This window comes from Humulus lupulus, chromosome 2, assembly GCF_963169125.1.
Source record: "Humulus lupulus chromosome 2, drHumLupu1.1, whole genome shotgun sequence".
In the NCBI taxonomy this organism is placed as follows: Eukaryota; Viridiplantae; Streptophyta; class Magnoliopsida; order Rosales; family Cannabaceae; genus Humulus; species Humulus lupulus.
In genome coordinates this window covers 130,033,546-130,105,634 of record NC_084794.1, presented here as the reverse complement: position 1 = coordinate 130,105,634, position 72,089 = coordinate 130,033,546, and the positions used below count along the sequence as shown (strand labels likewise).

The window sequence follows — 72,089 nt, the reverse complement described above, 5'->3', positions numbered from 1 at the left end:
GCAACATCAGAAGCCTCGACGGTCTTAGAGGGTTCTTGTGAGAATCAAATCTTGAACTTAGCAAGATAAGGTTCCCGAAACCCTGGCTGCATGAAAGTGAAGTTCTCATCCTGGTTGAAAGCCCAGCACCGGTAAAGCATCTCCTCCATTTGGTTTGATGACTCTGCAACCTCTGACCTCGCCCTCTCGAGCTCCTCCTCAGCTTTGGCCTCGACCTCGTGAAGCTTCTTTTCAAGCCCCTCATTCTCAACTTGTAGCTGGTCCAGGCGACGACTCACTTCCACGACCTGATTCTTAGCAATTTACTTGCCTTCCTTTGCAGATCGCTTGCACTCGTGGGAGGAAACCAAGGCGGCTTTGGCAGACCGCTCGCTCTCTTGGGCGGCGCTCAGGGCGGCTTGGAGCTCATCATTCCTACCTCGCACCTGAGTAATTCCACGGAGTTGAGCCAGGACAGACTGCAAAAGGAAAAGGCAAGTCAAGGTTAGTTTAAAAAAAAAAAGAAGAAAAGGAAATGCTAGAAGAATGAAAGGGGCTCACAGTGAGGTTCATCTCCATAGCAGACTCGAGAACATCTTCAGGAGTACACTCCTCCATGGGCCTCAGGTCCTTGACATTGGCTCTATAGGCATGGCCCACCATATGGCTCACCATCTTGTATACAGTCCCCCAGCCCCGCAAGCCTTGAAGGCACCCCTTAAACTCGAGGCATCTGGCAAGTCCATCTCTTCACCTGAAAAAGAACGAGCAGAAGATTCAAATACAAGGGATAATTAGTCGAAGTAATGCAAAGACAAGAACAAGAGCAAGAACCCTACCCTCCGAGCTAAGGGAGGAATCTACTACGATCAGCTTGGGGTTATGGACTGGACTAGGTATAACCTCTAACTCCTGGACTAGCGAAGGTGGGGGAGAGTCTAGAATTATTACATCCTGGGTCCTAAGGTGTTCAGGTTCTTCTTCTGAGCAGGACTCATCTACATACTGCCTAAAGTCGAGGGCGAATACACCCCAGTGTAAGGAAGGCCATATCCTACTATTTGTCTCGTATTCCTCAAAAATGGAGGACCAAAAGTGGAGGGTGTTGTCAACCACAATGGTGCATTTGGGATAGCTATGGTCACAGCATATCACCAGATGATCCACACACTGAAGGAGTATTGTGTTTAGGTCCAGGTCAGTAGGATGGCGACTAACGAGCTGGTGGGGGTTGAAGCAAATTAGCCTAAAACTCGCAACAACCCAATCTAATTCTCTACATAGGTTACCTTGGCGGAAGGGACCAACTGCTGCCCCAGACGCAACTCGTTCTAGATCAGGACCCTAATCATCTTCTGGAACTCTCCTCGTGCGCACCAGCGGTGCCACATCTTCTTCCTCCTCGATGTCTTCAATGGCTGGAAAGACTTCTTGAGAAGGGGGGAGCACGAGAAGAACGAGAGGTGGACCTCGGGTCCTGATAGCCAGTGTCTGGCCTTTGTTGATCAGGTTGCAGGCCACCATGGTAGCATCGTTCACTACCTAACGAAAGTCCTTCTCCATTGAAGGAAGACGAGATAGGGTCTTTTGGGTATATTTGGCAAATATGTGATATATGTCTGTGTGAGACCACATTATTATGTGAGTATGTTTGGGTTACTCAACACGAGACGATCCTAGGAAGCAAGCTAGTGGGAAAGTCACAACGGGACCCATACTTGACTCGGAATGAGTCAACGGATATTTTGGGTATTTAGCACATTACCGAGATATTGGGTAATGGGAATGAATATTTGATGATAAATTGGGAGTTAGTGAGATCATGAGGGAATTTTGGGAATTTTGACTATTTTACCCCAGGGGAAGTTTTTGGGATCCCGAGCATTAGGATTTTCTTGAGGTTACTTAAGCTCGAAGTAACCTGTCAGATATAAAAAGAACGTTCAGAACATTCTCTTTCTCTCTCTCTCTCTCTCTCTTGTTCCCTTTTTGACACCGATTGTATTTTCGAAGGAAACTCAAGCTTTAGGACTCAAATTCAAGCAAGAATCGAGGCATAGCAATTCTAGGGAAGATTAGAAGCTTATTAGTTGGAGGATTTAGTTGGGAAACAATTCAATCAGAGGTAATCCAAGTTTTAAGTTTTCAAGTTCTTAAGCTTTGATTGGATTTTTATGTTTTGATGAGTTTTTGGATGATTTGAGACTTGGGTTTTAATTGTTTTGGATAATTGGGATGTTTGGGAACTTTGATTTTGGGATTTGGATATGTTTGGATAGGTTTTTGGAGGATTTTAAATGGGAGAATACGCAGGCTATGGCTGGGTTCGTGGTCGGGCCGCGGCTATGTTCTTGGGCGCCGCGGCCTAGGCTTTATGAAGATGGTGAAGTTGGCTGATGGGCAATTAAGGTCACGTCGCACCTACCTTGTGCTGTGGCGCGAGGCACAGGCAGAGAAGGGGCTTGGCCTCTGTTTGGAGGCGGGCCACAACTCAAGGCTAGGGGGTCGCGGTGCTTAAGGGCAGTTTTGGTCATTTTGGGTTTTTAGTCATGGGAACCTAACTCTAAGGGCTCGTGATCGATCCTACTACCCGATTTGGTAGGATTCGACGTCCCGAAGGCTAAGACTTGGTCCGGAAGTATTTATTTACTTGTTTTTTATGGGATTTTATATTGTGGTTGTGACTAAGTTATCGCTAGGGGGTTGGAAATAGGATCGTGCTTGAGGGTCGTTTATTGGTAACCTGTGCTTAGACCAAAGGTAAGAAAATTGCACCTAGTATGTGATGCATGTGATACATGTGGTTATGACATGGCATGAATATTGAATATGGAATTGGTCAGAGCTTGAGTCTCTGTAATTGTGCATGATCATAATTATGTTGTTAATTGTTGATTAAGCATGTTGAATGCCTTGTATCTAGATATTTGACATGTGATATATGTCTGTTTGCATTACTTCATTAAGAAAGCACTGACTTATTAGTTAGGGAACAACATTGGTGTTTAGTATTGGTTGTGAAGTTGTGACTTATCAGCCAAGCTCGGCAGTAGTACTGAGCATTGGTTGTATGGTATGGGCTTATGAGTCAAGAGCGGTATTATCGTGCTTAACGCAGGGCGAAATGATTAGATCTAATCAACATGAGCATTAAATGCTTGACCGACCTATTGGTCAAAGAAAACTAAAGCGCTTGTCTAGTATAAAGGCTAGTTACTTAGAGCCAGGGCTAAAAGACTCAAGTGACTGAAACGTCACATGGCTTGGGGCGTGGGACTCAGATAGACTTACTAGTCATCTACCCCAGAGAGAGACTTATTAGTCATCTACCCCAGCGAGAGACTTATTAGTCATCTATTCAGAGAGAGACTTATTAGTCATCTACCCAGAGAGACTTATTACTCATCTATTCACAGAGAGACTTATTAGTCGTTTACCTCAGAGAGAGACTTATTAGTCGTCTACCTCAGAGAGAGACTTATTAGTCATCTACCTCAGAGAGAAAGACTTATTAGTCATCTACTTAGAGCACAGAACTCCACAATCATTCATTGGTAGTTGTCTGCATGCATGAATAGAGTTATTACTACTAGGCATGCTTGTTATGATTTGGTGACACGTTGTTAACTGATTATAATTATGTTTAAGTTTTCTTGTTGAGCTTCGGCTCACGAGTGCTATGTGGTGCAGGTAAAGGTAAAAGAAAGCTGGACCATCCTTGAGTTAGAGAGCTTAGGTGACGATGTGTACATATGCGACTACTCGACCACCACAGCCGAAGGTTTAAAGAGGAACTAGGGTTAAACCCTATTTTGCCGCTTAGGTTGGCTAGTTGTAAATCTTTAATTAGAATTAACCTTTGAAACGTATTTTGGGATCCCAATGTATACACTAAATGTTTTAGTGAAATGTTGTATCTTCGACCGAAAATTTTAACCCTAGACTGTTGATCACATTTAGTTACACGATAATGGGCAAATGGCTTGTTTAGCAAGTTTAGCACTGCTTAAAATCCACAGCGTAACGGTCCATGGGTAGTAGGGCGTTACAAAAAGCCATCACCTCGCCCCTTCTGATCAAAACTGGCCTTGAGGCAGAATAAGTACATAATATCTGTCGAGGTAGGGACCTGCCACTCGTGCCTCAAAACACAGATATTTTAACCCTGCCAAAATCCGATACGAGTTCGGGGGGAGCTGGAATAAAGCTAGTTTGACGTAGTTCAGAAAATCCACGAAGTACTGGTCTAAGGGGAGGAAGGCACATGCCTTCAGGTGCTCATCACTCCATGCCCCAAAGTCATCTTGCAAAGGGGTGCAGCTCCGCTCTCCTTCCAACGGAGGTCGGGAGAGGAGGCCATCAATTCCCATCTCGATCCCATGGCTCAGTAGTATTTTGTTCACTTTCCCCTACGACGTTATTCGGGACACGATGTGCTCGATCTCGAAAAAAGCGTTGGGGTCGATGACAAGTTCCTTCTCCACCACTAGACCAAAACGAGGAATTGGAGATTCAAACGCGATCTGCTTGTCTTTGTTCTTGTTTTAAGTAGAGGAGCTCGCGACGTTTTTCTTTGGTGGGGCCATGATCTAGCTCGCCTGACGACAAAGCGGCCTATTATTGGCGACCTAAGACAATTACTAGCTACGACAATAAAGGTATGATTATCTGAGGGTTTAAGCGGTTTACTTTTGGTTATTCAAAATTTACACGAGCTAAGTTGTGTCCCAGCATCAACGTGTAGGTCCACGCGTAGTCTTAGGCCACGCACTATGAATTCGTGAAATTCCTTAATACTTCGGGATTCCTGTGTCATACTCGCCAGACCCACTACTTTTCTTTTGAAAGTGGTTTAATGAAAAACTGCTTAAGGAATCATGACCCTTAAGTTACCCAGAGCCAAACCTAAAAACCTCTTAGCTTCTACATCCAAACAGGTATCCTAATCGATTTACCAGTGACATTTTTTTTGTAAAACCCATAAAATTTGCCCAGTTTTTTAATACCTTATTTCTAAACAAGTCTAGTGTTGTTCTTTTAGCTTAAACTGAACCCTATTTAAACTCAGACATTGCCAGAACACAAAATGATATTGAACAAATAATGTTTTTCGAAGTAAAAAACTAACTGGAAAATAAAGAAATGAAAGATTCAAACCAGATGAGGAAATACTTACAGTCTACATGTTCGTTCGATGAGAATGTCGATGCGTCCACAGGCAGGAGCTTGAAAGCTTCTGAGAGACTGAAGGGCGATGAAGGTTTTTGGGAAATGTTTGAGAGAAAAAGGGAATTTTTATTTCTAAAAGGAAAGTTTTTGAATGCAAATGTGGTAAGATTAAGGTCTGATCTCCCTATTTATATGTAAACTTTGGGAATTAATTTGGGCCATCTGATTGGGTCAGCTCGAGATCCAAAGGCCAAGATTAAATGAGTCGTGCGGCAGCAAAAAGTTGACAGGACATTTGTCACAGTCCTCGAACCCCGAACAGACGCCAATTATAGACGGCCACGTGTTCAACACTCGAGTAGTAGGCAGGCACGATTTTACATAATAGAATCCTAAAAGCCCCTACTGTGTGTGTCAAAAAGTGATGACATCAAGCACAAGCAGGAGCTTGGGGGCAAATATTGTACCCTAAAAATCAGCACGAGTTTAATCACTCAGCTAAGGATACAATTGACAGATGAATATATGGAAAAGCAAACAAGTAGAACATCTAGCTAATGATGATGTGAGCAGCTCGAGTTAGGACTTGGAAATACGACATTCAGATAATTATCAAGCCGCCTCGCAGGATGATGGTCCAGTTCGAGACATATAGTGGCCAGATCCCCTTTAGGGCACTCTGAAGTTCATCTAAACTAAGGTTCGGATATTCTTCGATTACCAGCTCGATGAAGACGTTCAACTCGTGAAAATCTGCTCATGACACATACTGAAGAATCCCAAGAGACTCAGAGGCATTGTATATGCTCATTAATGCCCAGGCTGTATTGCACTTTTATCATTTATTACCCGAGATAGCAGGAGTATATTCTGCTATGCAATCATATCCCAATGTAAATGTGAATTATATGTATTAAATGTATACCATATTTATGCACATGGTTACCCAAACCTGTCCAGGAAATTCCACTATAAATATCAGGGATAATGGACAGGAAAATGGACGACCTTTTTGTATTACTGAAACTCTTCAGAAATTGTGAGAGAAGAACAATAATATTGTCTCGTGGACTAGGTGGATTTTAACCACTGAACCCGTAAAATTATGTGTGTACGAAAGGGTTCTTATTAGTTTATTATGGTTTACAAATAAGCACTAACACCATGATAATTGGGATTTAATATCTGATAGCAGCAAATCCCTAAGAAATAGGGATTTCATAACAGTTGTCGCATGGAAAACGCGTTCGTGGGCTTAGTTGTAAGGTTGGCGCGCTTTCGAGACCGATCCAGACTTCGAGCTCATCATTTGATGGCTGTCGTATACCACACAAATTTAACAATGATTTTTCTTTCAATACTTCCAATTATTTCAGTATAATAGCAAGCACAGGTCGAACCCACGAGGACTATCGTTCACTTTATTATTCAATAATTAACACTAAAACTTAAAAGAGGATTTTGATTTTTAACTCAAAATTAAATAACATAAACTAGAAAGCAAATAAAGATTGGTATTACGATATTAAGAAACAGTTAAGGGTTAATCTCCACCCTCAACAATCATTCATAATCACTAATAATAAATATTATTCCAATTTCTCAATTAAACTATTAACCCTGCAGATAATGCTGAAGCAGTCAATTATCCCAGTCTCCCTATTATAAGTAATCAAGGCGAATCACTCAATAATTAACTCTTTTATCTAAACAATAAATCTATGAAGCATACAATCTATTTAACTTAGATAAATCATTAAGTCCTATGGAAACAAGTTAATCTAGGCAATAAATTAATGAAGAATATAATTCATTTAACCTAGGTTCTATTTTTCATCACAATCAATAATTCTTTTGACATAACTATCAATTGTAATTTATCACATACACTTAGAATCCTAAACTATTAGGTGAGTAGTAATTCTAAAATGACAATTGAACAATGTAAAACCTTAATTAGTTGGCCACCTAACAAGAAATCACAAAATTCATAGCATTCGATTAGAAAAATAGAAACAATTTAATATTGAGAGAAATTAAAGAATGATATTCATTATCAACAATCAAGAATTCATGTCTTGGGTTTTGAATTAACCCTTAACCTAAAAAGAACCTACTCCATAATAGTAATCATAATCACAAACATAATTAAAATTAAAATTAAAATTAAAGAGATTAAGGGAAGAAAAGAAACTAGATTGATGAACAAGAGTAATGTAGTCTTGTAATCTTCTCTTCAACCTTTCCGCAGTCTTTTTTCTCTCATAAACCGTAATAAAAACTCCTCTAACACTAACCCTAATAATCCTTTATAGTCTCAATTAAATTATAATTAAAAAGTAATAAAAAATCTGAAAACAACGTCGCAAGCTGCGGCCTAAAACAAAATTTGTGCATAAATTGGCCACTAAGGCAGCGGCCTGAAAAATCTGAGCAGCGGCCTGGCACACTAGGCATCGGGCTGAAAAAATTGAGCAGCGGCCTATCTGGAAGAAAAAAAATCTGAAACTGCAATTCCATTTAAAGTGTCGCGGCCTGAGTTTTATGAGCCGCGACCTACCTCTAATTTCTTCAATTCTTGATCTTAGATAGCTTGTACGTTGCCGCCACTTCAACATTTCAATCCCGAAAGCTTGGAATACTCCTAAAACTTTATTTTAACTACACTTGCCATCAAAATGTCAGATTTATCATCATAAAACGCAATGTAGAAAATATGTTGTAGAATCACGAAACTTATTTAAAACTATTAAAAATGCTATCATAACACCATCCAAGCATAGAAAAACTTAACAAATATTAATACAAAAATGACCTTATCAAATTCCCTCACACTTGAATATTGCTAGTCCCTTAGCAAAACACTAAAATAACAAAACTAAAAATAAAACAAACTAATCTAGACTCACTAAACAAAAGTCTTGTCAAAAGCTTGAATGTCTATGAGAATCACACAAATAAGTAATGCCAAAACAATTCAGATTTTCATACTCATTAGAATTTCAACTCCATATGTAATTTACCATTTGATTTTCAAAAATAATTTACTAAGCACTTAATCACAACACCAACTCAAATGCATCAAATTTTATCCATACTTGCCAAATCATTTTCTTTTAAATCAATCCCTATATACCAAAATGTTTTTTCAATGAAAAGCATCCACTCCATAGACATTAACCAATCATTCTCCACTAATATAAACACACAATGATCAAAAATCAAAAGATCTTTATAGGCTTGTAATGTGTAACGCCCTGGATAGCCAAGACCGTTACACTGTGTACTTATAAAGGTGCAGGACTTGCTAATCAAGTCATTATTCGAAAACGTGTCACTAAACATGTAAGATCTATGGTTAAAAAGGTTTTGGTCTCAAGAGACTCATTTCATATATTTAAACTGTAATAAACATGGGATCCCATACAAAACAGAGTTAAAATAAGTTTACAGACTCCCAAAGGTACATAAGTAACCACTAGCCGTACTAAGGCAAAACAGACAGTTTTTAGGTTCCACGTCCTTGCCTACACCTCAATCGTGGCGGCTGAGCACCTGGCTATGTACATTCCACTCGCCGAGCTCTCCAGTTAGGGCTGATCTAACTTGCCCTTGCCTTTACCTGCACCATGTAGCACCCGTGAGCCAAGGCCCAGCAAGAAAACATCACAGATAGCTCAAACAATTATAACAGACGAATAGCTCAGTAAGCATGTAAACCCATCAGATAATCCACAACAGATAATCAGCATATACAATCCAATACAAGATACATTCTATCACATATACTATTCATGTCACATAACATTCAGAGCCGACGACTTAGGCCGCACCCTCTGTTTAACCCACTGACTCTGGCCCGCATAAACCAAGCTCAGTGCATAATAAGCTGTCCTCGGCTACCAGTGGCCGAGCCGCGTCCTGTGCGCTAGTGAGACCCTTGGCACCCTTAGGCCGTTGGTTCACTAGATGGCTTGCATGGCATAATACCATCTTTTCAAGCTTTTACAATAGGGAGCCCTTAGTCCCGTCACATATATTCAACCAGGTGCAGTTTTCTTACCTTTAGTCTGTGCGGTTATAGAATTACGAGCAACGCCCCTTAAGCACGATTCGTTCCCGAGCCTAAGCCTTTATTACCTAGCCACAACCAAAGTATAGGGTTTCATAAATACTCAAATATAGGTTCCAGTTATAAAACTAACTCCCGGGATATCAAATTCCACCAAGCACGGTGGTGAAACCAAACCCGAGCACACAAGACCACTCTCCCATGCTTAAAACCCTCAAAATCTCAAGTGTGCAACCAAGGGCTGCGGCCCCCAAAGCCTAGCCGCGGCCCTTCCCCAAAACAGAGCCTACTCCCTCACTGAACCACACAGGCGCCGCAGCCCTTGCCTTGGGCGCCGCGGCGCGCCCCCTTGGCCGAGCCCCCTTGGCTTCCTTGCATGCTAGGGCCGCAGCGCTCTAGAACAGAGCCGCGACCCTTCCCTTCGAACCCAGATTTTACACCATTTCAAAGCTCAAAACCTCACCTTAAACCATCCCAAAACTCCCAAACTCTTAACCAATTAATTCCCAACCTCTTTAGCATGATCTAAACAACATAACTCCCAAGAAAACACAGCCTAACACACTCCAATCTCTTCCTTTCAATTTCTAAAACCCAAGTGCTAAAACACACACAAACCAGCCATCAAACTCAATGAAAAACCTCTAAACTAGGAGTAGAGACTCACCTTTGCTGTAGAATCACTTCACCAAGCTATAGCCAAGCTAGGTCCCCAAGTTCCCTTCTTTAATTTTGCCTTAAAACACCAAAGCTATACTGGTTTCAACACTTAACCAAAATCCAGCTAGAGCACAGAATTCAACCACAGAAAAGATGTTTAGATGCTTACCTTAATTCCTGTTCTAGTGCTTGATAAATCCCTGAGCTAGACCTTCAATTCCTCACCTCAAATCTCAGAATTCCAGCTTGTTTCTCCCTTAAGTTTTCTGTGTTTTTCTCTCCTTTGTTTCCCTTGAACGTGTAAGTGAGCTGGGACAAAATGCTTAGTCGGTTTGTGTTTTTTTCTAAAGGCTTCCTTAAGTCTAACTTATCTGTTAAGTTAATCCCGAGGCTCAGGGTGCTGGAACCGTCCCCTAGGGCTGTGCAGAAATTTTTACAACCCGCCCAACCCGAATAATCCGCCCAAACCAACCCGAAAAAACCGCCAAAAAACGTAACCCGAATAAACCGACCAAAATTTAAACCGCCCAATTGTTTCATTGGGCGGGTTGAAAATATAACCCAACCCGCCCAATTAAGCATTATATATATAAATTAATTAAGTTTTGTTTTATTTTTTTACTATAAATTTAAAATATTGTTTTAAGTTAAAAAAGATAAACTTCACACTATTAGTATTAGTATTTAAAAGAAAAAAATTACAAAAATTAAAAAAAAATTAAAAAAAATTAAAAAAAATAATAATAATTTGTTTGGGCGGGTTGACCCGCCCAACCCGACCAACCCGACCCTCGCCCAACCCGCCCCAAAAAATCCCATTTCGGTTTGGGCGGGTTAACCCGACCAACCCGCCCAAATTATTGGACGGTTTAAAAAAAAAAAAATTCTTAATTGGGCAAGTTACGGGTCATTTTTGCTAACCCGATTATGACATTGGACGGGTAAAAATGCCTTGTAACCCGACCAACCCGCCCAATGCTCACCCCTACCGTCCCCGAGGCCAAAATGGTAAAATCCCCCAATATTCCCGCCTAGACATCCTAACCTCAAATATATCTCCATATATTTATTTCCGTGTCCCGATAACCCAAATTACTATCCGCTATCTAAAAGTATCCCCAACTTCTCTAGAGTCTTATCTTAAACCCTCATTGTGACTTTTCCCACTATCTGGCCCTAGAATCGTCTTGAGTCGTGCTCAACGAACCTGTCCACATAATAATGTGGTTCTCACGCATATATCACATATCATATTACCACATAATATAACCAATTATCATATAAACATTATTAGACATATAATTACTCATTAAATCACAATTATTCCAGTAATGCCCTCCTGGCACACTAATCAAGGCCCTTAAGCCTTATTAGCGATTTTGGGTCGTTACATAATGTAAGGCTAAGGTTAAGGGTAGTTGAGAAATATACATTTAAGCTCAAATCACACCATAGCATACATCAATTTCATTCTTTGAACTTCCCCAAATTTTCCCCTACAATTCAAGAAATACCTATTTTTTCTTACTCTTCTTTCCATAATGATCTCACTATTTCCCCACACTTATACTTTTGCAAAATTTGCATATAAGAATTTTTATTTTTATTTTCATTGAAAATCATTTTTTTTCTTTTGTTTTGTTTTTTTTTTCTTCATAATAGTACAAGGAGAGACATAGAGATCATACACAAACTACAACCAAACAAATAACCCATAAGTATTTCCTTTTTTTTTTTCAACAAACCATCCCACAAGATCAAATCATATATATAACCATGGTGCAATGGGATACAATAAAGAAATATATTTTTTTCAATGAGGTATATGGTAAAAAAATTTGGTTCATAGAAGAAAAGTAACAGTCGTCATGGCTCAAACATGGGAAACTAGGGATTATCATATAATAGGTTAGCTTGAACGGCTCAAACAATCCAAAGAACTGCCTTAATCATCTTCCTAATCATGTGTACTTATGATTTCGCCTCAAACAATTGATTAATGATTTCTAGAGTGGTTGGGACTTCAAATTTTTATTTTTTTCAACAAGCAAAAATCTTTTCCAACACATTTAAGTGGTGAATTCAATCGTGCATAGAGCAAAAAAAACAACATAAATCAAAATAGCAATTCACATAGGAGTCACGCCCACAAATCATACAAAATTCCTCATTGTCTAACATCACTTTAAGCACAATTCAAAGTTTCATCATCGACCAATGCTTTCAACAAGACCAACACAAGAAAACACACAAAAAATAAAATAAAATAAAATAAAAACTAAATAAAAATACGAAAACAAAAAAAAATATTAAAACCAATAGCAAACAAAATGAAATTGTTCCCTTCCCCCACACTTAAACAATACATTGTCCTCAATGAAAATAAAATGAAAGATAAGGAAAAGAAAACTCCTTCAAGTACAATGCGTTGCTCCATTATAGTGACATTCATTGCTATCCTCTTTAGGTTGCAAATATAAAATTATTCGTCGACGCATCAATAAGTGGTTGACGCCCATAATAAGCGTCATATAAGACAACTTGAAGGTTGTCATTGTGAATGCCCTCAAGCTTGGCAAGATTTGGAATTGATGGGCTCCAATGTTCAACTTGACTTTCTTTGGAAATATAAGCATGATGGATGCAAATGAATGATTCTAATGGAGGTGGAGATGGTGGTGGCCTATAAGGATCGTCATATGTGTACTCTTCCATTACTATTAGCTCACTATATTGAGGATTGAGTACTTGTTGCATGGAGTGTGATGATGGATTTAGCCTTTCTTCACTACTTTGCTCAAATAATTTATCCACATCTTGGGTAGAGATAGCATTCGACATTACTATTGTCTCTCCCTTTTCTTCGTTACTTTGGATTGAAGAGGGCTCCATTTGATGTTCAAATTCTTCCATTGGTTGCTCCATCTCCTCACCACTCCCCAAATTGACCTCCTCACTTTGTTCTTTCCCCTTTGAATTTTGCAAATTCCTCAAGGTTGAATCTTGGCTTATAATTAAGGCGTCATTTTTAGCCATATACTCCATCATCAATACCTCCAATGAATTTGATTGAGCCGCTTGGTGAGATTTCTCTTCTATAATTACTTCTTGAAAATTATCCCAATTTTCCTCATTTGATCCTTGAGTACAATTGTTAAAAGTTGGCTCCATATTATTATAATTGCTCTCCCACCCTTGGTTGGTCATTGAACAATTCCAATACCACCATTCATTGTATTCTACCATGTCTTCCAACATCCAATAGGCTTTATCCATAGATACTTGGTAGAAATTGGTGGTACCATCTCCTCTTTCTACCCATTCTCTTGCTTCTACATTCAACCCATTGAGGAAGACCTCTAATTGACACTCTTTGGACAAACCATGGTATGGGAACCTCATTAGCAAAGCTTTGTATCTCCACCATGCCTTGTATAAAGGCTCAAAGTCAAGTTGAACAAAATTTATGAGGACTTGCATATGAGACATCTCAAGTTCCTCGCAAGACAAACAACAAAGAAAGAAAAAAAATAATAAAAAGAAAAAGAAAAAAAATGAAAATAAAATATATATACCAAATTAGAATCAAGAATCAATTATATTTGATATTGATTAAATAGTCCCCGGCAACGACGCCAAAAATTTGATGGCTGTCGTATACCACACAAACTTAACAATGATTTTTCTTTCAATACTTCAAATTATTTCAGTATAATAGTGTTGACCCACGATTTAGCCAACTGACACGGAGTCAAAATATGAATGATATAGACGAATATGTATAGATAATAACGTAATGACAAAAGTAAAGAAAACACAGTAATTTATAGTGGTCCGGCCCCAGGATCTGGTAATGACCTACGTCCACTTAGAATAATATTGATATGGGATCAAAAGTGTGATCAGAGAACTTGGGTTCAATGAGTTTCAACACTCCTCATCAACAATACAAGTTTACTCAGATAATTTCTATAATCTCTATGATTTCCGGGCTCCAAAAGTCCCTTCCCATGAGCCATCTCCTGCTATTTATAGGCTCATGGAGGGTTGCCCAATATTGTTACAGATATTATCCCCTGAATCATGGGATATTCAGAAGATTGCATGAGATAAATTCGGGATTCATAAGATCTTTCCATAAATATTGCTTTGCCAGCGGAACCACCGACCAGTCTGGTCGTGGTAAAGACAGGTCTGTTCTGCTTCTGGTGTTTCTCCTGGTCGATACTCTAGCAGACGCTCCAGGTGTCAGCCACGTGTCAAGAGATTATTCGCCACGTCACAAATGCTAATTTATTGGATAACATTTGCCCCCCAAAGTTTATTTACCACGAACAGTAAATAAACTTTGAGCGAACGACCTTTCGGTAACCCCTCCTGACGTGTCAGAGCCCTTCGTGCGTTCTTGAAAAAAGCAAACCACTCCTGTCTAATCAAGGCTTTTCAGTTTCCCAGAAACAATTTTGACGGCCATTACGCTTCCCCATACTTCGAAAATGGAAAACTAATGATCACGCCTTTTGAATACCAAAGACATACTTATATAAGGTTACTTGAGCCATTTCTTTCCTTTTTACGCACGTCACCTCTCTGTCGAAAACCCTAAAAACCAGAGCTTTACTCTCTCCGGCGAACCTTCCTTTGTGCTGTAGGATCAGACGGTGGGCTCATTGACTCCCGAAACTCTCACTTCCATCTTCACGACCACTTTCCTTGGTAAGTTACTTTGAAACTCCATGCTTCTAACCTTTCGTGGTGCATGCTTTCAAATGGTGTACTGTTTGAATCTCTTGGTTTCTGGTTTCTTGAACGCCTGTAGATAAGATGTTTTGGTAGGCAAAGTAGGCTTTTGAGTAGGTTTAAAACCTAGGATTAGTGCTTTTTAGGACGTAGGATTGAAGTAGCATTTCGATTTTTTAAACCAGTTAGAAATAATTCTTTCCCGTCGTAAGGGGAGTCAAAAAAGCTTTTCAGGAAAACTTTTCACTTTCACCCTTTTGGTCCGTTTTTTAAACTGTTTGCACAGAGAGACTTAGTTAGAATGCTGTTATATAAAGGCTTAGCTTTTATACTCAACCAGCGTTACTTTAAGAATCTCCTAGATTCCTCTGACCTCGCCTCCCCATTCTTCTGTTTGCAGATTTTGATGCCAGATTTGTGGGGAGGTGAGAGACCCATCGACGACGACCTCCTCGCCCAACTGCTCGAGGGAGAAGAACAACCAGCCGATCGTATCCACCAGATACCTTTCTCACGAGCCTCTTCCAGACCGCACCCTTCTCCTTCTATGGCCCGTTCAAAATCCTCTGGCAAGAAAAGGCCCGAATCTGAAAGTAATCCTTCTTCTTCTGCCCAGCCTGATTCGCAGGCGGGGGCTCCCTCGACCAGTGGTCGAGAGAATCTTGTTCCTGACCCCAATATCCAAACTAGGGCTCGTCCTCGTCATCGCAATCCGCCTGATGTCGAGTGGTACACTCCTCCAGCCAGTTCGATGACCCTTCGGATGGTCGCCAACTGCTTCAGAAAATACCCCCTAACGAGGGTAACCATTACACGTCCTACTGCGGAGCAGAGGGCTAATCGTCCAGGAGGAGCAAACAGCGCCTGGTCCCGGTATCACATTGAAGCGGGGGCTTATCTCCCTCTTCATCCTTTCTTTGTGGGGGTGGCCAATTATTTCGGTGTCGCTCCCTTTCAAATAACCCCTAACGGATATAGGATGTTGGCTGCACTCTATGTCCTGTACAAACTTAACAAATGGCCAGAACCTTCACCTCATGAGGTTAACTACCTCTTTGACCTCAAGTCCAATCCCCAACACAACGGGACGGGCTTTTTTCACTTCTGCCATCAGGAAACTGGCCGGACGTTTTTGAGTGGCACCACCCACATATCAAACATGGGACATTACAACAAGGAGTACTTCTTTACTCCGAATATATCCAGTAACAACTTGGCCTTCGCGAGAGGAGGTACAAATTTGTCTTTGCCTTGGTCGATACTTTATCATAGAGTATTTCCTTTCGTCATTTCTCAAACTTGATTTGCCTTTCAGGCCCCTGGTTGCGCCCGACCCCAACACAAGACATGGTGTCGAGGTCTGAAACTCTAGCCAAGATGTCTGCCGCAACCAAATGTGTCAAGACCTTGACACTAGAAAAGAATTTGAGGTCGTCTGGCCTTCTGGCTCCTCGCCATGACAGTAGAGGGTCCGAAACGGACGAACCCACTGCCGGGGGGGTTCCCGAGCAGCAACTTCCTGTGCCCTCTCCAAGGAGGAGGCCAACAGGAGTTACGATCAGGGAACCCACGGGCAGCCCTTCTGCAGAAAGGCCTTCTGCTCCCCAAGGCAAGGGGAAAGAAAAGGCCACAGAACCAGTTGTTGACTTGGAAGAGTCTTCTGATGACAATGGTAACGTTATTTCGCTTTTAAATGGTCTGCCAATCCCCTGTCACATGTTTGACGGGGATGGTAACTTTACATATGCTCCAAATCTAGGGCCAAACTTCTTCATGCCAGAAAATGAGTATATGATTAATAGAGTCAATAGTGTAGCGACCAGTAGTTGTAGCTCGGGTATTCACTTTATTATCTTCTTTCTGTTGTATTACTTACTTTCACCTTTTTCTTCCCTTACTAACCTCTTGTGTTTATTTTCATGTAGATATGTCGACTCCCAATATCTTTGACATGTACCAGGCCGAAGAGGAAGAGGAAGTCCCTCAACTTCAACGAAGGTCAAAGAAACGAGCTGGTGAAACCAGTCAAGGCCCTTCAGCCAAGAAGAGTCGACCAGAAGACCTTCCTCAGGGCACACTAACTGGGCAAAGTCCTGCGCCAACTGGGCGAACTCCTACCCCTCCTCCAGCTCCTTCTGAATAGCAAAACACCCCTGCTCGGTCCAACCCTCCACCTACGCCTGCTAGGGAGCATCTTTCTCGCGAAGAGGCTCATGAGGCCAGGCTTGTGAGCCGTACCATCCGATCTGCTAAGGATCGAATTGAACGCATAGGCAAAGGTGAGCGTGTTGGGGCCGCTATGATCCAAGCTGAAGAGCTACCAGTCGATCAGATCCTGAACAGGGCTCTGAACGAGATCTCCAGCGTAAGTATTTCTTTATTCCTTGAGTCTTTGTTTTTTCAGCCCTCGTGATAAGTCTTGACTTCTTTTTCTTTCGTTTATAGGCCTTACTTTCTGCCATTACTGCTCGTACCCGAGCCCAGGCCTACTTTGAGCAGATTGAGGCTAAAGTTCTCGAGAAACATCAGGTGAAGGCGGCTGAGGAGCTTTCGGCTGCTGAGGCCAAACATGCTAAGGAGTTGGAGACGGTGGTCCGAGAGAGGGATGTAGCGGTGACCAAACTGTCCGCGGCTGAAGCTGCAAAAGATGCAGCGGTTAAGCTGAGGGAAGAGTACCGGTCGTACAACAAAACTCATCTCCGCGAAATCAAGCATCTGGAGGGGGTGGTCAAGTCTAAGGACGAGACTATTGCCACTCTCGAGGGCAAGGTGCAGCAGTCGGAGCTTGACAACTCCAAGAATCTGGAAAAGTACAAAAGGACGACACTCCGATGTTTCTATAACTTCTGGAAACACAATCAGGGTGCTGACTTCAGCTACCTTTCAGAGGAAGTCAGAGTTGCAGAGTTGGCTCGGTGCGCTGCTCAACTGGCTGAAGAGGAGGCAAGAGCCGCGATTCCTGCAACCCCAAGCGTCGTTGGTTTGGACGAAGAAACCATCGAGGAAGAGACTGACCAGGTTGTTGCCCAGGATCCTCCTGCCCCCCATGCCTCTTAATTTATTTAACTGTCTTTCTTTCTTTTCGAACATGCGACCCACGGGTCGCAATGTAAAAACAACAGTTTCTTTTTAAACTTTGCTGCACGGGCAGTAAATCTTTTTGTTTGAACAATTACATTCAAGCAGCAATGCTTGCGGTGTAAAAGCTTAACTCTTGGTGCTATAATATTTTTACTTATTATAACGTTTGTCCGTATGACCGAACTTAGCATAGTACTTTGGCATGATTTATCAAAACATATATTTTGAAAAAATACTCTAAGTACTTGAAGCATGCTTTCACTCATTTTGTTCATGTGTTTACATACCTTGAGAGTATGCTTTGCTATCGATGTGCCTTATATGCCCCCCAAGTGATCGAGGAGCTTTAGGTCCTTTCTTTAACTTTGGAGTTAAAGTACCGGGCGACTTTTTGCTGATAAGCAGCAACTCGGAGTTGAGATTTTTCTCGTATCTCATCAATTGAGTCTAAGGACTCCAGCATTAGCTGGCTGTTTTGCTCTTGATTGTACGTTAAACGCCGATGTGAGGGGGGATCTATCTCAACGGGTAACATGGCCTCATACCCATAAGCTAAGGAAAATGGGGTACGTCCTGTGGCTGTTCGATGAGATGTTCTATACGACCAGAGGACTTCAGGTAGTTGTTCTGGCCATGCTCCTTTAGCTTCTTTGAGTCTTTTCTTCAGGGTGTCCTTGAGGGTTTTGTTTACAGCTTCGACTTGCCCATTCGCTTGGGGGTGTGCGACTGAAGAAAAGCTCTTAATTACCCCATGCCTTTCGCAGAAATCGGTGAACAGGTCGCTGTCAAATTGGGTTCCGTTGTCTGATACTATTTTTCTGGGCAAACCATACCGGCACACAATGTTCTTGATGACAAAGTCGAGAACTTTCTTGGTTGTGATGGTTGCGAGTGGTTCAGCTTCGACCCATTTTGTGAAGTAATCAATTGCCACAACTGCGTACTTTACTCCTCCTTTTCTTGTTGGCAGGGATCCAATTAAATCTATTCCCCATATTGCGAAAGGCCACGGGCTCTGCATCTGCTTTAGCTCGTTTGGAGCTGCTCGTGGGATTTTGGAGAACCTCTGACATTTGTCACACCTTCGTACGTACTCCATCGAATCCTCGTTCATCGTTGGCCAAAAATAGCCCTGTCGGAGAATTTTTTTCGCCAAACTCTGCCCCCCAGTGTGATCTCCGCAAAAGCCTTCATGCACCTCTTTCAAGAGTTCCTTAGCTTTTTCTGATGTAATGCACCTGAGCAGTGGCATTGAATATCCTCTTCGGTACATAACACCGTCGAGCAGTATGTACCTAGCAGCTTGTCTTTGCAAAGTTCTGGCCTTGTTTCTATCTGCTGGTAATGTCCCATTTGTCAGATATTCCAGGTAAGGCGCCATCCATGTATCTTCTATTCGAATTTCCATGCTGACTTCGGTCGCATCAATGCTTGGTTCACTTAATCTCTCTACTGGGACTATGTTCAAGGTGTCAGCGTCTTTAGCACTTGCAAGTTTGGCCAAGGCGTCTGCATTCGAATTTTGGTCTCGCGGAATCTGCTGGAGGGTGTATTTTGTAAACTGTGCTAGCAAATCTTTTGTTTTATTAAGGTAGGCCATCATTTTTAACCCTCGCGCTTGATATTCTCCCAGGACTTGATTCACGACCAGCTGAGAGTCGCTGTAAATATCGAGCGTTTTTATGTTCATATCCCTGGCCATTCTCAGTCCAGCGAGGAGTGCTTCGTATTCCGCTTCATTGTTTGACGCTGCGAAGTCAAACCTGATTGCGCAGTGAAATCGATGCCCATCGGGCGTTATCAATATCACTCCCGCTCCAGCGTGAGATTCATTAGATGATCCATCTGTGAATAGTTTCCACGAAGGAGTCTTGTCTTGAGGCATGGGCGCTTCAGGCTGTTTGCACAGCTCGTTACTGGGGAGTTCGGTGAACTCCGCAATAAAATCGGCTAAGGCTTGCCCTTTTATTGCTGCTCACGGTGAATAAGTTACGTCGAACTGTCCCAATTCGACCGCCCATTTTAACAGTCGTCCAGCCGCCTCGGGTTTTTGGAGGACTTGCCGAAGGGGCTGGTCGGTCAGAACCGTGATAGGATGGGCTTGGAAGTACGGTCGCAACTTTCGGGAGGCTAGAATTAGGCAATATGCTAATCTTTCGATCGGTGGATATTTCAATTCTGCACCGATAAGCCTTTTGCTGACGTAGTAAACAGCTTTCTGCACGCCTTCTTCCTCCCGTATCAGTACTGCACTAGCAGCAACTTCGGTAATCGCCAGATAAATATACAAAGTCTCTCCTTCGATTGGTTTTGATAGGATGGGAGGTTGCGACATATGAGCCTTTATTGTCTGGAATGCTTGCTCGCAGTCTTCCGTCCATTCAAACTTCTTATTTCCCCTAAGTAGATTGAAGAATGGAACGCACTTGTCGGTTGATTTTGATATGAATCTACTAAGGGCAGCTATCCTTCCGGTCAGGCTTTGTACATCCTTGATCTTTTCTGGCGACTTCATATCGATCAGGGCTTTTATCTTGTCGGGGTTGGCCTCGATTCCCCTTGAATTCACTATAAACCCCAAAAACTTTCCTGACCCGACTCCAAAGGAACATTTGAGGGGATTCAACTTCATATGGTACTTGTTTAACACATCAAAGCACCTTCGCAAATCCTTCACATGTCCTTCAGCCTTCTTGGACTTTACCAGCATGTCATCCACATATACCTCCATGCTTACTCCGATCAGCTCCTTGAACATGTGGTTGACCAGTCGTTGGTAAGTCGCACCTGCGTTTTTTAGTCCAAAGGGCATTACTTTGTAACAATATAAGCCCGTATCGGTCCGAAAGCTGGTATGATCCTCATCAGGGGGATGCATGCTGATCTGATTGTAGCCTGAATACGCGTCCATGAACGAAAGGATCTCATGCCCAGCAGTTGCATCGACTAGCTGGTCGATCCTCGGGAGTGGGAAACAGTCTTTTGGGCAGGCTTTATTGAGGTCTGTAAAATCCACACAGGTCCGCCATTTGCCGTTAGGCTTGGGGACTAGCACCGGATTGGAGACCCATGATGGATAAAACGCCACCCTGATGAACCCATTTTCTTTAAGTCTTTCGACTTCCTCTTTCAAGGCTCTCGATCTGTCTTTATCGAGCAGCCTTCTTTTTTGTTGCACCGGTGGAAAGACTTTGTTCACGTTCAGGACATGGCTGATCACTGCAGGATCTATTCCGACCATGTCTTTATGCGACCAGGCGAAAACTTCCTGGTTCTCTTGCAAGAATTCCACCAGCGCCTGCTTTGCGGTAGGTTCTAAATTCTTCCCAACCCTTACGATTCGGGTCGGGTCTTTTTCATCGAGCTGGACCTCCTCCAGGTCCTCGACGGGTCCAACATTTTCTTCAAAATCCCCAAAGCGAGGATCCAGATCTATATCCTCACTTTGGGCAACACCCTATTTGGTGACCTTTCCACCTGATTGGGTTTGTCTGTCTTCCGTCATCTGCAATCGTTCTGGGGTAGCGCTCCTCGATGCTCCACTTTTTGCCTTTGTGATCGAGGCGTTATAGCACTCCCTGGCTTCCCTTTGGTTTCCCAGAACGCATCCTACCCCTGCGTGCGTTGGGAATTTCATGGCTAGATGCCACATGGAGATGATGGCCCTCAGTTCAACCAGTATGGGTCTTCCAATAACGGCGTTATACGCTGAAGGACAATCGACCACTACAAAAGTGGCGAGTAATGTCCTTGAGGCAGGCGCTGTACCCGTTGTCACTGGGAGTTTGATCATTCCGGCTGGTGCGAGTCCTTCTCCAGAGAAGCCGTATATGGTTTGATTGCAGGGCTCCAAGTCCTTCACGGACAGCTTCATGCGTTCCAGCGTTGATTTATACAGGATGTTCACTGAACTTCCTGTATCGACCAGTACTCTTTTTACCATCATATTGGCCATTTGGATATCCACGACCAGCGGATCGGAATGTGGGAACCGGACGTGTTGGGCATCGCCCTCAAAGAAGGTTATCCCGCACTCCTCTGAGCGGGCCTTTTTCGGCGCTCGGTCCTCCACAGTCATCATCTCGATGTCCTGGTCGTGGCGTAGAGTTCGAGCATATCGTTCTCTAGCCTTTCCGCTATTTCCTGCGAGATGCGGGCCTCCACAGATGGTTAAGAGTGTTCCGGCTACGGGGGCAGGCTGTAATGGTGGCGAGCGTTGGCGTGTGGACGTCTGCTCGTTGCCACCTGGAGCTTCTCGTTGGGAAGTTCCCGAGGCCCGTACGTACCTTCTCAAGTGTCCTTGTCTAATGAGGAACTCAATTTCGTCTTTTAGCTGGTTGCATTCATTAGTGTCATGTCCGTAGTCGTTATGGTAACGACATAATTTGGTAGTGTCTCTTTTTGAAATGTCTTTTCGAATGGGCCCAGGTTTCTTGTAGGGCACACTAGAGCTTGTGGCCTGGTAAACCTCTCCTCGAGACTCAACGAGGGCAGTGTAGTTAGTGAACCTAGGTTCATAACGATTACCCTTGGCTCGTTTATTGTCGGAGGTGGAAGGCTCATTGTGTGGCCGTTTCCCACCATTCTTGCCATTACCGTTGCCGTTTTCGTTGCCCTTGCCGTTTCCATTTGGTTTGGTGCCATTGGCGGCTTTGGCGGGTTCGGCAGCCTTCTTACCCTTGTTCGAGGGTTTTCCATCATCGGCAATGGCTTCTTCGAGCTTGATATACCGATCAGCTCGGTCTAAGAACTCCTGGGTGGTTCTGACCCCATCCTTTCGAAGACTTTTCCATAGGGGCGAACGGCGCCTCACTCTCGCGGTTATAGCCATCATTTTTCCTTCGTCTCCGACTGTCTTTGCTCCAGCTGCCGCTCGCATAAAGCGCTGGATGTAATCCTTTAGTGATTCTCCATCTTGCTGGCGGATCTCAACCAGTTGGTTTGCTTCGGTCGGGTGGACACGACCTGTGTAGAACTGTCCGTAGAACTCCCTTACGAACATTTCCCAGGGAACTATGCTTGCAGGTGGGAACTTAAAGAATCATTCCTGTGCGGCTTCAGAAAGTGTTGCAGGAAAGATCCTGCACCGAGCGTCTTCGGACACTTTCTGAATGTCCATCTGGATTTCAAACTTATTCACATGCGAGACGGGATCCCCGTATCCATCAAAGTTTGGGAGCGTAGGCATCTTGAACTTGCCAGGAGTCTCTGCGTTGGCTATTCTTTGGATAAATGGAGTGCCTTTTCTCCTATCGTGATCGATGTAAGAGGTCCTTCCTCCGACCAGCTGTTGCACAGCCTGATTTAGCGCGTCTATCTGGGCTTGCAACGCAGTAGGAATAGCTAAGGTCTCTGCTGCTGGGGGGATGTTCTCACCATGCTTCTCTCGACGATCATTGAGTATGTCTCTTAGATCTTCCTCTCTTCTCCGTTGCTCGCTACCTCCGAGCCGGTTGAAGACATTATTTTGCCTGGGTTGCCCCCCAGCATCCTGTCTATTTGGTTGATCATCTTGAGGCATTTGGCTCCTGCTCTTACCTCTATTTCCGTTCCTCCCATCAGCATTGTCCTTGCCTGAGTCAGCCTCGTTGTAGCCGTGGCCATCTTTGAACTTTGACTGGCTGTGGTAAGACTGGTTGTTCCCTCTATTCCCGTCTCTGGCAGAAACACCCCGAGCGTTAGAGGGTGGCCTGCGCTGGTCGCGATGTCCCCGCGCATTATCATGCCGTTGGGATCCACGGATCGCAGAGCCTAACTCCGAGTCTCTCCTGTTACCAGGAGGGTAGTGACCCCTGTTCGCTTGGTGTGGCCCATCATTCTCGCGGCGTCTAGGACTACGAGGCTGTCGCTCGGCCCTATTCTGCCTTTGCTGTGGGGGATTACCTCGAGCAGCGTGGGATGGTGGATCTGCCTCGGGGTCCAGTGGGACGTCGTCATGGGGCATCTGGGGCTGTTCAGGCCTTTGCAGACTTGAAGGATGGACCGGTGGGCTAGGATTGGGACCTCCCTGGGGTGGCCCAGTTTCAGGTTGATTAGGCTGCGAGGCAGGCGCGGCCTGATTTCTGGCCAACAGCAAGGCCGCTTCAAGGGCTGCCATGGCCTCGGTCTGGCGGCGATCCACCTCCGCTTGTCTCTCGCTTAACTCCACCCGCTGACGATCAAGTTCCTGCTGCTGCCTTGCCATAGCTTCTGCGGCAGTCTCTTGATTGGCTCTCAGACTAGCCAACTCTTCCTGCAACGTGCCCAAGGTGCTCCTCAAAGTTGCATCGTCCATCTCCTCCTCTTCAAAATCTAGTTGCGGCTCATCTTCCGCCATGCTTGCAGGGGGAGGAGGAGGTGGCGGATTCGACGGTGCAGCGGCGGCGGTCTGAGCAGCTTTCTTCCCTGCTTTCGCCATTAGTTTTATCAACAACGATGAATCGTCCTCTCAATGAAAGCACCAAAATGTTGACCCACGATTTAGCCAACTGACACGGAGTCAAAATATGAATGATATAGACGAATATGTATAGATAATAACGTAATGACAAAAGTAAAGAAAACACAGTAATTTATAGTGGTTCGGCCCCAGGATCTGGTAATGACCTACGTCCACTTAGAATAATATTGATATGGGATCAAAAGTGTGATCAGAGAACTTGGGTTTAATGAGTTTCAACACTCCTCATCAACAATACAAGTTTACTCAGATAATTTCTATACTCTCTATGATTTCCGGGCTCCAAAAGTCCCTTCCCATGAGCCATCTCCTGCTATTTATAGGCTCATGGAGGGTTGCCCAATATTGTTACAGATATTATCCCCTGAATCATGGGATATTCAGAAGATTGCATGAGATAAATTCGGGATTCATAAGATCTTTCCATAAATATTGCTTTGCCAGCGGAACCACCGACCAGTCTGGTCGTGGTAAAGACAGGTCTGTCCTGCTTCTGGTGTTTCTCCTGGTCGATACTCTAGCAGACGCTCCAGGTGTCAGCCACGTGTCAAGAGATTATTCGCCACGTCACAAATGCTAATTTATTGGATAACAAATAGCAAGCACAGGTCGAACCCACGAGGACTATCGTTCACTTTATTATTCAATAATTAACACTAAAACTTAAAAGGGGATTTTGATTTTTAACTCAAAATTAAATAACATAAACTAGAAAGCAAATAAAGATTGGTATTACGATATTAAGAAACAATTAAAGGTTAATCTCCACCCTCAACAATCATTCCTAATCACTAATAATAAATATTATTCAAATTTCTCAATTAAACTATTAACCCTGCAGATAACGCTGAAGCAGTCAATTATCCAGTCTCCCTATTATAAGTAATCAAGGTGAAGCGCTCAATAATTAACTCTTTTATCTAAGCAATCAATCTTTGAAGCATACAATCTATTTAACTTAGATAAATCATTAAGTCCTATGGAAACAAGTTAATCTAGGCAATAAATTAATGAAGAATATAATTCATTTAACCTAGGTTCTATTTTTCATCACAATCAATAATTCTTTTGACATAACTATCAATTGTAATTTATCACATACACTTAGAATCCTAAACTATTAGGTGAGTAGTAATTCTAAGATGACAATTGAACAATGTAAAACCTTAATTAGTTGGCCACCTAACAATAAATCACAAAATTCATAGCATTCAATTAGAAAAATAAAAACAATTTAATATTGAGAAAAATTAAAGAATGATATTCATTATCAACAATCAAGAATTCATGTCTTGGGTTTTGAATTAACCCTTAACCTAAAAAGAACCTACTCCATAATAGTAATCATAATCACAAACATAATTATAATTAAAATTAAAGAGATTAAGAGATTAAGGGAAGAAAAAGAAACTAGATTGATGAACAAGAGTAATGTAGTCTTGTAATCTTCTCTTCAGCCTTTTCACAGTCTTTTTTCTCTCCTAAACCGTAATAAAAACTCTTCTAACACTAACCCTAATAATCCTTTATAGTCTCAATTAAATTCTAATTAAAAAGTAATAAAAAATCTGAAAACGACGTCGCAAGCCGCGGCCTGGAAAATGCGAGCCGCGGCCTAAAATAAAATCTGTGCATATTGGTCACTCAGGCAGCGGCCTGAAAAATCTGAGCAGCGACCTGGCACACTAGGCAGCGGCCTGAAAAAATTGAGTAGCGGCCTGTCTGGAAGAATTTTTTTTTGAAACTGCAATTCCATTTAAAGTGCCGCGGCCTACTTCCAATTTCTTCAATTCTTGATCTTAGATAGCTTGTACGTTGCCGCCACTTCAACATTTCAATCCCGAAAGCTTGGAATACTCCTAAAACTTTATTTTAACTACACTTGCCATCAAAATGTCAGATTTATCATCATAAAACGCAATGTAGAAAATATGTTGTAGAATCACGAAACTTATTTAAAACTATTAAAAATGCTATCATAACACCATCCAAGCATAGAAAAACTTAACAAATATTAATACAAAAATGACCTTATCATCATTCCAGTCAACCTCCTCCTCATCTAGTGGTTTCATCGAACTCATTCTTCGGAGAAGATCAGAGCTTTTGAGCCTGCAACTTAAGCTTGAACAATATAACTCATGCTCGGGTGTTAATAATTGAACAGGCCTAGAATCATATCAAACTAGACAAGTATACAACTAACACTTGTCGTTTTTGAGCTTACTCTTTTCGAGCCTACATTTCGAAGCTTATTCATTTATTCTCGAAATTTGGGTGTGACAGTACCCTAGACCTGATTTTGGTCAAAATATTTTCAAATATAATCTTTTATTTTCATTTCTGACCACCTTCTCCACTATTGTGAATTCATCTCTTGTCCAATGACTTAAAAAATGATATTATAATTGAAAATATTTTAACAAAAATCAGGTATATGTACTATTTTGATCTATTTTGTGAAACATAAGTCTGAATTGTATTTAACAAAATTTAATGATCGATCGCGTATTTGAGAAAAACATAAGAACAAAAATAATATTTTCCCTAATAATAATAATAATAATTATAGTAAAATATTTGTATATTTTGTTTGTGATAATTCAAGGAGTAATTTTAGTCCCAAGTCATATGTTTGATAAATTATTATATTTTGAATATATTTAGATGGTGAGCAAGAATGATGAATTTGACCATATTGATTTTGAATTTTAATTGGAAAACGTGTGTGGTTAGTCTGTCTGAGTTTCCCTAAAATTTCAGTCAATAGTCTTTGTTATTTCCGTCCTCCCTCTTTCTCTGTCTAATTAAATTAAATTAAATTATTTCATTCCTTCTAGAATTAGAGAGAGAGAGGTGGTGTCCGGCCGCCTAAAAGTCGTAACCTTGAATAGAAATAATTTAATGGAAATAGAATAGAACTGAATAAGGGTATAGAGAAAACCTAGAGAGAGAGATAGAGCGAGAGGGCTTCATTTCTATTTCCTTTTACTTTCAAAAGTCAAAACAATCAATCCATTCCCTTTTCCATAATCTCAGAACCTCTCCCATTTCCATTCCCATCTTCATCTTCCTCTTTATTTGGGTCTGGAGGTGTTGTGTGTTGTGGTCGGGTTTCAGATCGACCAATTTCAAGTATCGTCTTTCTCTCATGAGTTCCAATACGGCAACTTCCAGCTCAGCGGCCGCTGGATCGGCCGATTCATCTGCCACCCGAAGAAATTCTAAGCGACCCAAATGTAATTATTCCTCTTTCTTTCTTACTTTTCTTTTTTTTTTTCTTTTAAGTTTTTTTTTTAATAATTTGATGAGTACCAATTTTCGATTTCAGTCTGTATTCGGATTTGCAATCCCTTTTTAGGGCAGTGGGGTTGTCTTGTGCAGTGAAAATATTAACGTTTATGAATTTGATCGTCAAATCGATAATATATATGTCTTAAGTAAAACTATGAGTTTGGGTAATTATTTAGATTTAATTTTCTATTTTTAATGTTTTAAAATTAGGGTTAAATTGTTATATAAGACTGTAGTCAGGAAGAGATTAATATCTGATTATAACATTATAATTGATCAAAGTCACTCCTGTAACAATTTTTGAAACTGTTTGGGTACCTGAAAACTATAGCAATTGCTCTGTAAGTACTCAGAAGGAACTAGAACCTCAGACAATAACGTGGGAGGAAACCACATACCTGACACTTTGAGCTACCCCTCTTGGGTAGTCCTGTAATAATTTTTAGACCTGAGACCTCTGCAGTGCTGCCCTCTGATTTATGTGTTGTTTGTTTGGAACTAGACTTAGCAGCCAGGTAAGGTGTGAGTTGAGGATGAGGAGGTTTATTAAGTTTGATATGGACTAAATGGATTGGATTTTTGATAGATGTGCGAGGTACATGACAACTTTGTACTCGGTTGTGCCTTAGCTTCGAGTTTAATTTTAAAATGTCTATTTAAAGAGAGAAATACAAATCATGATTGTTGCACATTGTCGTTTTGATATTGACATGTGGTTCCATTGTTTTAAATGCTTGTTGTTTAATTTATTTAATATTGTTAATCTTACAACATCAAAGAAAAAAAATGGTCTAAACAGACTATAGAAGTTATGCATTTTTGTTTTGATAAGAAACAAGATTGTATTGATAAAATATGGTAGGGTAGGTATCATCTGTATTATAGCCTAGGCACTATCATAAAGTCTACTTAATCTAAAACATTGTACTAGACTATGCATTTACAGATCAACTTCTATCAGGCTTTTTGTTATGATTTTTAAAAAATGATTCTATTTGAAACAATGCCAGATTCGAGGTTTACTCAGCAAGAACTTCCAGCTTGCAAGCCCATTCTTACTCCAAGATGGGTAAGATTTTTATTTATTTTGTTGCTATATACATACATACATACATATATATATATATGATGTTTCTAATTGCTATCTACAATCCAGAGAAATTAACTTGTGGGTGTATATCTGCATGTTGCTGCAGGTGATTTCAGCCTTTATGCTTGTCAGCATTGTATTCATCCCTATTGGAGTTGCGTCGCTCTATGCATCACGCGATGTATATTTGACTAATCCTTAACTCTTTCGTACATTTTAAAATTACATTTTAGAATATCTAGTTGCATAGTTGATAATCGGGAAAGACCTTTCTGGCAGGTGGTTGAAATTGTTGATCGATACGAAACTGACTGCATACCTGAGCCCTTTAGAAAGGACAAGGTCAAATTCATTCAGGGCCCTCAAGATAAAGGGTGCAACAGAACAATAACGGTAGGTCCCTTATTTTCTTATTGTCTTTTATACCACTGTGACACTGTCAATGTTAGTGCATCACTAGAAGAGGTAGAAATCATCATGGGGGTTTCATATGTGCTCCGAGATCTTATTGCTAAAGTATAAATATTGATTCAAGTCTAGTTGCTAAGAATGTATGATATTATTTTTTTCTTGTTTTTCTTTGAAGATTCCGAAGCGTATGAAGCAGCCTATATTTATCTATTATCAACTTGACAATTTCTACCAGAATCACCGCAGGTATTATACTTCTTTCTATTTTATTTTCCTAAATTCTTCATTTATTTATAATACGATTGTGCAGACCTTGGGAGCTAGTTGAGTGATCATACGTGTAGTAGTTGAGATTGACTGCATGTATGGTAGAAAGGAATGGAGATGGGAATAGAATGAGAAAAGGCATTCTTTGTTTGCTTTGCAATTTTAATTCTGATAATAACATTCTGTTGGAATTATAATTCCTACAAGTAGTAGAATTTTCATTCCACCGTAGCACCAATGGAAAGACATTTCCATCACTAAATAATCCTAGAAATAAAAGAAAAATGACTATTTTGCCCATTATCTTTCCTTCCCAAATTAAGACAAAAAAAAAACCCTATTGGTTATTGTTTCTTATTCCATTCATACATATTCATTCATATATTATTGTTATTGTTATTACTATACATAATCACATCATTTTTATTTGTTTAAGACTCATCTTTTTGTTAATATACATCTAAAAATAAATACAAAATCTAATGGGACATTATTTTTAGTCTATTGTAATTTCAATAATAATTTTTAATTATACAAAAATTAATTCAAAGTATCTAAAATAATAACATTATTTTATTATGTATTTAAATCATAAATATCTTTTTAATTTTACTAAATTTATAATATTTTAAAAATACAAACAAAACAAAAAATTGAAGGGATATATTAGTTGATACGCCACTTATTCCATTCTATTCTCCCACCAAACCAAACAAAATTATTCTGATTCCAATGTTCATTTCAAAAACAAACCAAATAACATCTCTTAGTGTTAGCATTTTGTATTTCATTTGGTGCGCCTTTCATCTCAATCTGAATTTTAAAATGTGGCTTTGTATGCTTTGCAAAAATTGTCCCATTTGACTATGTGTCTAAATTAACAGGTTTGTTAATATGGAAATTATTTAGTTCCTTTCATATATCAATGACTAAAAAGATTCAAATGTTCATAAAAGGTTAAAATGAAAAAAGAAAAATCATTCCTGTCATTGTCCTCTCTTCTCTATCTTCTGGGTGTCACTGGGGTGGGAGCTAACACACTGCACCAGAATGCTGTCAAATCTAACACCTTTTTTTCTTCCATGCACCACATCCTCATTTTGTTGGCTTATTATTCCAAAAGTTACACTGACCCAAGTTGATGACTCCATTAATGCTTTCACTTCCCATTCACATTCAAAATTAGAACTACATGGAAGTCTTTAATTATTCTGTGTGCCCTTGATATAGAGGTTCAAAGAACTTTAGTATAAATTTTAATTATATTACTAATAATATTGTATATTTACAATTTAGGTATGTCAAGAGCCGAAGTGATAAACAGTTAAGAAGCAACAAAAGTATGGATGATGTTAGCACTTGTAAGCCTGAAAATTATAAGGGTCAGCTGCCAATTGTGCCTTGCGGTCTAATTGCTTGGAGTTTGTTTAACGATACCTATAACTTTACCCGTGGAAGCCAGCAGTTGGCAGTGAACAAAAAGGGTATCTCGTGGGAGAGTGACAGGGAACACAAGTTTGGCAAAGATGTCTTTCCAAAGAACTTTCAGAATGGAACTGTTCAAGGTGGTGCAATTCTTAATGAGAGCATACCGGTAAGCATTTCACCACTTTGTTAGAAATAAAATATTGCTATTTCTTTTTCAGTACTGTTCATGGCTTAAGAGTTAAGACGTGAAAAAAAGGAAGTAGTTTTGTGTATTATTAAATACCCATTCCTATTTTTTATCTAATTGTTTATTTTTCTCGTCTATTATTTAAAAAATGAAACAGAACTTGTCTTAATATAGAGAAAATCCAAGTAAGTTTGAGAGCAGACTACACTTTACAAGTAGAAAAACTCTTAAACAACTACAATCCTGATAATTACGATAAAAGAAGTCCTGTCTTTAACTAAATCAGCAAACAACAATTAAACTCCTTTACATTGAAAATCCATGTTATAGTTTGTTAAACAACTCAACTCTGAAGCATGGGAACAGAATATTTAATTTTTTTCCGTTGAAATTAAAAGAAAATGTGAGATTCTTTTGTTTTTTATCAGCGATAGGCCCTATTCTAAACTAATATAGACCATTCAACCAATCGTCGACCTCCCTGTTCTTTGACTCTGTATATCTTTTTCTTGTTTGAGTTTTACATCTCATATTGAAGTTTTTTGGTGGCATCAGCAACTTTATTCTCGAGCAATTATTTTTGGTGAACCAATTCTTTTGCAAATGTTATGTTTACTTGAGAAATGACAATAACAAATAATTTGTTAGTTTGGTTCCTCATATAATCCTCCTTTGTATGTTGTCTTTTCTCTGCTCCTCTTTATTGATGGTGGTCTGGTCTGCTAATCTGGTGAAACATATTTTATTCTACAGTTGAGTGACCAAGAGGACCTTATTGTTTGGATGCGAACTGCTGCTCTGCCAACCTTCAGAAAGTTGTATGGGAAAATAGAGACAGATCTGGAGGCTAATGAAGTCATACAGGTGACATTAATGAACTACTACAATACTTACAGTTTTAATGGAAAGAAGAAGCTTGTGCTTTCCACTAGTAGTTGGCTTGGTGGCAAAAATGACTTCATGGGTATTGCTTACCTCACTGTTGGTGGGCTGTGCTTCTTCTTGGCTATGGCTTTCACCATCGTATATCTTATTAAACCAAGGTAATTCATCAACTTTACAAAGCTAAAACCCTTTCAGAGAAGGCTCTGAAAGGCTGACTTAACGTAGGTGATACTTATAATGCGATCGTAACAGCTCTTCTTACAGAAGAATTTTTAGCCAGCTCAATAATTTGACAGATCAAAATTGAAAAACCATGTTAATATTTACCCTCAGAGTCAGAATTCAGAAACTGGTTCGTCTAAAAGTATTGCTCTTGACCCCCATGCATTGCATGCTTTATGTAACGTGACTGAATTAGCTTTAGATTGACTCCCAAGTGTTTGGTTGGATAAAAATAAATGATGTTTTTTTTTCCTTTCTAAATATGAAATGCTTGTTTGTTCACAAGTGAAAAGGAAGGATTACCTCTGATTAATCTTCTTGTTGGTTCTTTTGCTCTCTCCAGGCAACTAGGGGATCCTTCATATTTATCGTGGAACAGAAATCCAGGACACTAAGGTTGTGGAACCACCTAGGTTTGGCTTGCCTCAAAGTATGTTATTTTATATGTAATATCTAAAGTGACCCGTGAATGCAATCAAGAATCATTTTGCTCTCTCTCTGATGCTGGAATTGATTTGTTTTTTTCCCCTTGTTTTGTATGAAATAATGACGACATTAAAAGCTTCCTTGTATAAATCCAGAAATAGTATTAATTAATTACTTTCAATGTACTGTGTTCAAGCAGCAAGCAAGCAAGCAGTGATGAAAATATGTATATTTATTGTTTATAGCACTCTCAGAAGGATGTTTGAAAGGTAAGTGCCTTCTGGGTAAGCTGGGTCAACAGGATGGTCACATGCTGCCCCAGCCTGTCTCAGCAAGGTTATCTTTCTTCCCACCGTCGATGCAGCACCCTGTTCAGGGGGAACAAAACACATTATAAAGCAAAAACTTTTTTTCCCCTTCAAATGAACCGTATGAGATTTATTTTTTTGCGTACGTAAATAGAAAATGATTTTATACAAAAGGTAGAATGAAGTCATTTTCTGTCGGGTAATTTTCGATAACAAATTACATCTTCGGATAAGTTTCTTGACAACCAAATGAAGCATAAACGTAAATTAGAAAAAGAGGAAGAGTCCATATTTTCTGCATGCGAAAAGCTTTAAGAAAATTGGATTCAAATTGATTCAAAAAGCAGAAAAACAAAGTTACCTGGAGAATCCTCAAGAACATTCCACTCTGCGTCATGGCCCCAGAACATGAACAAGTCATAAGAAGACCACCTCTCTTTGTCAATTTCATTGCCAGGGAATTTAAATTTCTATACATGCCAGTTGCGCTTTGTAAAACCTGGATTCAGAACCCATCGATTTAAGTGGCGAAAATGCATAACAGCTTAGGGCAAGACACTTACATGCATGATACATCAGAAACTACACCTTTTTTCGTGGTGCTAGTTTGGGAGGATCTAAAATGACAATATCCCATGTTTCATTTCTAGAGAGAGCACCCTTCATGAATTCAGTTGCATCTTCTCTTAGAAATGATATTCTTCCTGGATCCATGTTGTTAAGAACAATATTTTCTTTTGCTAACTCTAGAGCTGGCCATGATGAATCGATACCTGAAATAGATGCCGTAAGAAACTTGTTTCGCTGTAAAAGGAGCATCTAAATTTCACCCTGTTTTAGTGAAATCCAGAATACCTCTCAGAATTCAATTTGGAGCACAAACACAATAATCTTAAGTGAATAATTTGCTTCAAAAATCAGGTTGCTCCTATATCATGCAATGCAACTTATATTTTGAATACATTTAATTTTATTTTTTGGTGATAACTGAGACTCCTATTATTGATAATGAAAGCATTACAATAGACAGTTGCAACCCCTTAATAAGTGAGAAAACATAGAATCAGTGAATCTATTTCAAAAGTTCCAGTTGGTGTTCTTAATAATCCTGCTTATTGACAAAACCTTATCTAGATGACTCTTGTTTAGAATCTAGAGTCTGCTTATTTCAACTGCGATTCACTTGTTGAGCATTCTGAAATATCAAGCAGTGGTACACTGGTATTTAGTTAGCCAGCCAGGTTCGTTGTGAGAAACTATAGCCAAAACAGCCATGACTAGAGCTAGTTGTAATTCATCATTTCCTTGCGGACCTAAATAAAGACCTTGAATAAGCACCTTGAAGAAACACAAGGATGTTGTGAATTGGTGAGAGAAAACAGGGATTACTTCAATGGGGTGCAGGTGGGTCTTTTAAGTAAAATACAAGTCTGATGGATCAATTAAGACATATGGAGTTGGGATTGACTAGCAATTATTTTTTCTTGATACCAAGCTGAATATGGTTTGGTTCTTCTATCCTTGGCTGCCTATCTAGACTGGAAGCTTCAACAACTAGACGTTAAGAATCCATTCCTCAATGAAGTCCTTGAAGGACTACTAGACGTTAAGAATTCATTCCTCAATGAAGTCCTTGAAGGACTATTAGGGTTCAATAAAGAGAGAAGAGTTTGTATGCTGAAAAAATCTCTCTATGGGTTGGAGCAGTCTCCATGAGCTTTGTTTAGCAGGATAACCAGTGCTTTTAAGGAACAAGGGTACAATCAAGCTCACACAGATCATACCTCTTCTATAGAAATAAGGATACTAAGCTTGTTAAAATAGGGCTGTGGAGATGGAGAGGGCATCCACTGTATGGATTTGAGCAGTAGCTCTTTGGGGAGAGTGGTGGTCTCTCGAATACCACCAGGTTTATTAGCTATACTATGCAATTTATGTTTTCATTGTTTTAGTAGTGTTCTATGTCTTGTGTGTGAATCTATTTGGGACCTAACAGTGGTATCAGAGCATCGATCTTGGCTATGGAAGAACAAGTTTTGGAAGCTCGCAGCGGACATCCAAAGACAAAGGAGTTGTTTTAGACATGGAGCCAACAACTTGATAAAATCAATCTAAATATGAGTCGAATTCCTGTTATACTGGTCATGCTAGATTCTATTCAGTCTGAACTGGATGGACTAGATGTACCGAGACTTTAAGCGATGACGATGGGTAAAGCTTGTCACTGCAATAGTGGAGATGTTGAGAAATTTCAGAACCAGCCCACTTCCAAAGAATGTGTTTCCGAATCTAACAAAAGTGGTGGTGGTGATGGGAGTGTTAGAAAACCACTGAAGCAAGATTTTTCAAATGGTGAAGGTAAGCACGATTCACCATCCATAGTCATCCTTGACAACAAAAGAAAAACTCAGATGCTAGATGGGGAAGAAAAATATGATGAAAAACAATACTCTCAGCTAGAATCGACGACTGAATCACAATCTTCTGTCTTCATTCAAGGGAGTCGTGAGGAAACGTTGGCACCACTGTTTCAGCTGCTGCTTGGTTCGTTGAGGGTGTGGTGGGGATTTCTTCTGACAAGGTCGACTTCGTTGTGTTAGCCGTCGTGAAGAGGAGATGCCATGGTTTCCGGTCTCCAGATTCTGCTGTTACGTCAGGGAAGGTTGCACAATACAGGCACCATCCATTTGACAGAGGAAGAAAGATGACCCAAAATCTTGTGAAGAACCAAGCTAACAAAATTGAGGTTGAATTGTCCAAAAGGATATGGGGTCTCCAACAAAAGTATCAGATATCATTCATAGAACCCATTAAAATAGAACTGTTGATATCTATAGTTTAGCATCAAAGAATTTGCTCTCCAAACTGAAGGAAGACTTGCTTGCAACAGAGTTAGCTTTCTTTTCCTCACCTTGAGGACAAGGTTAATTTTGGGCAGTCTGTAATGTTAGGAACCCAAGAGTCAACAAATAGACATAAATAAGGTAGTGGGGAGTGTGGGTTATATTTTGTAATAAAGAATAATAAAATGGTAAGTGGTTTTGGGAAGTGTAAGAGCCCATATTGAGTATATTAAAATAGGATTGTGGAGATGGAGAGGGCATCCATTGTATGAATATGAGATTAGGAGCAGTAGCTCTTTGGGGAGTGGTGGTCTCTCCAATATCACCGGGTTTATTAGCTATACTATGCTATTTATGTGTTCATTGTTTTAGTAGTATTCTATGTGTTGTAAGTGAATCTATTTGGGACCTAACACTATCCTTACTGTATATGCTGATCACATAATCTTAACTGGAGATGATGCAAGTAGATATGGATACACTTATTTTTTAAAAAGAAATAATATTATTATTGATAGTATTAAATGATTACAAAGCATAAGAAACTAAGATTTCCTCCAAAACGACAGATAAACTATGAACAACTAAACACTAGTTTATTAAGAACTCCCAAGTCCCTATTAGTTTCACTCCTACACCAATTTCAAAATAAAAATATTTAGATGAATCGAATCAGATGTACACTTTGGGAAATTGTTATTATATCCCCAAGCAGCATAATTTCTTACTAGTAAAAGTCATATTTTAGCATAACTAATTTCTTCATCTATGAAATAAGGAGCAATCGGGAGGATTTACGAGAGCAAAAAAAATAGGAATTAATACCAGTGACAGCAATGGCACCTCCTCGTGCTGCATTTAAAGCAAAACCACCACTATAGCAGCAAATATCAAGCACTTTCTGACCATCAGAGATTGTTGATATGAAATGACGATTCTCGCGCTGATCAGCATAAAATCCAGTTTTCTGGCCTTCAAGTGAAATTGCATAACAAATCCCATTTTCTATGACCTAAATGAATAACTAGATGGAATTAAACATTAAACCATCTTAAAGCAAAAAATTACAGGTACAAAAGATTTGCAGCTTTAAGGTAAATCAAAATTTTCTAAGCAAGTTCAAAAAAAAGAAACAAAACAAGGCAAATGATATTTTTCTAAGACATTCTGGATAAATAATCTTCAAAGAAGTCATAATATCAAAAGACCGTGACCAACAAAATAAAATAAAAATTAATGAGCTAATTTAAGGATAATGAGATATCTGAATATTATTTTCTAATTTAAATATTAGAAAAACAAAAGAATCTGATGTATTGTCTAAAAAGCATTCTCTCTTGATAGGAGAAAAATGGTAAGTACCACAAGACTCAATTAGGTGGGCTTTAAGCATTGAAGAACATATATCTGTGCAGAAAGGTTCAGGTTGGTAGCCTTTTCAATTAAACATTGAAGCACAATCTTGGGAGACTCTGCCAGTAAATAGTGACATGGATCTGATCCTTCACCAGTATTTGCACATTAAGTCATGTGTTCCATTTATATATTCAAATGGCTGATAGTTGACAATAAATGAACTGATTTCCATACAAAACAGGCGAAGCTAAGTTTTTGAGAGAACATTAGGGGGGTTTAGTACTAATATGGCAAGAATCTACATAGATGAGTTTGAAGCACCATGCATGGACTGAGACATTAATAAAAACTCAAAGAAAACAAGTAACATTATATATTGTTCGGAAGATTTTCCCACCTTTGTTCTGTGAGGACTAGTAGATGAATTCATTTTCTTCAAATTTGACACATCCAATCCTTCTTCTTTTAAAATTTCAACAGATGGTCTCCAGTTTATGTGATTAACTTCACTAATTCCACTGATGCAGGCCTCTATTTGTGGTTTGTACTTTTCCACCCAAGCAGCTGATGATGCTATTACAGCTATATCCCCAAATACATCAACAATTAGTCCTGACAGCCTGTGTATATTAATATGACATTGTAAGTAAAAGTTTTGAGTGAAATCGAACACAGGCGAAACTTAAGAAGTCTTCCCACGGTATTATAACATCATCAAACAATATTTATTAAAATTAAGAACCCCAACAAATCAATAATTTATAGTTCCACGCTTTTCTATTATTTAAACTTTTTTCTTTGAGCCATTTAAATTGTTTAATTCAGAACATCTCTTTCATTCCTAGAGAACATATGTTTTAAATTGATGTTGGTGATACCAAGAGTCAGGCCATTTGGAGGACAAGTCTTAACATTGAGCATTTCTAACAAGAATTCCACATTCATATACTCTGCCTCTGTTGGTCTTTAATAGTTACATCCTGATCCCAATACGTCCTAAAATAACTGTACAGCGCATTCAACTTCAATTGGATCCCCATTTCACTCTCATATTCCATTTCACAAAGGATTCATATGCATTTGTAGACTTATAAATATCAACCAGAAGAACATTATTGTCAGAGCTGAATAGATTTGCAATAATTGTTTGTAGACAAGGCATGAAGATAATGTGCTAAAAGTAAGACTAATAGATATTACTTATGAATACAGTAAATAATTACCTGTCACCTTCACTATTCACAAGTCGATAAGCATTCGTGTTGGCTGAAGGAAGCCCCAAGCTTCTACGCAATCCTATTGCTGCGTCAATCCTTGTTTCAAGTAGTTTCATCATGTCCAATGCACATGAAGGATCTCTACATCAAGAAAACTAAAGCATCAAGGATGGAATGTGACAGTGATGAAAATGTATTAGCAAGCCCTTAAACTCAAAATAAAGTATAACCTTTTTGCTTCTTCTTCTAGCTGCATCAATCGAACACAGAACATAGAGGAAGAATTATACATGCCCCAACCAATAGGTTTTTCCTCACCATCAGCTACCAGCACCATATCTCCGGTCCCCGGTGGCGGTCTACCAATTATTCTATCAACAGCTCCACTGTAAACCATCGGACTTCCATCCTTGAAGAGCTGTGTCTTCCCTTTCTTCAGTACAACCTTTGCCAAACCTACCTACCCCCGAAAACATAAGGTTTAGGAAATCTGGAAAATGTTGACTAAATAACTATGAATTTACCACAAGTCATTTTTATGAAGTTCAACATAAAGAAACAACACTAGCAATTAATTGGCAGAGGTGGGAGCATGAACTTACACTTGGAACTCTTTCCTCACCAAATCAAGACTATATGTATCAAGTTAAAAAATATATATATACAAAAGAATATTTAGGAGATTAAGTTAAACCTGCAACATCAGCAATCTGTTCAATTCAGTCCATTCAATAATTGGGATTCAAATGAAATTGCAAGAGAAGCTAAGTCGGTCGAATTTGGATGCAACTACAAAATCCTCAGCCATATAATATACGATGACTTGGCTTCTGGTGTTACCATGTTACTATGACATGATTAAGAATGAGTATTTTATGAGGAATCCACAGTTTTGACAATTACTAAACATACAACCCTCAAAGGTATACTAGAAGTTACATAATGTTTTGAAGTTCCTGCATCTGAATTGATGATTGTCACCTAGATGAACAATAGAAGTGAATAGATGATTTAAAATCAATGCAAGATACAAGTGTCTCTATTCCTGGTATCTGCTATTTCAATTTAGTTTAGTTACATGGGGTCCTCTCTACTCCCAGACTGACGTCCAAACTGATTTCATCGTTTCATTTTGCTATTAATTTATATATTTGGAAATCACTCTTGAATGAACTAAATCACTCAATGACTGACTACAAAAGCATTAAAAAAATAAAATTGGAGAGCGGACAAGTGCACATTTTGCAATATAAATTAAGTACAACAAGAGCCTGGCTGGGAAAAAGAATGAACCTGTCTAAATTTTAGAGCTGGCAAACTTTTCTCATTTTCCAACACTCTCTCAACATCCAAGAAAAAGTAAACTCCATCCTAACTATTTTAGATATATAACACGATATAACATTCATTACATCCAAAAAGAAAAAACCCAGAAGAGATTCACTAGTGGCTACCGGATATGCAGTGTCAAACATAGTCAAACTGATTTTTATTTTTTTAAAATATATGTATATCTATATTACTACTATATGCAATTGTACAGACCCAAAAGCCAAAAAGTTCATTTGATTATGTGAATGAAGAGACCTTTGGGGTGGTGAGCAAAAGCAAGTTCTTGGAGAGTGGATGTGGTTGGCAAAGAAGAAACAGTGAGAGACTTCACTAGCCGAAGGGGAAGCTGCCGCTGCATGTTTTCTTTAGTCTAGGCTAAAAGACCACAAAGAGATTGGATATGCAGCCGTGGGATATAGACGACGTGTCGTTTTACGCTGTGTTTTCACGGACCTAAATCCACGGGAGCCAAAACTCAAATTTATAGGGATTCCTATGTGTAGGAATTTTTTTTATATATATATATATTTGAAATAATTATAATATATTTATTATATTTTTTTTATACACATATCAGTCTCAGACTAAGCTAACCCTAAAGCAGTCCGCTTCCGCCTCAGCCTCAGCCTCAGCCTCAGCCTCAGCCTCTCCCCTCCTTTCATCTATTCTGTATCATACTCTCATCCCAACTCTATATCTCCCATTTCATTCTTTATCAAGCACTCCTAAAGCCTCACACACAGTCACTCTCACTCACTCCAGCTCCACCACGGCAGACGGCAGTCACGGTACCAGCTGAAACGGTCACGGCGACGGCGGCAGCAGCTCACGCAATCGCACGGCATGTAGCTCACCGTACCATATATCTATACTAATACTACTATGTGTTCCTGCCATGATTTTTTAAAATGCTTGATATTTGTATTTGTTATCAAATATATACTCGGCTACCTTCTCTGCGTATTTGAATCATAAAAATCAGAAAATTCTATGGTGTAATAATAGTTGCTTTCTTCTTCTCCTCCTTTTTTCTTATTCTTATTATTATTATTTTGGAAAAAAGACTTAATACTTTAGATTATTAGAGTTAAGTTCAGGAAATAATCTGCAAGCTTAAATATTTTGGTTTGGCAGTCTATTGCGAAACTGCCTCAAAGTTCTTACTTAAGGAACTTCAGACTTTTTGACTGATTTTAATACGTAGGAAGTGATTGTGTGTTTGATTCTGCAGTAAAAGGAAGTTTCAACCATGAACAAGGGTAAGATTTTTAAGCTAGCAAAGGGGTTCCGTGGAAGGGCGAAGAACTGCATAAGAATAGCAAGAGAGAGGGTGGAAAAGGCATTGCAGTATTCCTATCGAGATCGTCGGAACAAGAAGCGAGACATGCGTTCTCTCTGGATCCAGCGGATAAACGCTGGCACTCGCCAACATGGGGTACACTATCTAATACTTGTTTCATAATATTGATCTCAGAATGAATCCTGCTCTAGGTCTTAGTTCTGTATTCAGTTTCTTTTAACTAAAAACTATACAAATAGTTTAGTTAATGCTCTCCTTCAGCTGCACTAAAGAATTAGAGAAGGATTCATTTTGAGATCAATATTAAAGATAATAAATAGTAAAATATTGTGTACAATTTCTGAATGTGTAAATTACTTTTGTTTTTGTGGCTTGAAAAGCTTGTTTGCATTTTATTATGGAGATTTCTGTTGAAATCAGCAAGGCAGAGTGAGTTTCGCTTATTTTAGATAGATTTTCCTTTGATTGAAAACCTTATAGTAATTTTTGAGTAACCAAAAACTAGAGGGAACTACTGAAATTCCTCATTATTAATTGATAGACAGTGCTGGTATAGACCAAAACCCTAAACATTACAAGGTTGAGTTAGATTGAGAGGCTCCCCTCTCCCAAAGATTGCCAAATTTTTCTCCAAGTAAATCTCACTCTCTATCTACAATATCTTCCCAGCAAACTTCTTACACAAGTCTTTCTTAATGGAGGCTTATCTAAATGCTTATCTAGTTAATGTTTTTCTGAACTTGTTCTGGCTCTGCAAAATTTAGCTGGAAAGCATGAGCACCTGCCATTTGTCTGCGCAGTTCTTGTTTACTTCAGTCTGCTGAATATTTGCTCAAACTGGCTGTTAATATATATTTAAAGACAGGAGCTGCTTCACTCTACTCTCTTCTTTGCTTCTTGTTGTCATTGGTGGCCTTTTATTTCTTAGCAACATATTACAAAATCTTGATGTTTTGTTTCAGGTTAATTATGGCAACTTCATGCATGGGCTTATGAAAGAAAACATTCAGCTGAACAGGAAAGTTCTGTCTGAGTTATCTATGCACGAACCATACAGTTTTAAGTCCTTGGTTGACATCTCTCGCACCGCCTTCCCAGGAAACAAGCACATTGTTTTTCCTCCCAAAAAAGAAGCCACTTCAATAAATGTGTAATTGACCAATAGAGCTCTCTTAATGAGGAAGAACAGATAACCACAACTCTTCACGGGCAGATTCTTTAGAGACAAACTAGCTTAAGAAGGCTTGTTAGCTTGCTCCTGAGAAAGAATGGACATACTTTCACAGTTTTTGTGGTGCATTAATAATCTCTTTTGATATCCTTCTGTTTGGTATCTGGGTTTTCTAATGTACCTTTGAACTGGTGCTATTAGCTGAGAGTTTTTCAGAACATTTGGCTTTATGTTATCCATGTGATGGTGAAAATGCATATCCATTAATCGGGTGAAAAATGTTAACCATCATTAGTTGTGTTTGTTCATATTGGTTTTAATAATTGGTAAGAAACATTCTTTTAAAAAGTAATCTCTGATAAGTGGTGCACAATGGCTGTGTTTGCTAATTTGCAATTGCTCAGTGACTGTGTTTGCTAATTAGCAATGGATGTAAGGGAAAGAAAAAAAAAATGTTTGCCACATGGTTTTCCTGAAATTTAAGGGAAATATAAAGTTACTCCTGTGTTACTTTGTTTTTTATCTAATTGAAATATAATTTGATTTTGTTTTCCATGTAATTGAAATAAATAATAAAATTAGAAAAATTTGTAAGTAGTTTAAAAATTTGCACATAAATTATTAAGTAGGTTTTTTTGTATCATTAAGTGGTTTAAAAGGTTGTGTTCAAGTAGTATTTTTTAGGGATTTTTTTCTTCATATTTATGGCGTTTATTAGGTTGATTTACAAAAATAAGATATTTATTTTATTAAAAATTAATATATAATATTTTGAAGAAATTTATTAGTAATGAACACAAATACAAAATCAATATTTTATACGCAATTAGACTCCCTCTATATTGTTGTCACACTCTTTTGTATCACACCACCAATCTCGTTTCTGCAATAGTCAGTGCTTCACTCGAAACTCCATTCGATGGTGACTGATTGCCTTCTTTCTCTCGAAGAAAGACTTACTTGGCTCCTCTCCCGAAGGCCGTGATGCTTTCTTCCTCATGATGAAAGACTTTGAATAACTCTCCCCCTGAAGACTGTAAAGTATCCACAATAGAAATGACACCTTAAATCCTAAAGTGTATCAATAAAACATGCAACATGCACTATAACACAAGACTACGTATCTTCACTCTTAATCTCACAAAAATACAATTTCACTCTTCAATATAAAACAAGATGGACTATGAAGGAGTGCATTTCCCTAGCTACAAAGACTCCTATTTATAGCAGGCAGAAGACCTTCTTTCGCAGCTCACAAAATCAGGGAAGAATATTCTTATAAGGAAAGTCTTTCTGTTGGATTTGTCAGTTACCCAATCTGCTCAACCAGTTAGACAATTTGACAACTCAACATGTACCTGGACAGACTAAGAAAGGGAAACAAGCCACCATCATTTGATACGAAAATCACAAAGGATTTTAACATAATCAATTCATGAAAATCAAACAGAAATATACAGAATTGATTTATGAAATGTGATATAAAAGAAATAATAGAAAATACAATATTTAAAGAAATAACCAAAGATATTTTATTTCCAGAAAAAAAATCTTTAATTAAATAGAAAATTGACTTTGTGAGATTTCCATAAAATGAATTGAGTAATATAAAAAATGTCAAATATAAGTTTTCCAATTTATGGATTTTACAATCTCCCCCTTTGGCAACTTTATAGACAAAAACATTTTTTATAATACACAATCAGCCTGCATCAAAAAGTGCTAGTTTGGACTTGAAAAAACTAACCAAAACTCAACTGCATAAAACAGGTAGGCAATATCACAAATCAGAACAAGGAAAAGATATATCAAAATATCAAACTGAAAATTCAATTTCTCCCCTGAGAAAGATGTCCAAACTAATAGAAGAAAAAAAACAACCATTAAAAACAACCATAATACTCCCTATTTTTTACTATCAAAGGGCCAAAGTGTAAACCACAGTTTAAAATATAAGTATAAAAATTCAAAACATAAACAAAGTCTTAAACCAACAACAAAAAACTCAAAAACAATGAAAACGAGACCAACTACTTCTTTGGCTTGGATGAAGAGGCACGGAGACTGAGCACATTGTCAAGAAGAAGTTGTTGAGTCTCGGCAAGGGCAACGATTTTGTCCAGGAAGGTAGTCTGGTTGGATTGAATGATTCAAATGGCAGTCTTCAAAGCAGACAGTTCAGACTCCCAGGCAGGGACATCCGCAAAGCCACCTGACCCATCAGTGGACTTGATTTTGAGATCAACAGGCTTGACACGCTTGGAAGAGCCTTGTGTAGTTTCCACTTTTACCTTGTAGATAGTTTCCACTTTTACTAATAAGGCTTAAGGGCCTTGATTAGTGTGTCGAGATGGCATCATTGGTATATGTGTGATTAAAAGTTTAAATTTATGATTATGTGGCATGCATGATTAATATGATTATATGGATATGTGATATGCATGTTTATGAGTATTAGATATGCATGTGAGCCATTTTTAGCTTATAAGGGCATATCTATAATTTTGGCCCGTTGAGGGTAGAAATGTGATTATATGTGATAAATTGTTGAGACCACATTATTATATGGATATATTTACAATGTATGGCTCGAGACGGTCCTAGTGAGCAGATTAGCGAAATAGTCACAGTGGGGATTTATACCCGGCTCGGGAGGGGCCTAGGGGCATTTTTGGGAATTTAGAGAATATCTTGAGAATTATTAGATACTGAATAAATAAATGGTAATTAATTGGATGACGGGATTGATTGGTGAATATTAGGAACATTTGAGGAATTAGCGGGAACTGGGGGAAAATGACTATCTTACCCTTTAATACCTTTAGAAGATTAGAAGGCTTGAGGGGCATAATGGTCTTTTGATAGGCAAGGGATATACTCAATTGATACTTAGGAATAATTTAGAAAGTGGTAGAAACTTCAGTACACTCCCTCATCTCTCTCTCACGGTTTCATTTTCTCTCTCACTCTCTCTCTTAATAGGCTTTGAAGCTAAGGGAAGGAAAAGGGTTGCAGAACTTAGGCTTGAAGCTGGGAATTAGACTGGTTTGGGTTGGGTCAAGCTGAGGAAAGGCTAGCTTAAAGACAACCAATGGATTCTGAGGAGTTTAGGTCACCAATTTAGGTAAGGTTCAACTTTAATTTACTGATTAGAGCTGAGTAGTTTTGAAGCTTAGAACATGTGTGTTTACCCAAAAATGACTCATGATGACGTGGCAAGAATTTATTACACGTGGTTGGCACGTGGCAGCGTCAAAGTCAAGGGGTGTTGTTCGACTATCGACCATATGCTTATTGCTTCATCAGATCACGCGTTTAGATGCGACCAGTCTGGTCGCATGCTTCAGTTTATTTCCTTTAAGATACGCAATCTTGTAATAATTACATTTATTATGTTTTTTCTTTATTGCCTTGATACGCTGATACTAAGGATAGTTAAGGCCCATTGGCCCATGTAACCCCCCTTGAGCCTATAAATATGCATGAAAGGGCTCAAGGAAGGGACTTTTGAACTTTGAACTTGAATACTCATAGAGAGAGAGAGAGCATAGTGTGATTATCCACCAAAAAGTTGTAATTCTCCTAAGGCTTGTGAAACTCAAGAACTTTAGTTCTTTGATCACGACATTGGGATTCAACATCAATAAGAACACTAAGTGGATGTAGGTTATTACCACTCAGTTGGGGCCGAACCACTATTAAATACTTGTGTCACTTTCTTCCCGTTTGATTCTCTTCTTAATTACCTTTTTATTCTTTGTCGTTATTTTGACTTCGTGTCGTTGGCCAAATCGAGGGTCAACATTCTGGTGCTTTCATTGAGAGATTAATCAAAAAGCTGTAAGAAAATCAAATGGAGAAGACATCTAAGAGAGCTGGACAGGCTGCTGGCGCTACATCATCTCAACCTCCTCCTCCAAATGTGGCTGAAAATGAACCACACTTGGATTTTGAAGAGGAGGAAATGGACTCTGGGACACTGAGGGTAACACTGGGCGTGTTGTAGGATGAGTTGGCCAATCTGAGGGCCAATCAGGAGAATGCAGCAGAAACCTTGGCGTTGCAGCAAAGGGAGATTGAGCATCAGCGCCAGGAGCTGAACGAGCGGCAGGCGGACATGGACCGTCGACAGAGAGATGCCACGACCGCTCTTGAAGCAACCATTCAATTGGCCCAAGGACAGGCTGTTCCGGCCTCTCAACCGGATCAGCCACCAAATGTACCACCACAACGGGCCCAAAGTCCGAGTCCTCCAATTCAACCGGCGAGCCCTCAAAGGCCGAAGCAGCCAACTGTTGCTCAGGATGATGTCCCAATTAGGGATCCTAAGCAACAACCACCCTCTCAAGCCGGTCGCGGCGATCCCCAGTGCCAAAGGAAGAATAGGGCCGGGCAGCCGCGCCGCAGCCCTAGACGCCCAGGGGATGATGAACCAAATCCACCGAGCAGGGGACAACATCCTTTTGCAAACAGAAGGCATAACGAGTCAGGCTCTGCGGTCAGGGGCCCCCCACGACATAATAATGCACGGGGACCCACCGACCAACGCAGGCATCCCCCTAACACTCGGGAGATGCCAGCCAGAGGAGGAAACAGCGTGACCAGCCGGTCGCGCCATAGTCGGTCACATTTTAGAGACAGCCATGACTATAATGAGGCCAATTCCGACAGGAGAAATGCTGGTCGGGGGCATGAGGAGAGAGGTGGAGACAGAAACCCCCCACCAAGAGAAAATAGGCATGCGAGCCATAACACTGGGGGGGCAACCTCGACAACATAACGTCATTGATCGGTTGGGCATAAGCGAACAAAGGCACAGGGTTGATGACTTGAGGGACGTACTCAACGACAGACGTGAGAGACACGATGAGTATGCTCCTTCGACCCCAGCCACCCCGGCAATCCCAGACGCGGTTCAGGCTCAAATTGATGCTCTGAACCAAGCGGTACAACAGCTGGTCGAAAGCCGAACATCCCATATAGAGTACGAGCGGAGGAGAGGTTCTCTGTTTGTGCAAAGGATTGCTGTGGCAGAAACCCCCAGCAAATTGAAAATGCTAGTACTGCCAAACTTTGATGGGTATGGAGACCCGGTATCTCATGTCAAAAAAATTGAGATACAAATGGATATTCAGAAGGTGTCGGACGACGCCCGCTGCAGGATCTTCCCCGCCACTCTATCCAACACTGCCCAGGAGTGGTTCTTTAAGTTCTCTCCTACTAGCATAGTATCGTGGGAAATGTTCGTAAAGGAATTTTAAGGACAATTCTACGGGGGTTGCGCACACCCCACTGAGGCCAACCAACTAGTGGAGATACGCCAAAAGGAGGGAGAGCCCTTAAAGGAGTATGTCCAGCGCTTTATGTGAGCAGCGACTGAAGCCAAAATAGTGGGCGACGAGGGCAAGATGATGGCCCTAACTGCTGGGGTTAGGCGTCATTCTCCTCTATGGAACAGCCTAAGAAAGAACGGGGTAAATAGTACCCAAGAGTTTTTGGATCGGGCTGATCGATACATCAAGCTCGAGGATGCGATTGCCAACGAAGGGAAATCGCCTACTAAAGACAAGGGACCGAAGGAAGATCCCGCCAAGGCTGCCAGCGGATCGAATAAACCCAATGGCAACAGCAAAGGCAACGGGAACGGAAATTGCAGAAATGGTGGGAAAAGGGCGGTAATGAGCTGTCAACGTCTGAGAATAAATGCCCTAAAGGCAACAGAAATGAGCTGAGATTCATCAAATATACGGTCCTTGTCGAAAGTAGGGCAGAGGTCTACCAGGAGACCAACGCCAATGCCCCTTATAAGCGACCAACACCTATAAGGAAAGATATCTCCAAGAGAGATACCACAAAATTCTGTCGTTTTCACAACGACTACGAACATGACACCAATGAGTGTAACCAATTGAAAGATGAGATCGAGTTCCTGATCAGGCGGGGACACCTAAGGAGATACGTATGAGCCGCAGGTGGGTCTCAACGAGAGGCTTAAGGTGGCAACGAGCAGGTGCTTGCAAGCCAATGCTCGCCACCTTTATAGCCAGCTCCTGTGGCGGGAACATTACTCACCATCTGTGGTGGCCCACATATTGTAGGGGATAGTGGGAAAGCAAGGGAGCGATACGCTCGAACTTTACGCCACGACCAGGACATCGAGATGATGAGTGTGGAGGATCGAGCACCAAAGAAAGCTCGAGCAAAGGAGGAGTTGATAACCTTCTTTGAAGATGATGCTCAACACGTCCGATTCCCACACTCTGATCCGCTGGTCGTTGACATCCAAATCGCCAACATGATGGTTAAAAGGGTGTTGGTTGACACAGGAAGCTCAGTCAACATCTTGTACAAGTTTTCACTAGAAAGGATGAAGTTGTCCGTCAAGGACCTGGAGCCATGCAACCAAACCATATATGGTTTTTCTGGCAAAGGGATTGCCCCGACAGGGTCGATTAGGCTCCCAGTTACTGTAGGAACTGCACCTGCAAACAGGACATTACTCATTACTTTCATAGTAGTTGATTGTCCTTCAGCGTATAATGCTGTAATTGGAAGGCCAATTTTGGTCGACCTGCGAGCCGTTACCTCGATATGGCACCTTGCCATGAAATTCCCAACCAACGCAGGGGTATGATGCGTGTTGGGAAACCAGCAGGAAGCGAAGGAGTGCTACAACGCCTCGATATCTAAGGCGAGGAAAGGTGTATCAAGGGAAGCTGCCGGAAAAGAGTTGCAAACGGCTATTGATGTACAAGCCCAATCAGGTGATGGTGTCACCAAATAGGGCGTTGCCCAAAGTGAGGATAGAGATTTAGATCCTCGCTTTGGGGATTTTGATGAAGAGATAGGACCCATCAAGGACCTTGAGGAGGTCCAACTCGATGAAGAAGATCCGACCAGGGTTGTGAAAGTCGGTAAAAACTTAGAGACAACAACGAAGCAAGCACTGGTGGAATTTTTGAGGAAAAACCAGGAATTCTTTGCCTGGTCGCATAAAGACATGGTTGGAATAGACCCTGCAGTCATTAGCCATGTCCTGAACATAAATAAGAGTTTTCCCCCAGTGCAACAGAAAAAGAGGCTGCTCGACAAAGACAGATCAAAAGCTCTAGAGGAAGAAGTCGAGAGGCTAAAGGAGAATGGATTCATCTGGGTAGCGTTTTATCCATCTTGGGTCTCTAATCCCGTACTGGTTCCAAAGCTGAATGGCAAGTGGAGAACATGCGTGGATTTCATAGACCTTAATAATGCCTGCACAAAAGACTGTTTCCCACTCCCTAGAATCGACCAGCTAGTCGATGCCACTGTAGGGCATGAAATCCTCTCATTCATGGATGCATACTCCGGGTACAATCAGATCAGTATGCATCCCCCTGACAAGGATCACACTAGCTTTCAGACCGATACAGGGCTTTACTGTTACAAAGTAATGCCCTTCGGTTTGAAAAATGCTGGTGCGACTTACCAGCGACTGATCAATCACATGTTCAAGGAGATGATCAGTGCGAACATGGAGGTATATGTCGACGACATGATGGTTAAGTCGAAGAAGGCAGAAGGACATATAGAGGACTTGCAAGAGTGCTTCAACGTCTTGAATAAATATCAGATGAAGCTGAATCCCCTCAAGTGTTCCTTCAGAGTTGGATCAGGGAAATTCTTGGGATTTATAGTAAACTCGTGAGGAACTGAAGTCAATCCCGAGAAGATTAAAGCCCTGATCGATATGAAATCGCCAAAAAAAATCAAGGATGTTCAAAGCTTAACCAGAAGAATTGCTACTCTCAGTAGATTTATTTCCAAATCGACGGACAAATGCGTTCCATTTTTTAATCTACTCAGAGGCAACAAGAAGTTCGAATGGGCGGAGGAGTGCGAATATGCTTTTCAAGCTTTAAAGACTCACATTTCGCAGTTGTCGATTCTATCAAAACTGGTTGATAAAGAAACTTTGTTCATCTACTTGGCGATCACGGAATATGATGCTAGTGCTGTCCTAATAAGAGAGGAAGAGGGTGTGCAGAAGGTCGTATATTATGTAAGCAAAAGACTGATAGGAGCAGAACTGCGATATTCACCTATTGAAAAATTAGCCTATTGCTTGATCTTAGCCTCCAGAAAACTGCGGCCATATTTCTGAGCTCACCCAATCACAGTTTTGACCGACCAACCTCTACAGCAAGTTCTGCAGAAGCCAGAGGCCGCAGGCCGATTGTTGAAATGGGCGGTTGAACTTGGACAGTTTGATATCTCTTATTTACCACGAGCAGCAATAAAAGGACAAGCTCTGGCCGACTTTGTCGCAGAACTCACTGGACTTCCAGATAGCGAGCAACCAGAAGAGCCTGGAGAGCTTGAACCTCAAAGCCAGACTCCCTCATGGAAGTTGGTCACGGATGACTCTTCTAATGAACATCACGCGGGAGCCGGAGTGATTTTGATAACGCCTGAAGGGCATCGATTTCACTGCGCGATTAGATTCGACTTCACGACGTCCAACAACGAAGTAGAGTATGAGACGTTGCTCGCATGATTACGGTTTGCCAGAGGCATGAACATAAAGTCACTTGATATCTATAGTGACTCTTAGTTAGTAGTCAATTAGATCATTGGGGAATACCAGGCCCGAGGTTTAAAAATGGTCGCTTACTTGAATAAAGCGAATGATCTATTGGCGCAGTTTGATAAGTACACTCTCCAGCAAGTACCTCGTGAATAGAATTCAAACGCTGATGCTTTGGACAAACTAGCGAGTGCGAAAGATGCTGACACCCTAAACATAGTGCTAGTTGAACAACTATCTACACCAAGCATCCAAGCAGAAGAGGCCTCTTTGGTGATTTAGGCGGCGGATACATGGATGGCACCTTACATGGAGTACCTGACGAAGGGTGTGTTACCAATGGACAGAAACAAAGCCAGGACCCTCCAGCGGCAGGCTGCTAGGTATATCCTGTTCGATGGAATCTTGTACCGAAGGGGATACTCAATGCCACTCCTCAGGTGTATTTTGAAAGAGAAGGCCAAAGAGTTGATGAAAGAGGTCCATGAAGGCTTTTGTGGGGACCATGCTGGGGGGCAGAGCTTATCAAAAAAGATCCTAAGGCAAGGATACTTCTGGGCAACAATGAATGAAGACTCGATGGAATTTGTGCGAAGGTGCGACAAGTGCCAGAGGTTCTCTGAAATTCCACGAGCGGCCCCTAATGAACTAAAACAGATGCAAAGTCCGTAGCCATTCGCAGTTTGGGGTATAGACCTAATCAGATCTTTGCCCACAGGAAAGGGCAACGTCAAGTACGCTGTAGGGGCCGTTGATTACTTCACAAAATGGGCCGAAGTTAAGCCACTTGCAACCATAACGACCAAGAAAGTGCTGGATTTCGTGGTTAAAAACATTGTGTGTCGCTATGGATTGCCAAGAAAAATTGTCTCAGACAACGACACACAGTTTGATAGTGATCTATTCATGAATTTTTGCGAACGACATGGAATTATCAAGAGCTTTTCTTTAGTTGCTCACCCTCAAGCAAACGAACAGGTCAAGGCAGTCAATAAGACACTAAAAGATACTCTGAAGAAAAGACTTGAAGAAGCAAATGGGGCATGGCCAGAGCAATTTCCTGAAGTCCTTTGGTCATACAGAACATCCCATCAAACAGCAATAGGCCATACTCCATTCTCCCTAGCTTATGGATATGAGGCTATGTTGCCTATCGAATTAGATCCGCCATCACATTGGAGAATGATGTACGATCAAGGCTCTAATAGCTAGCTATTGATGGAATCTATAGATTTGGTCGATGAAAAGCGTGAGCAAGCCCAACTCCGAGTAGCAGCTTACCAGCAAAAGGTCGCCCAGTATTTCAATTCTAAAGTACGTGAAAGGAAATTCAATGTCGGAGATCTAATACTCAGAAGGGTTTTCCTCAACACCCGTGACCAGGCCACTGGAGTACTCGGACCTAACTGGGAAGGACCGTACCAAATCGAAGAAGTCCTCCATCCAGGCACTTACAAACTTGTTCGCTTAAATGGAGATCTCATTCCTCGCTATTGGAATGGAGAACACATGCGCAAGTTCTATTAATAAACAATTCTTCTTAAAGAATTTGCTTGTATTAATTTTAATTTTTACAAGTTATGAAAAAGGGTTGGTCATTTTATGTGGTTGATCGCTTATAAGTGTAAGATCATTTTGGTGATCACTCGTACAGACACGATTTGTCCATTTATTACGAGAAATAAAAGGGACTGTTGCAGCTAATCAATCTTGCCAACTATTGTATTTATTACAAGTATTTGCTCATTATGTGTGTTGTTTTGCTATATTATCATTTTAAATTTCTCCTACGAGTAGAAATGTTCGAATATGTCCCAATCAAGGGTACTTAGAGTATTTTTCAAAATTTTGTTATTTTGTTAAATCAATCCAAAGTACTATGCTAAGTTTGGTCATGCGAGCAGATATTATAATAAATGCAAGTATTATAATATTAAAAAAGAATTCCTTTACACCGCGAGCAGTACTGCTCGGATGTAATCGTCTGATTAAAAGGAGAAAAGCTGCCCATGCAGTAATAAAAATTAAAAAAAGAAATTGTCTTTACATCATGACTTGCAGGTCGTGTATTTAAAAGGTAATAAAACAAAGAGAAAAATAAAAGACTACGAGGCTGGAGGATCTTGAGGAGTGTCCGGTTCGATAGTAGTGCTAGCTTCATTGTTCGCGTCGTCAATCTCTGTTGCTAAGGAGATTTCTGAGGAGGCATGCATTTTGGCTCTTTCTTCTTCCTCCAGGCGAATAGTGCACCGGGTTATTTGAGTTCGTCTAAAGCGCTCGGACAGATAGCTGAAGTCGACCTTACGGTTATGCTTCCAAAACTCATAGAAGCAAAGGTAGGTGGCTTCCCTATACTTCTCCAAGTTTCTGGCATTTGTCTCCTCAAGCTCCTTAACACGCCCCTCCACCTCCTCAATCTCCTTCCTGCGCGCAATTAGATCAACCTCAAGCTGTTTGGATTCTTGGTAGTTGAGTTTGGCACACTCCCTGAACTTTTATTTGTCTTCATTAGATTTGGTTAGGGCAGCCCGACACTCCAACAACTCGTCGGTCAGCTGAGCTTTTTGCTCGAGCAGTGCATTGTTCTGGTTGGTTAGTTCTGTGTTTTTCTCGAGCAGTTCAGCATTCTTTCCCTCGAGCACCTTCACCGCCTCAATGTGCTTGGTGTCGAAGTCTTTGGTCTGGGTGACCAAAGTCCCTGTGCGGTGCCAACCAACAGTGATAGTCAGCAATCCCTGCGATCAGATAAAAGAGGTAAGATGATGGCAGAAATAGATAAAGTAAAATGACTCAGCAGTAGAAAACAACTTACACTAGCTATCTCGTTCAACCCTCGGTTTATTTTCTGGTCGGCTTCCATGGAGCTGGTGCCGATGATGGCCTTTTGGCTGTGTTTGTGCTTGGAGAGTTTGTATATTCTCTCCTTGGCCGAACTGACCACGGTGCTGGTTAGGGTATCTTTGGGTTGAGTGTGGCGTGGCTGGTCGGTAGGCACTGGAGGGGTCGAGTGCTGGTCGATCGGTGCAGTTGGAGACGACTGGTTGAGTGGATAAGGAGGTGGCGTTGTTTACTTTGTGGGAGGTGGCATGGTTTCCTTTGAAGGAGCAACTGCTGAAGGACCCTCAGTCCGGGCCTTCTTTGAAGCAGCTTTGCTGCTTTCTCCGCGGACCCTCTTGCTGTCTTTCTTTCTGCTCGAGGGAGTAGACGACATACCTGCAAGTAAGGAAGCTTCGCGAATAGTTAGACAATAAGCATAGATGGAAATGAAAGTAAAGACGAGGAAATTATAAGTAAAGTACCCGTGCTATAACTACTGGTCGCTATATTACTTACTGAACTATTGTTACACTCACTCACTGCCTGGAAGAAATCTGAATCTAAATTTGAAGTATACTTAAATTTGCTGTCCCCGTCAAATAAATGACAGGGAATGGGCAAACTTTCTAAGAATGAGAAGATAGTACCATTCTCATCTGAAGACTCGTCGATGGGTGCAGGGGGTTCAAAAACTTTCTTTTTCCCTTTCCCGAAGGGGCAGGGGGAGCAGCTACTCGCGGGGTACTGGAGGGTTCCCTGATTGTCACTCCAGTTGGTCTCCTCCTTTGAGGTTGCGACACGTCTGGGTGCTGCTCGGGGATTTCTCCGCCAGTTGCACTCCCCGTCGTAGTCTCCCTCACGTCCTGGTGAGGTGCCAGAAGCCCGACCAGCCTTAGGTTGGCTTCAATGACCAACTGTTTGACACTTTTCAGTACGTCACTCATGCTGGCCAGTAGAGCTGCTTGAACCTCCATTTCTGTAGTAGGAGCTGGTCGCAGCCATGGACCTAAAATATGCTAATTTTCTAAGGAGAATGCAGATAAAATACAAGGAAAATAAGCAACCAAGAAAACAAAAAAGTACCTCCTTGGGTGAAGGCTAGGTTGTTGGCGACCAGGTCAGTGGTTAAAAAGTACTCCTGGTAGTACTTTCCTACATTAGACTTGTAGGTAGTCCCACTGAGGAAGGTGCATGTCAACTCCTCATGGAAAAAATGGAAAAACCCCGTGTTGTCCTGGTTGGGGTTAGGTTTAAGATCAAACAGGTAGTTGATCTCATGAGGAGAGGGACAAGCCATTTTTTTTATGGCTGTCAAGGATATAGAGTGCCGAAAGCATTCTATACCTGTTTGGGGTTATTTGGAAATGAGCGACCTCGAAATAATTGGCCGCTCCTTGGAAGAAAGGATGGAGAGGCAGGATTGCTCCTACCTCAATGTGATACCTCAACCAGGCGCTGAAGGTGCCACCAGGCAGGTTTGCCCGTTGGTCGGTGGTAGGAAGGAATAAAGAAACCCCAGAAAGTCCGTACTTTCTGAGGAAATTATTTATCATCCTAGCAGTGATTGTGCTAGGAGGAGCAAGGTACCATTCGACGTCTGGTCGAATGGCGTTGCGGAGGTGGGCCTGTGTTTGAATTTCAAAATCAGTGGTTTCGGTTCTACCACTGGTCGAAGGAATTTCAGCCCGAGGAGCGGGCTGATTTTCAGAAGGTTTTGAGGATTTCTTTTTCTGGGCAGTGGACTTTACTCTACCCATGTTTGATGAACTAGAAGGTCTGTTGGGTGAAATTCAAGAAAAAGAGATTTCTGGGATGAGTAGTGACGGCTGTTCTTCGTCCATGAGCAGTTGAACGAGCAGGTCGTCGTCTATTGGCCTCTCACCTCCCCACGGATCTTGCATGAAAATCTGCGAACATAGAAGGGGAGATGAGAATCTACGGCCTAAAAACTTGCGTTAAGAGTTGGAATAACGTTGCTCGCGTATAAAAGTTAAGCTTTTATACAACCAACAACATTCTAACAAAAACACTAAATTATATACGAGTAGTTTGGAAAACAAATCAAAAAGCAGAAGTAATAAGTTTTTCAGGAAAGACTTTTTCGACTTTGAAGGGGCAGATAAAACCCGGTTTTTCTACAAGCTTAAAAATTGAATTTTTACTTCGATTTTACACCCTAAATTCATGATCCTAGCTACCAAACTAATTCCTAACCCCAGCAAGGTATTATTTTCCAACCATATTTAGCACAGATCAACATACACATTTACCCCAAGACCATTTTGCAAGAACTGACAGAGATATTCAAGAACTCAAAAATCGAAAATGAAGGGAAAACAAGCATTACACGGCACAAAGTGATAGAAAAGAATCGATTAGAAGACTTACTTGGATGAAGGATTGAGAAGATTTTAGAAAATCGGACAGGCGCACCGCGGATCAGCAAACTTTTCTGGGTTTAGTTGTGCTTGGTTCTTCAGTGTTCTTGAAGGCAAAGGGTTCGGTAAAAGGTAAATAGTGAAAAGGATGGATTATTTATATTGATCGTGGCACTATAAAAGAGGTAATCATGGAATTACTTTTTCAAGGCATGGGGAAATGCAATAGCTGTCAGACAACTTTTGGGAAACCGAAAAGACATGATTAGTTGCCTTTTTCGAGAAGGCATGGACGGCTCTGACAGATTTGGTGGGGTATGCGAAGGGTTAGTTTCTTAAGTTTACTTTATGCTGGTTGCAGTAAAATAAACTTGGGGGGGGGGGGGGGGGGCAAATGTTTACCCAAAAATGAATCCTGATGATGTGGCTAGAATTTATTGCACGTGGCAGCGTCAAAGTGAAGGGGTGCTGTTCGACTATCGACCATATGCTTATCAGATCACGCGTTTATATGCGACCAGTCTGGTCGCATGCTTCAGTTTATTTCCTTTAAGATACACGATCTTGTAATAATTACATTTATTATGTTTTTTCTTTATTGCCTTGATACGCTGATATTAAGAATAGTTAAGGCCCATTGGCTCATGTAACCCCCCTTGAGCCTATAAATATGCAGGAGAGGGCTCAAGGAAGGGACTTTTGAACTTTGAACTTGAATACTCATATAGAGAGAGCATAGTGTGATTATCCACCAAAAAGTTGTAATTCTCCTAAGGCTTGTGAAACTCAAGAACCCCAGTTCTTTGATCACGACATTGGGATTCAACATCAATAAGAACACTAAGTGGATGTAGGTTATTACCACTCAGTTGGGGCCGAACCACTATAAAATACTTGTGTCACTTTCTTCCCGTTTGATTCTCTTCTTAATTACCTTTTTATTCTTTGTCATTATTTTGACTCCGTATCGTTGGCCAAATCGAGGGTCAACAATGTGTTAATTCTTGGTTCTTGGGTATAAGTTAGTTGATGAATTGTTGGAAGTTTGAGTAGAATTTCTATTTTCTTGTATGCTTAGAATTTATGGTTTGAGTCTTGGTTTTGCCCTGGTGATTTAGATGGAAGTGGGAGTGTAATGGGTTTAAAACCTTGTAGTTCTTGGCTGGAAAGGGTTGGAGAAAACCCATAATTTTTGGGCTCGAAGGGGGTGCGCCGCGACCTAGCCCTGGGGCGTTGCGGCGCGTGTGGCTTGTTGGCCTGGGTGTGCTCTCTGAGATGGGGGCGCGCCGCGACCCACTAAGCCAAGTCGCGGCCCGCCTCCCCTTTGGCTTGGGTCCTTGCTCTCTGACTTGGGGGCAAGTCGCAACCCGCCTAGGGATTTTAGCCTTAGAATGGTTTCTAGAATTGGTAAGGCTCGGGGGTTCAAACCTAGGTGCTCAGGACAATTTCTACTACCCAGTTTAGTAGGAATTAAGGTTTCAAAGGATAGTTTTTATTTCCTACATATATATTTGGATTGGAAGTTAACACTTACCCATTGGACACTGTGACTAGGTTTATCGCCAAGGATCGGGATTGAGGATCGTGCTTGGAACCATTCCATTATCTCCGCTTAGAATTAAGGGTAAGAAAACTGTACCCTTGAGTGGTTGTAATGGGACTGAGTTCCCAATACTTGAATATGTATATTGTATGGCTAAATGAATTATTTGGCATATGGAAATGAACGACCTAAGAGAGTCGGGGGCTGATAATTTGCGCACAGGACGCGGCTCGACCACTGTGAGCTGGGGTCAGCTGGATAAACACTGGACTCGACCTAAGCGAGTCGTAGTCGGTGGATTAAACAGAGGGTGCGACCTAAGGGCATCGACCCTGAGTATTGCATGTTGATTGAGATGAAATATTGAATATATATATGTTTATTGTTGATAGTTTGATGCTATGATTTACTGAATATCTGATTATCTGTCTTGCGATTGATTGATTATCACCATTGATTATGCTATACTGTTATGGTTTTCTTGCTGGGTCTTGGCTTACGGGTGCTACGTGGTGCAGGTAAATGCAAGGGTAAGATAGATCAACCATGAGTTGGAGAGCTCTGGGGGCGAGGTGTACATTGTCAGCTGCTCGTCCACCACGGCCTTAACCTGTTGACATGTCAAGAACTTAGCCACATACTCTACCACATCCTTCTTCAGCCCAGGCCACCAATACAAGGATCTCACATCCTGATACATCTTTGTGGTGCCTAGATGCAAAGAGTAAGGAGTAGTATGAGATTCATTCAAAATCTCTCACCTCAAAATAGTGTCCATCGGAACACATATCCAACCTTTGCATCTCAATAAGCCCATATCTGACACTATATAATCTCTAGACACTCCAGCTAACACATCCTCTCTGATCTTGGTCAGCTGTGGATCACCCAAATGACCTCCCTTTATTCTCTCCAAAAACATAGACTGTAGCGTAATGTTGGCCAACTGGCCTACCAGCAACTCTATGCCAGCTCTAGCCATATCCTCTGCTAACTCTCTGGATATCAGCCTCGCACTGAAAATCTATCCCGAACCCTTCCAGCTTAAAGCATCTGCTACCACGTTGGCCTTCCCTGGGTGATACAAGATTTCACAATCATAATCCTTTACTAACTCCAGCCAACGTCTTTGTCTCATGTTTAGATCTTTCTATGTGAAGAAGTACTTCAGACTCTTGTGGTCAGTGTAAATCTCACACTTCTCACCATAAAGATAATGTCTCCATACCTTCAATGCAAAGACCACAGTCACCAACTCTAAATCATGAGTAGGGTACTCCTGTTCATATTTTTTCAATTGATGTGAGGCATAGGCAATCACCTTCCTTGACTGCATTAGAACATAACCCAAACCTTGATGTGAGGCATCACAGTATATCACAAACTTCTTCTGATCTATTGGAAGACTTAGAACTGGAGCTGTAATCAACCTCTGCTCCAGTTCCTGGAAGTTGTTCTCACACTTGTCTGAACACACAAACTTCTAATTCTTGCATTTCAGTTCAGTCAATGAAGTAGCAATCTTTGAGAATCCTTTCACGAAACGTCTATAATAACCTGCCAATCCATTGAAACTTCTAACCTCTGAAGCATTCTTTGGCCTTGGCCAATCCCCAACCGCCCCAATCTTGATTGGGTCCACCTTAATCCCCTCCTTACTGACAATGTGCCCAAGGAAAGTTACCTGAGATAACCAGAACTCACATTTCTTGAATTTTGCAAACAATCTCTGTTCCCTCAGTCTCTGTAGAACCAACCTCACACGTTACTCGTGTTCTGACTCTGGCTGAGAATAAACCAAAATATAATCAATGAAGACGATCACAAACTGGTCCAAATAATCCTTGAACACTCTATTAATCAAATCCATAAAAGCAGCTGGGGCATTAGTCAGCCCAAAGGACATGACAAAAAACTCATAATGCCCATATCTGGTGCGAAAGGTCGTCTTCGTTATGTCTCCCTCCTTGACCCTCAGCTGATGATAACTAGATCAAAGGTCTATCTTAGAGAATACCTTTTTACCTTGCAACTGATCAAACAAATCATCTATCCTTGGTAGAGGATACTTGTTCTTGATTGTTAACTTATTCAGTTCTCAGTAATCAATACACATCCTCAGAGAACCATCTTTCTTTTTCACAAACAAAACTGGTGCACCCCACGGTGAGAAGCTAGGTCTGATAAAACCTAAGTCTAACAGCTCCTACAACTGTACTTCAGTTCTTTTAATTCTATTGGGTCCATTCTGTAAGGTACTCTAGACACTAGCTCTGTCCCTGGTGCTAGTTCAATCATAAATTCAGTCTCTATGTGTGGTGGCAACCCAGGTAAATCTTCTAGAAACACATCCAGAAACTCACAGACTAGCCTGGTCTCCTCTGGTCCCACTGGCATGACCTGAGTGGTATCAACCACACTGGCTAAGAATCCTTTGCAACCTCCTTGCAATAAATCTCTAGCCCTTAAAATAGATATCATAGGTATATAGGGTCCATGCACAGTGCCAACAAACACAAAAGGATCCCCAACAAACACAAAGCTTACCATTTTCCTTCTACAATCTATGGTTGCCCCATACTTCACCAACCAATCCATACCCAGAATCATGTCAAAGTCGGTCATAACCAACTCTATCAGATCAAATGATAGCTCTCTGCCCTCCACTGTCACTGGAAATGATCTGACCCATCTTCTGGATACTACTAGCTCCCCGATGGGTAATAAGGCTCCAAACCCCACAGCATAATAATCACATGGTCTACACAGTCTATCAATAATTCTACTGGCAACAAAGAAATGTGTGGCACTAGAATCAATCAAAACAGTCGAAGGGGTTCCAGCACTAAAAAGCTGACCTGTAACTACTGAAGGACAAGCCTTAGCTTTCGCCTGAGTCAATGCAAACACTCGAGCTGGGGCTGAGCTGTCTGCCTTTCTTGGCTCTTCCTGTCTTGCTCTCGGGCAATCTTTCTTGAAATGTCCCACTACTCCACATAAGAAGCAAGATTTTTCCCTACACTCCCCTAGATGGCGCCTTTTGCACCTAGGACACTCTGGAAAAGTCCTCCAGGCCTCACCGCCACCTTGGTGGCCCATTGTAATACCACGTGGTCTCCTATCAGTGCTTGGACCTGGGAAGGCATCAGGAGCCTTCCTCTTCTGATCACCGGGGCATCCACCCCTACCTGTACCCAAAAATGGAGGTCCCATCCTCCTAGTGTCTCTCCTGGCCCGCCAGATCTTGTTCTATGCGCTTTCAGCTGTGAGCGCCTTCTCAACCACCTGTGCATAAGTAGTAACTCCAGACATAGTGGTAATACGAACATCACGGGCTATCCTAGGCTATAGCCCCTAGAGAAATCTCTCCCTTCTGGTCCCATCAGTAGGCACCAACTCCATTGCAAACTTTGTTAGTATGTCAAACTTTAAAGCATACTCAGTCATTGACAGACTTCCCTGAAACAACTTGTTGCACTCTTCAACTTTTGCAGCCTTGATGGCATCATTATAATATTTCTCATTGAACAGAGTCTGAAACTCTTCCTTACTCAGGGCATTAACATTTCTGGTCTGGGATATCACTTCCCACCAAATTCGGGCATCTTCTCGAAACATATATGTGGCACAAGCCACCCTCTCATTACCAGACACCCTCATAAAGTCAAGGATGGTGGTAACCATGCTCATCCATTGCTCAGCTTTAGTTGGATCTGCACTACCCTCAAAGACTGGAGGGTGCTGTTTCCTGAACCTTTCATAGAGAGGTTCCCACTTACTTCCAGCCTCTGACGACTACTCAACTGTTGGCACCGCTACAGGTGGTGCCTCTGGTAAGATGTTCCCTGCAGGAACTTGTTGTTGTCTCTGGAGGTGAATTTCTTCTTCCCGCCTCATTACTCTAGCTTGTAAATTAACAAACAACTGCTGCCAGTTATCAGGAGCTAGCTAATGAATCTGACTCTGGTCATTTTCCTGACCCTGTCCATCATTCTAGCCCTGATCTTCATGGCCAACTGATGAGTCTACTTGTCTTGGAAGCATACTTTCAACCTATACCTTGCTACAATAATCAATACGACGAGTTTGGTAGTGATAACTAAACCTCTTGCCGCCTCACAGTCCAAGATTCAATAGAACTCATCCTTGTTCCACAATCATGCTAACAAACATGTTGATTCATGATCATAACAATTAACACTTAGCACTTAGCAATTACAATTAATGATGCTAATAAGCATGTTCTAGCAATATCAGTGCTAATAAGCACGTTCTTCCTTATCATGTAGTAGTCAAGGGCTAGCCCTATTAGTGTATCTCATGCAGACAGATAAAGCATTTATATTCTATTTAAGCAGTTAAACACATAACCACATAAATATTTACCAACCCATGAGTCGAGTTTGTCTTTAGTGGCGAGTGTACATGCCCAGCCAGTCTACAGGAACCCTAAACCTTGGCACACTCTGATACCAAGTTGTAACGCCCCTAGTTAGCCAAGACCGTCACACTGTGTACTTTAAATAGTGCTTAACTTGCTAAATGAGTCATTAGGTCATAAACGTGCATCTAAGAGTTATTAATGGGCTAGGGTGAAAATCTCAGTCAAAAGGAATGGACATATTTTACTTAAAACATTAGATTGTACATGGAATCCCATAAAAGTGTTTACAAAGTTATTTACAATCCAAAATGGTCATTACAGTTCAAAAGTTACAATACGCCGACCTAAGCGAAAAAAATAGGGTTAAACCCTAGTTCCCCTGAGAAACACCTTGGCTGTGGTGGTCAAGCGGCGGCATATGTACACGTTTCCGCCTAAGCTCTCCACTCAAGGTTGGGTGAGATTTTCTTTTCCTTTACCTGCACCACATAGCACCCGTGAGCCAAGGCTCGGCAAGAAAACTTATTACTGCATGTATTCAATGTAAATAAATGATCATGTAATCATTTTGGGGCTCCAGCCTTAATCAGATGATGACTAGTAAGTCAATCCTGGGGTCCTGCACCCTAAATAGATAAATAATGAATCTCTCTGGGGTCCAGCACCCTGAATAGATGACCAATGAGTCTCTCTGGGGTCTTGCGCTCTAAGCCATTTGACTATCAAGTCACCTGAACCTTTTTGGTCCTGGCTATGAGTAACTAGTCATAGACTAGCCAAGCGCTTTAGTTTTCTTCGACCAATAGGTCAGTCAAGCATTTAATGTTCATGTTGATTAGATCTAATCATTTCGGCCTGCGGACAGAATGCTAATTCTACTCTTGACTCATTAGTCAATTCTATACGACCAATGCTCAGTACTATTGCCGATCATGACTGATATGTCAGAGCTTCTCGAACAGTACTGAATACCATTGCTGTTTCTAACTAATAATTCAGTGCCATTCACAAGTAAGCAATGCTTCCAGGAATTTATAATGCAACCAATGTCCATATATAGAGCACTCAACCTGCCTCATCAATAATCATGTATGTCACATACTGGATGCAGTTTTCTTACCTCAAACTTGAGCGTAAAATAAATAATCATAGAACGATCTGTTCGTAGGCTCTTTAGCGGTCACCTAATCATAACCAAATATGAAATTCCATCAATAAAATGAGTAATAAAAGGTTCATGGACTAAAACCCAGCTCTCGGGACCTCGAATCCTACTAAAACGGATAGTAGATTCGATCTTGAGCCTTAAAATTCGAAAACCCACTCTCAAAGCTGCCTAAAACCTAACCTGGCACAAAAAGGACAGGCGGGCTACGATCTACCCCCCAAAGGCCGCAACGCGCCCCTAAGACAGGAAGCCCCCCTGTCTAGGTGCCAGGGGTGGGCCGCGACTTGACCCTGAGGGTCGCAGCGCGCTTGCCAGACAAAGCCCAGAGGATGCTCTGGGGTTCATTCAAGTCGTGACTTGACCCCGCGAACCCAACTCCTTGCATTTTCTTCAATTCTAACTCAACCAAATATTCAACCAAACAATCCCAATATTACAACCAATCATTTATACAACATAACCACTAATCTAACAATAAAACCCAAGCCTCTCAACACCTAAAACACCATCAAATTCCCAACTACACAACCAAACTCTCAAGCCTTCAAACCACATAAAAATAGAGCAAAAACCTTGAGATTCAAGCTGAAAACCTTACCTTAGTTACGATTTAAATCCCTTTCAGTTGCTCAAACACAACCCCAAACTCCAAGCCTTAATCCTCAAGCTTAAATTCCCTAGCTTAACTTCAAAATTCCAATGGAAAGAGAGAGAGAGAGAGAGAAAGATGATAGATAGAGAGAGAGAGAGAGAGAGAGAGAGAGAGAGAGAGAGATAGAGAAAGAGAGAGAGAGAGAAAGAGTAGAGAACTCTGTTTGCCTTAGTCCTTCTACAGCCTGCTAAACTTAAGCATATCTAATGGTCAAAATGACCAAAATTCCCTTAGGGCCATTTTAATCCCTCAAAGCCACCCAAGGGTATAATTTTCATTTCCCACCTATCACGTTAATCATAATTAACCTCCTCCAATTCCCATTACTCCCAATATCCTCAAATAATTAATAAATCATATCCCATTACCCGTTCAATCCCGGTAATGTACTAAACACCAAATTACCCGTAGGCTCGCCCCAAACCCGGTAATTAACCCCATTATGACCAAACCGCTAACTTGCTTCCTAGGATCGTCTCATGCCGAATAGCTTAAACATATCAACATAACAATGTGGTCTCACCCATATATCACATACATGAACATAAATATACAATTATGCCCTTAACGAGTCAAAATTACGAAAATTCCCTTCTAATAAGAAGTGGGCCCACATGCATGCAATTATCATCATATAATAATATAACTCACATAATCATGCATATAAAAACATAATTGCATATTAAATCAATAATGACCCTCCTGGCCCCCTAATCCAGGCACTAAGCCACATTAGGGAATTTGAGACATTACAATACACTTTTTCATACATGAATGATTCCTCATTAGTGATTTCAGAGGTCAAATTATTATAAAATTGTCTCACAACTCTAGGGACATAGCTCTTCCCATTACCCACCAATTCAACGAGAATTCTCAATAGGCTTAATAACCCCAAACTGACTATGAGGATCTAACACTAAATTCCACTCAACAATAAACTCCCTATTTTTATACAATTTCATATTTTGATGAGACTCATAAGAGAAATAGGTAAAGTTGTACACCTTGGGTGGAGACTCTGGAGATGAGTGGGTCACCATCTTCTTGATTCGTTTTGGGGCAGTTTCGGTCATGGGCTTTTTTCCACCAGACTTGGAAGTTGAGAGTTCCTTCAATGGTGTCGATTTCACAACAAGAACATGAGAGGGTCCCTTTTTGACCACTTTTTTTGACCACTTTTGGAGATGTAAAAATAGGAAGGTCAATCATTTCCTCTGAATGATCAGACACAAAACTAGAAGCACGGGCATTCAACTCCACAATAGGGTCTTCTTCTTCACTATCAAACTCAAGAAACCCGAATTCAATGGAAGACTCATCACCTTCTTTTTCTGAGGACGAACAGGGCAGAGGCACTTTTGCGAAGACGAGAGCCCTTGGTTCTTCTTCTTCATTGTCAGACTCAAGAAACTCGAATTCAGTGGCAGACTCATCACCATCTTTTTCTGAGGACGAATAGGGCAGAGGCACTTTCCGAAGATGAGAGCCCTTGGTGTTGGAGTTGTCGAGTTCAAAGGGGTTGAGGAAGTCGGCTTAGTGGTCTTTTTGGATTTGGATGAAGCGGAAAAATTCCTAGCAATAGATTTGGCCACCACTTTCTTCGCAAGAACATCAGGCGAAGGAGATGAATTAGATACAGTCTTTGAGGAGTCAGGGGTATGATGCCCATCCTTGGCTTTCTCAGTATTTGGAACCTATTGCTCACGATCAGACCCGTCAGATTCAGACCCAGAGACTTATGGCTCAGTCGAAGGTTTCTCAATCTGCAACTCCGCAGCTAGAGTTTGGGAAACTGCCACTAGAGGGGCGATTAATGGTGGAATCACACAATCACAAGGCCATTTCTCTAGGATTTGAACAGTAGTCATCGTCTTTTCCCTTTGGTCTTGGAGAGAGAGCCTTTTAATTTGAACTTTCCCTTAGTGAAAATACCACAAAGTCTTATCAAAATTATTAGTTGCTTAAAGCCTGAATCAAGTATTCCATAAGATAAAACCAGTGATACCTCACACACCTCCACCACATCTTTTGTTTTTTCCCACTTTCTCGCTTAGTACTATCATGGCCATGTGCTCATCTCTTCATGAGCTTTCCTTAGAGAAACTCCAACTCCCATGAAAGGCGGCACCACCTCTAATTCCACATAGGTGAAGTTCTTACAACATCTTTGCTACCTTAATAGATGCTTGTTACTGTAACGCCCTAGATAGCCAAGACCGCTACACTGTGTACTTATAAAGGTGTAGGACTCGCTAATCAAGTCATTTAATTAAGAAAAACGTGTCACTAACCATGAATGTGCTAGGGTCAAAAGGGTTTTGGTTTCAAAAGATACAATTTATAAAATTTAAACAGTTTTACACATGGGATCCTAAAAAGAAGCATTGTTTAAAAGTTGGTTTATAGTTACTCCAAAATATAGACAACCATCAGCCATGCTAAGGAAAAACAGACATTTCTGGTTCCCCTGTTCCTGTTTTTCCCTCAACCGTGGCGGCTGAGCAACTGGTCATGTACATTCAGCTCGCAGAGCTCTCCTAGTCAGGGCTGATCAAGTTTGCCCTTGCCTTTACCTGCACCACATAGCACCCGTGATCCAAGGCCCAGCAAGAAAACATAATATGCATCACAAACAACAATAACAGGCGAGTAATCCTTTAAACATGATCAAACACTCAATACTCATATTAGCCACATAGCACGTATTCAGAATCAAAGATGTAACCAAGCATTAATATCAATCAAATTACATAACAATCAGGGCCGAAAACTTAGGCCGCACCCTCTGTTTACCCCACTGACTCTGGCCCGCTTAAACCGAGCTCAGTGCATAATAAGTTGTCCTCGGCTACCAGTGGCCAAGTCGCGCCCTGTGCGCTAGTGTAACCCTTGGCACTCTTAGGCTGTTGGTTTACTGTTTACATGGCATAATACCATCATTTCCAGCATACATATTAGGGATCCCTTAGTCCCATTACAAATACACAACCGGGTGCAGTTTTCTTACCTTTAATTTCTATGTTCACTGACTACGAGCGACGCCCCTCGAGCATGATCTGTTTCCCGAGCCCTAGGTTTAACACCTAGTCACAACCAAGGTAATGGATTCCATTAATATTCAAATAAAGGTTTCCGGGTACAATACTAGCTTCCGGGACATCAAATTTCACCAAGCACGGTGGTGAAATCGATCCCGAGCACTCTAGGTTAAGTTCCCGCGCTTAGAATCCCCAAAAGATTAGAAATGCACCTAAGGGCTGCGGCCCTTAAAACCTAGCAGCGGCCCGCCCCTAAAATAGAGCCCAAGCCCCCCAGTAAGCAGACACGCGCCACGACCCTGCCCTATGGCGCTGCGACGCTTTCCTTTGGCCGAGCCTCCCTGGCTCTCTTGCTTCGTAGGGACGCAGCGCTCTAGAACAGAGTCGTGGCCCTACCCCTTGTGCCCAGAAAATCCACCATTTCTAGCATCCTAACATCATCCAAAACCATCCCAAAGCACCCTAACTCAAAACCCATTAATCTGAAAACCTTTAAAATGTTTCTAACAACATAATCCAACAGAAATCTAGCTTAAAAACCTACTAAAATTCCATTTTGATTCCTGAAACCCAGCAACTCAAAACACCAAAACTAGACATGAAAAACTCAGATTTTAACCTCTAAATTACGAGTTGAAGCTTATCTCTTTTGCTGAACCACTTCCTTGACCACCTCTGAGCTAAAACCCAAGCACTCAGCTTCAATTCAGCCCTTAAACACCAAAATCATAAACACCTTAATATTCAGCAAAAATACTCAGAGTTCTAATACCCAAAAACACAACTCAACTCTTACCTTAATCTTGGTTGAGTGACCCTTATTCTGAACTAAGCTAAACCTTCATTAATCCAGCTCAAACACATAATTTTCCAGCTGATTTCCCTTAGATTTTATGTAGTTTTCTTGGGAGAGAAAAGAGAAGAGAGGAGAAGAGAAGAGAAGAGAAGAGCTGAGAAGGTCGGTTTGTGTCTTTTTGTTCTACTGCTTTCATTAACTTAGTCTAATCTTAGTCTGTTAAGTCAATCCCGAGGCTCGGGGTACCAGAAACGTCCCCGAGGGCAAAATGGTAAATTTCCCCAATATTCCCGCCTAAATCTCCTAACCTCAAATATATCTCCATATATTTATTTCCATAACCCGATAGTCTAAATAACCACCTGTTGATACTCAAAATCCCATGCTTGTAAAAGACCCAAAGAACGTGCTTAGGCCCTTATACGCCTACACTTTCGTTAGATCCTCAGGTCGTCACCCTCTCACGAGGCCACCATGCGTGCCCAAGGGGTGTGCCACGCGAGGCCACCATGTGTGCCCTTGCGCGAGGCGCCTGCTTCGGATGCGAGACGAAGGCTGGTGGCATGAGGCGCTTACACGAGGCCATGCCCCGCGAGGTGCTGGCACAAGACTCCTGCATGGGGGGCGAGACGAAGGCTGATGGCACAAGGCGATGCCTCGCAAGGAACTTACACGAATCCATGCCTCGCAAGGCGCTTGCACGAGATGCCTGCATGTGGCACGATACGGAGGCTGATGGCACGAGGCGATGCCTCGCGAGGCGCTTACACGAGGCCATGCCTCGCGAGGCGCTTGCACGAGACGCCTACATGTGGCGCGAGACGGAAGCTGATGGCACGAGGCGCTTGCACGAGACGCCTGCATGTGGCGCGAGACGGAAGTTGATGGCATGAGGCCATGCCTTGCGAGGCGCTTGCACGGACGCCTACTTGTGCCTCGCGAGGCCTCGGTGCGAAGTGGGCCATTGTCACCGAACGGAGCATCTCCTACCCTCGAGGGGCGGCCTCGTGTGGGGGCATCCCATGGCCTCGTGGCGTCGCGTGGGGGCCTCTCCTATCCCCGACGGCCTCGCGTGGGAGCACCTCATGACGTCTCCATGAGGGGCGGCCTCGTATAGCCCCGCCATGGTTAAGCCGCGAGGGCCTCGCGTAATAACATCTCGCGCCCTTCATCTCGAGATGACATCTCCCATGGAGATGCCATGGAAACCCCACCATCTAGAAGTGAAAGCCCAGGTATGATTCCGAAGGGTCATGATGGTATAATCTCGTACGGGGTACGGCTTGTAAGGCCCCGTACGTCTGACCGTGGCACTCGTGCGAGTCAGGTAGTGGGAGCACTAGGAGAAAGGACATGGCCTGCATACTCCCAATCATATGTCAGAGTCTACACCACTACCACCTGCACCACTCCTCTGACATTGGTACGGACAAGTAGTGGAGACATCCTCCTGGCACCTGCCCCTACTGGATGCGAGACCACAACCTCTGAAACCACTCTCCTGACAAAGTACTTATGTACCACTTGGTCCCCTGGACCACCATGTATCCAAGGCCATTAGAGCCTACTATAAAAAGAACCCCACTCCCACATGGACGGGGGTTGGAAAATTTACTGTAGCAAGTGCATCTCAATGAATGAAAATTGATTTCACCATTGTTTTGTTACAATTGTTCTTAGAGTTGATACTTAGATTTTGAGAGTTTTTCTTTGTATAATCTTAGCTCTGTGATTTTTCCGACTTAACTTAGTTGACGAGTTCTCACCGTCAACACCACTCGATACCTAAAATACCCCTGACTTGTCTAAAGTCAACTAGTAAGCCCCGTTGTGACTTTTCCCGCTATCTAACTCCCTAGGATCGCCTCAAGTCGCACACTACAAATCTACCCACATAATAATGTGGTTCTCACAGATATAACATTTAACCACATTTACATTCATATAATCATACAAGCATGCTTATCAAATACTCATGCATTAAGTCAATAAATTCACACCTAAGCCAATTATGCCTTCCCAGCGCACTAATCAAGGCTCTTAAGCCATATTAGTGATTTTGGGTCGTTACAGTTACACTCAACTAAACTTCATTAAAAGCCCTAGGCTTAACCCTAACTCGGTAGCAACTAACACTAACCATCTCAGATGGAACTCATCATAAATTTTAGTGTTGAAACTATTCACTTATCAATGACTTGTTCTTACCCATTGAAATCTTTCCCTTGATTGTACAAGTTGAGAGTTGGGTTGCCATCATTGGTGAATCTATTATTTTAGAAGTTTCAAACACATCCCTTAGAACTTACTAACCTTCTCACAAGAGGTTTTGTAAATGAATCCGCTATGTTCTCACTTGTCTTAACACATGAGATCGATATGATTCCACCTTAAATCAATTGTCTCACATATTCATGTCTTAGACTAATGTGTCTAGAATTTCCATTATACACACTATTATATGCTCTAGCAAGTGCGGATTGGCTATCACGATGTATTGAAATTGTTGATACCATAACTGTGGTTAAAAGAATATCCATCATGAGATTCCTAAGCCACTCAACCTCTTTTTCGGTTGCCGCTAAAGCTATAAATTCCACTTCCATGGTTGAGTGTGATATACAAGTTTGCTTCTTGGAGCCCCATGAGATTGCACCTCCTCCAAGAGTAAACACCTAATCGGTGGTGGAAAGATTATCTCCAACTCCCGATATCCAATTAGCATTGGAATATCCTTCAAGTATCTTTGGAAAGTTTGTATAGTGAAGACTATAATCTTTGGTACCCTTAAGATAACCAAGAATTCTCTCAATAGCTTTCCAATGCTTGATACTTGGATTGCTAGTAAACCTACTAAGTTTACTAACCGCGTATGCAATATCTGCTCTTGAGCTATGAGCGGCGTACATTAGGATTTATATTGCACTTGCATATTCCAATTGAGCCACCACTCTTCCATTATTCTTTTCAAACTTCATGTTTGAATCAAATGATGTGTGTGCTTCTTTGATTTTGAGATGACTGAATTTGTCGATCACTTTCTCAACATAGGGGGTTTGACTCAACACAAAACCCCCAACTATTCATTCTAACTTTGATACCTAGAATGGTATCCACCTCTCCAAGGTCTTTCATTTTGAAGTTAGAAGATAGAAACCTCTTCGTTTCCATTATTCATTTCATGTCATTACTCAAAATCAACATATCATTTACATATAGGCATACAAGTATGATATAGTCACCACAAGTCTTAGAGTATAAGCACTTGTCCACATTGTTGTGTCTAAATCCATTAGAAATAATGACTTTATCAAAATTTGCATGCCATTGTTTTGGAGCTTTTTTCAAACCATATAATGATTTGACAAGTCTACACACTTTATGTTCATTTCCTTGAAGAACAAAATCCTTTGGTTGTTCCATATAGACCTCCTCCTCGAGATCTTCATTTAGGAATGCTGTTTTGACATCCATTTGGTGAACATAAAAAGGTTATATATAGATGATAAGGCAAACAACAATCTTATAGAAGTAGTTCTTGCTACCAGTGCATATGTGTCAAAGTAATCTATTCTCTCTCTTTGTTTGAATCATTTGGCTACTAACCTAGCCTTGAAGGTTTGTATGGTGCCATCGGTATGGTATTTATTTCTAAATACCTATTTGCACCCAATTGTTTTTGACCCCTTTGGAAGGTCAACCAATTCTCAAGTGTGGTTTGACATAATTGAATCCATTTTATCATTAATTTCCTCCTTCCAAAAAGCAGAGTCTCATGAGGACATTGCTCCTTTGAATGTTTTGGGATCATATTCTATTTAAAGTACTATTGGATGTTTAAAAGTAACTTCCTCATTATCACATTCAACAAGGTATAATGTCTCTATTGGAGAACACTTTTTGCCCGGTCCCAAATCTTTGAGCCTTTGGCTCCTTCTAGGCAATTGAGGTTTCCCACCCACTATTCTAGGAGTCTCTTTTTGAGACTCTCTAGTTTGAGTTGATTCTAACTTGTTGTCATCGCATTACATGTTCTCAAAGAACTCGACCTCTCTAGATTCAATTATTACATTAGACTCCAAGTCTAATAATCTATAAGCTGTGCTATTTTGGGCATAACCCACAAATGCACATCTTATAGCCCTTGGACCTAACTTGGTCCTTTTAGGATCGGTGCTTTTGCAATAAGCAAGACACCCCCACACTTTAAGATAGCCAATGTTTGGATTCCTTCCTTTCCATAACTCATATGGGGAGATATTATTTTTCTTCTTGGGAATACGATTCAAATAATGACAAGAAAATAGCAAAGCTTCACCCCACAAACTAAAATTCAATTTTGAGTGTAATAGCATAGCATTAATCATCTCAATAAATGTTCTATTTTTTCATTCTAATATACCATTTTGTTGTGGAGTATAAGGGATTGTACATTCATGAATTATTCCATGCTCTTCACAAAACAAGTTAAATTCGTTTGAAAAATATTCACCACCCTTATCACTTATAAGCACTTTAATTTTCCTTTCAAGTTGATTTTCAACTTTCGCTTCATAAACCTTAAATGCATCAAATGCTTCATCTTTATTTTTAAGCAAATATACATATGTGAACCTAGAGCAATCATCAGTGAAAGTAATAAAATATCTACTTCATCCTCTATTCAACATTCCATTAAGTTCACATAAATCACTATGTATCAAATCTAAAAACTTAGAGTTCATTTCAACACTAGGAAAATGTTTCTTTACCATTTTAGATTTAACACATAATTCACATTTGTCATGCTCAACACTGTCACAATAAATTAATCCACATTTGACATCCCTTTTAATTGTGCTAAATCCTATATGTGCAAGTCTAATATGCC

The 72,089-nt window shown here is 40.9% G+C and overlaps 3 protein-coding genes across 4 annotated transcripts; 2 read left to right on the top strand and 1 right to left on the bottom strand.

Moving 5' to 3' along the window:
• Positions 1-26,996: 26,996 nt before the first annotated feature.
• Positions 26,997-32,531, top strand: LOC133818502 (ALA-interacting subunit 3). Its single transcript, XM_062251403.1, has 8 exons — positions 26,997-27,379; positions 28,445-28,503; positions 28,631-28,705; positions 28,804-28,917; positions 29,111-29,181; positions 30,499-30,796; positions 31,571-31,860; positions 32,268-32,531. Exons 1-8 carry the CDS (start codon positions 27,292-27,294, stop codon positions 32,317-32,319), a joined length of 1,047 nt encoding a protein of 348 aa, XP_062107387.1. The 5' UTR covers positions 26,997-27,291; the 3' UTR covers positions 32,320-32,531.
• Positions 32,492-39,890, bottom strand: LOC133818501 (uncharacterized). The gene is made up of 8 exons (XM_062251402.1): positions 39,662-39,890; positions 38,305-38,530; positions 38,081-38,215; positions 37,255-37,477; positions 36,327-36,513; positions 33,247-33,431; positions 33,020-33,157; positions 32,492-32,718 (listed from the first exon to the last, which is right to left on the bottom strand). The coding sequence occupies exons 1-8, from the start codon at positions 39,762-39,764 to the stop codon at positions 32,590-32,592; spliced, it is 1,326 nt and encodes a 441-aa protein (XP_062107386.1). The 5' UTR covers positions 39,765-39,890; the 3' UTR covers positions 32,492-32,589.
• Positions 39,891-40,015: 125 nt separating this feature from the next.
• On the top strand, positions 40,016-42,225 carry LOC133818503 (uncharacterized). 2 transcript variants are annotated; one of them, XM_062251405.1, is made up of 3 exons: positions 40,016-40,251; positions 40,638-40,841; positions 41,669-42,225. In XM_062251405.1, the coding sequence occupies exons 2-3, from the start codon at positions 40,656-40,658 to the stop codon at positions 41,858-41,860; spliced, it is 378 nt and encodes a 125-aa protein (XP_062107389.1). In that variant the 5' UTR covers positions 40,016-40,251; positions 40,638-40,655; the 3' UTR covers positions 41,861-42,225. The 2 variants fall into 2 exon arrangements, with proteins under 2 accessions (XP_062107389.1, XP_062107388.1); XM_062251404.1 differs by having other exon boundaries at positions 40,019-40,247.
• Positions 42,226-72,089: the final 29,864 nt, after the last annotated feature.

Bases quoted from the DNA above. Each gene is read 5' to 3' on its own strand.
- LOC133818502 (XM_062251403.1), top strand. From the start codon at position 27,292: ATGAGTTCCAATACGGCAACTTCCAGCTCAGCGGCCGCTGGATCGGCC. The intron at 28,918-29,110 runs GTAGGTCCCTTA...TTTTCTTTGAAG, and splicing joins GGTGCAACAGAACAATAACG to ATTCCGAAGCGTATGAAGCA. The intron at 30,797-31,570 runs GTAAGCATTTCA...TTTATTCTACAG, and splicing joins TTCTTAATGAGAGCATACCG to TTGAGTGACCAAGAGGACCT.
- LOC133818501 (XM_062251402.1), bottom strand. From the start codon at position 39,764: ATGCAGCGGCAGCTTCCCCTTCGGCTAGTGAAGTCTCTCACTGTTTCT. The intron at 38,216-38,304 runs GTTATACTTTAT...TTCTTGATGTAG, and splicing joins CTAGAAGAAGAAGCAAAAAG to AGATCCTTCATGTGCATTGG. The intron at 36,514-37,254 runs GTGGGAAAATCT...TTATTCATTTAG, and splicing joins CTAGTCCTCACAGAACAAAG to GTCATAGAAAATGGGATTTG.
- LOC133818503 (XM_062251405.1), top strand. From the start codon at position 40,656: ATGAACAAGGGTAAGATTTTTAAGCTAGCAAAGGGGTTCCGTGGAAGG. The intron at 40,842-41,668 runs GTACACTATCTA...GTTTTGTTTCAG, and splicing joins CTGGCACTCGCCAACATGGG to GTTAATTATGGCAACTTCAT.